The sequence below is a fragment of the Gossypium hirsutum genome, chromosome A08, assembly GCF_007990345.1.
Source record: "Gossypium hirsutum isolate 1008001.06 chromosome A08, Gossypium_hirsutum_v2.1, whole genome shotgun sequence".
Taxonomy (NCBI): domain Eukaryota; kingdom Viridiplantae; phylum Streptophyta; class Magnoliopsida; order Malvales; family Malvaceae; genus Gossypium; species Gossypium hirsutum.
In genome coordinates this window covers 89,109,792-89,181,880 of record NC_053431.1, presented here as the reverse complement: position 1 = coordinate 89,181,880, position 72,089 = coordinate 89,109,792, and the positions used below count along the sequence as shown (strand labels likewise).

The following is a 72,089-nucleotide window of genomic DNA, read 5'->3' as shown; positions in this document are numbered from 1 at the left end:
AGAATTGATAAATTATTTACGTACAAACTTGTCGAAATCTCATCAGGTACAACCGTGTAGCAATTCATACAACCCATGTAATAGTAATTTAACATTCAATTCATGTAACAATAATTTGCCATTCAATTTCACATGACACAACAAGCATCACATTTTCCATATCATATACACCATCCATCAACTTCTCCTAAACATATTAAATCATACAATTTATGTCATAACAATAGAAAATTACAATTCAAGTACGGTATTGCATTATTATTAACACAGGAACTTACCTTGTATACGAAAATGGCCATTTTTACCATTTTGTCCACAACTTAGTATTTTGCCGATTTTAGCCTGAATTTCAATTTTCCTTGCTCTATCATTAAAAATATAGCCTAATTAGGACTCACATTATTCAAATTGACCCAAAATCATATTTTGGAAAAATTACAATTTTGCCCCTAAACTTTGTCAAAATTACATTTTTACCCGTAGGCTCGTAAATTAAATTTCATTCTATTTTCTTATGTTTTATGACATGCTAATAATTTTTCCCTTCTATAGAAGCATCAAATTCACACTCTAACATGTACTTATGAACATTAGGTATTTTTAGCGATTATGTCGTTTTACTCGTTTTCACATAAAATCGCTTAGTAAAAGTTGTTTAACACAATTTCAGGCTTCATATTCTACCATGAAACATCCAAATAAACACATTTCACCTATGGGTATTTTTTCAAATATAAACCCTATGTTAAATTATTGCTAAATAAGCTTAACCAAGTTACCGGGATTTTAAAAATGTAAAGAACTTTAAAAATGGGGCTAAGGAGCACTTACAATCGAGATTGGGAGTTTGAAAAAACCTTAACCATGGTTGCTGCTGGTAGAAACGGTTGAATGAAGAAGATGATAGCTAATTTGGTTTATTTTCCTTTTTAATTCTTTTAATTATTAGTTTACCAAAATACACCTAACTTAAAAATATTTTATTACACCCATTTCATGTCTATTTTTGTCTAGCAATTAACCAATGGTCTAATTACCATTTAAGGACCCTCAATTTAAAATTTTATAACAATTGGACACCTCTAGTATGTAGAACTCAACTTTTTTACTTTTTACGATTTAGTCCTTTTGACTAAATTAAGTGCCCGAATGTCAAAATTTTCGAACGAAATTTTCACAAAATTATTCCGTGAAATCTTAGACCATAAAAATATAATAAAAATAAAATTTTCATTATCGAATTTGTGGTCTCGAAACCACTGTTTCGACTAGGCCCAAAATTAGGGTGTTACAACTTTCCCCCCTTTAGGGATTTTCGTTCCCGAAAATCTTACCGGAAAAGTGCTCTTCACTTAGATTCCTCAATCTCATACTTGATACCAAAGTACCTTCGCTCTGGCGGAGCCTCCAATACATCTCTTTAATTTCTCATATGATTTAAAAGCTTACGGACTCAACTCCCAATTGTTCTTAAATTTTCAAAGGCTTCTCAGTTTCCTATGATATTATGACATAAAACCCGGATCTCAATTTGGTTTATAGAGACTAGAATTCCAAGAAATCCAACAATCAAAGGGACCTGCACTCTTTCGAAATAATCATACAGATTTTAATCATCGATAAATCACAATCTAATAACATCTGAATCAAATTACAGTACATGTCATTTCTCTCTGAATAAATAGGCAAATTTTCACTGTGAGCTTCGTACAGTTCCTTCTGTATAAGCCTCGGAATAATAATACCATGAATCAGATCCAATTTGAAATTCAACATCAGAAGTCGATCCTCACTGTTCTCTTTTAGTTTACTTCTCACTATCACATTTTCCTTATTTTCTTGAAACACATCACCCTTCATACTACAGTGCATTACAGAAAATTAGGAAATCTTTACTCAATGCAGACTAGTCTAGTTCAAACGCTTTGGTTAGCAATATTCTCATCTGTCCAAATTTTACTAACATGTAATAAACTTTTCAGCTTTCGCAATATGAAAACTTTATCATTCTTAGTAGCTTTGACTCATATCAAACTTTTCTAAGAGATATACACTTCTCGTTCAGACTATTTGCCTTTTGCCCGTAAAGAAATGAAATTATATTATCAGATTTGGGAAAAATGATCCTGACATAATTTTCATATGAAATCTTTCAAATAAATAATTCACACAGATTAAACACTCGAGCCGATTTAAACACCGTTGAATGACATTTCAAGTAATCCTTTCTTCTAGCTACTAAACAATTCATCATGCAGTCCTTTACTATTCATTTCTTACGCTAATCAAAACCATCTCAATTGCATTAGCTCAAGTAACCAAAATATCTCAATTGAAGACATTAACTATAATTGACTTACTTGAGAGAAGTAATCCACCATACCGATTGAAACTCGTGCATTTATCACTTATGCCTTTACTGTTGTCAAATCCTTACACGAAAATTTGAGAAATTCCAATACTAAAATCACCACATTACCAAGATCAAATCGGAAGTATAGTCATGCTTGTCATGATTATCACAAGCTGAAGACCGCACTTCAAACATAAGTCATAATTGACAAATTATGGAATAAAGATAACAAGAAAACCGAATAAAGAAATCCAAGATACGATACCATGCCGGAAAATCGAAAACCAAACTCATAGGAAAATATGGAAGATGTCGAAAATTCCTCAGAGAAAAGAAGTCTAGAAGAAAACATCATTTACTCCCACTAGAATCAAATATAACAAGAACAATGTATCTTCCTATACATATATATCAAATGGAGCATCAAGTAGAAGAAACAGTATCATAATATCATACATATCCTCTCATCAATTCTTATTAGATAAAATGTAATAAAATGCCCGGGGAAATACAGCAATACAGAATTATAAACCAGTCAGACTACCAATGCTTCTATCTAACATCAAGATTAGAAAACATTCCCATATAACAAGAATTTCTTTAAAAGATCAACAGCCATAGGAATTTTTCTGAGAACGGATAAATGCATAGAACATTTAAGAAGAAACTGTTAAATCTGTTCAGCCGTAATTGTCACACTCAGATATTACACATTTCAAATATCATTTCCCACAACTAGTTCTGCCATCACAAATTTCATGTCAGACCTTTCACTAAAGAAGATCGGTTCTGAATAAATTTTGATTTACACTTTTCTCGACATTTTACTAAAGTAATTCAATTTACCAAAGTAAATTCATTCTCTAACTGGGACAGTGCATAGCTCCAATAATCTTTATGTCAACCTGATACTTTTCTAGCTCTGACTTTACTTATCAACTCATTCTCAATCTCTAATCATACTCATAATTATTCTATCATTGAACTTTTTGGTTTTTCAACCGGGAACTTATTCAGTGCAAATCTCATGAAATTCCATTATAAGCACCACTTCGATAAGGGGGAGAGGTTGTAGGGCCTCTGACTTGACTTTCTTATACATATACATATGGCACAACTTTCATCATCATAGCAACATCTTCAAAATCATGTCATTCATCTCAGGCAACACAACATTCATGTTGGTTTACACCAATTTTCCAATTATCCCATTCAACTTGTCATGTAAGCCAAGTGCACTACATCATATGAACATTAAGCAAATATAGATATTTATCACAACATAAACTTTCATATCACGTGTTATCACATATATATCATAAACTTTTATTCATACTTTTCTGAATCGAGACTTATCATAATCATAATTTTACTCAAATACCTTCAATCACCTTGAACATGGTCGGTGCAGCTCGGTTGAAGAGTACCTTTATCTAAAAAAGACGGTGCTCTTACGCGTCGGGAGATATCACACTATCACAGATCCGTGACATGTATAAATAGACTTTTACACATGCTAGGTTAGTTCGAGAACCGACTAAACCATAGCTCTGATATGACCAAATGTAACACCCCTTACCCGTATCCAAGGCCAAAACAAGGTACGAGGCATTACCAGACTTAACCATACACATAGACGAAAACCGGGCCATAAAATTTTATTTAATCCAAAACTTTTCAAACACATGCATAGACTCATATTTAAAGACATATAACATGGCACAAATGAGCACTTACACATCCATAATCATGCAATAACATGTCATTTAATTTAAACATATTTGCTTACCATCCTGTATATAATATACATTCTTACATTAACTAGAACTAGACATGCTAAATCTTATTCTCATTTTATACCATCATAATGTAGTTACCAATTTTTCCATTAAACATCCATATTCAAGGCAACATTACTCATTTCCATTTAATTCATGATCCACTGGCCTGCATTTAACTTACGTGATGTATTACCAATCATGCATAACAAACAAAGTTAACTATATCATCACATCAAAACATAGGACATAGCATGATTAATTAAACTTATAAACTATAATGGATAAGGACCACATCTCATGATCATATACGATAACTCAATGCAGACTAATATGTATGGTCAAAGTCATAATAATAATACAGATCACAAACCAACTTCCTATACATGCCACTCACTTGATATTTCTAATATGTGAATTAATTCTCCCAAAAATGATAGTTTGATACTGTGATTTTACCTCCGACGATCTCCAACCCCGAGCCGACCTGTCAATACTAAAGAAATAGAGATGATGGGTAAGCTTTACGCTTAGTAAGTCCATATGAAATTAATAAGCAATTACTAACATGCTTTTCAAGATAAAACACTATAATTGTACAATTACATATGTTCAGGTTAAGTTGTTTTATCGAGTTACAGTTACTAAATCATTCATATATGGAGCTACAAAACTCAAAATTTAGTTTTGTTAATTTTCCTTGAAACTAGACTCATATACCTTTCTCTTATAAAATTTCTAGAATTTTTGGTTTAGCCAATTTGTACAGTTTATTCATTAAATTTTCCCCTGTTTTACTATCCAACAGTTCTGACCTCTCTTCACTAAAAATTATTTATCTCATATTTCGGGACTCGGATGATGTTCCCGTACATTCCTCCTAAAAGTATGCTCATTTAGGATTCTATTCATATAAATTATAACTCATAATTATTTTTTTAAAATTTTTAACAATTTTTCCAAGTCAGAACAGGGGATCTCTAATTCATTCTGACACTGTCTCACAAAAATTAGAATATCACATAATATAGAACTCTTTTGCTCCCCTGTTTATTTTATATGAAAATAGACTCGTTAAAATTTAATTCAACTTACATAATTTTTGGTGAATTTTCAAAGTCACACAACTGCTACTGTCCAACACTGTTTTACTACTAAAATTCACTCTTACATAATTTCACTTAATCCATTTTGTCTTATCGAAGTTCACTCAAATATCGAGCACATTGCTCATAATTTTCATAAACATATACCTGCACTTATTCATCATATAATCATGTTCACATGTATTTTTACTTAATAGATTTTCCCGTTGAACTTTTCGGAATAATAACTGATACTCAGTTGTCTGCACATATTTTCACACTTGTAGACAAGGTTATCTGGTATGCATAGTAGCCTGCATTTAGTACTACACATGCGACCAATTATCTGGTACACGTAGTAGCCTGCACTTAGTACTACACATGTGACCTAACCATCTGATACACGTAGTAGCCTGCACTTAGTACTACACACGTGATCGAAGTTATCGGGTACGCATAGTAGCCTGCACTTAGTACTACACATGCGACCAATTATCCGGTACAGGTCGTAGCCTGCACTTAGTACTACACACGTGACCTCACAATAGATCATTCGTATCATTTCTATTCCGAAGGCTCAACTGGGAAATTCCTCACTTTCCAACATGTTACAAATCTATTCATAGTCCTTTTTCAATTTGTAATTTACAACAAATAATCATTCTATAGGCAGCCACATTTCATATGATAAAAAATATAATAAAATAAAATGAATCGATAAATTAGTTACGTACAAACTTGTCGAAACCTCATCAGGTACAACCGTGTAGTAATTCATACAACCCATGTAATAGTAATTTAACATTCAATTCATGTAACAATAATTTGCCATTCAATTTCACATGACACAACAAGTATGACATTTTCCATATCATATACACCATCCATCAACTTCTCCTAAACATATTAAATCATACAATTTATGCCATAACAATAGCAAATTACAATTCAAGTATGGTATTGCATTATTATTAACACACGAACTTACCTCGTATACGAAAATGGCCATTTTTACCATTTTGTCCACAACTTAGTATTTTGCCGATTTTAGCTTAAATTTCAATTTTCCTTGCTCTATCATTAAAAATATAGCCTAATTAGGACTCACATTATTCAAATTGACCCAAAATCATATTTTGGAAAAATTACAATTTTGCCCCTAAACTTTGTCAAAATTACATTTTTACCCCTAGGCTCGTAAATTAAATTTCATTCTATTTTCTTATGTTTTATGACATGCTGATAATTTTTCCCTTCTATAGAAACATCAAATTCAAACTCTAACATGTACTTATGAACATTAGGTATTTTTAGCGATTATGTCGTTTTACTCGTTTTCACATAAAATCGCTTAGTAAAAGTTGTTTAACACAATTTCAAGCTTCATATTCTACCATGAAACATTCAAATAAACACATTTCACCTATGGGTATTTTTTCAAATATAAACCCTATGTTAAATTATTGCTAGAATAAGCTTAACCAAGTTACCGGGATTTCAAAAATGTAAAGAACTTTAAAAATGGGGCTAAGGAGCACTTACAATCGAGATTGGGGGTTTGAAAAAATCTTAACCATGGCTGCTGCTGGTAGAAACGGTTGAATGAAGAAGATGATAGCTAATTTGGTTTATTTTCCTTTTTAATTCTTTTAATTATTAGTTTACCAAAATACCCCTAACTTAAAAATATTTTATTACACCCATTTCATGTCTATTTTTGTCTAGCAATTAACCAATGGATTAATTACCATTTAAGGAACCTCAATTTAAAATTTCATAACAATTGGACACCTCTAGTATGTAGAACTCAACTTTTTCACTTTTTACAATTTAGTCCTTTTGACTAAATTAAGTGCCCGAATGTCAAAATTTTCGAACGAAATTATCACGAAATTATTCTGTGAAATCTTAGACCATAAAAATATAATAAAAATAAAATTTTCATTATCAAATTTGTGGTATCGAAACCACTGTTCCGACTAGGCCCAAAATTAGGGTGTTACAACTTTCCCCCCTTTAGGAATTCTTGAGTGCCACAAGAATTTTACCAATGGTACTCATTTATTCTGAAGTTCTTTGACTTCTTGAGCCAATGGTTCTTCAGAATACGTTAAATCTAGTTTTAATTCAATTTCACTATGAGGAATCACGTGTGAAGGATCAAATCTATACCGTCTTTACACTAAAATGTGGAACAAAATTGTGAATTTTCTCAAGTTCAGGAGGCACAGCTAATTTGTAAGCTACAGGACCGATTCTTTCATTAATCTCATGCAACTCGATAAACCTCGAACTCAACTTTCCTTTCCTACCAAATCGTAGTACTTTCTTCCACGGAGAAACTTTTAAGAATACTCTATCGCCGACAACAAATTCTATATCCTTTCTTTTCAAATCTGCGTACAATTTTTGACGATCAGAGCAGCTTTCAAACAATCTTGAATAATTTGAACCTTGTCTTTAGTTTCTTGAATCAAATCAATCTCTACCATTTTGGATTTGCTCAACTCAGACCAATACAGTGGTGTTTTTCACTTTCTTTCGTATAAAGCTTTAAACGGTGTCATTTTAATACTGGACTGATAACTGTTATTATAAGCGAATTCAACTAACGATAGATATTTTTCCCAACTACCCTCGAACTCGAGTATATAACATTGTAGCATATCTTTCCGAATCTGTATTACCCATTCTAATTTCTCGTCAGTCTAAGTATGAAATGTTATGCTAAAATTGATTTTAGTGCCTAGAGCCTTGTGAAGTCTACACTAAAGTCTTGATGTAAACCTCGGATCACGATCAGAAATAATAGATGTTAGGACTCCATGTAATCTTACAATCTCAGACACATATAATTCCACAAGCCTCTCAAGTGAGCAATCTGTTCTGACAAGAATAAAGTGTGTCGATTTAGTCAATCTGTCAACAATAACCTAGATCGAATCTTTCTTTTTCAGAGTTACAGGCAAACCAAATACAAAATCCATCGTGACTCGCTCCCACTTCCACTCAGGAATCATAATAGGCTATAATAATCCTGACGGTACCTGTTGCTCTGTTTTTACTTGCTGACAAATCAAAGATTTTTCTACGAACTCACAATTCTCACGTTTCATACCCGACCACCAATACATTTGTTTCAAATCACAATACATTTTGATACTACCAGGATGAATGGAATACGTACTACTATGCACTTTAGACAGAAGATCCTATTTCAAATCTAGATTATTTGAAACACAAATTCTATCACGGTAATACAATGTACCATCATCACCAATATTGTATTTAGTAGCCAAATTACCCTAAACCAAATTTTATTTCATTATCAACTTCAGATCTCATTTTGTAACTTCCGAATTCATTGAAGAAATAGAGGTTTAGTCTTCAACTCTGCCAATACAGAACCATTATTATTTAGAGCTAAATAACATTCAACGCTTGAAGTGCAAACAATCATGATTTTTGACTAAGTGCATCTACAACTATATTAGCCTTTCCAGGATGATAATCAATAACTAGATCATAATCTTTTAGTAGCTCTAACCAACGTCGCTGTCTTAGATTTATTTTCTTCTGCGTCATTAAATACTTTAAAATTTTGTGATCAGTATACACATGACATTTTCTCACCATATAAATAATGTATCCATGTCTTCAAAACGAAGAGTTACTGATATATTTCCTACAGAGTTATCGTGTTTGCCACCTGAGTGTGAAGTTGAGTTTATTATTGGACTGGTTCCTAGAACTGCATTGATATCGATATCACCGTATCGTATGCCACCACCTAAGTTAAAAGTGTTGAAAGCTCAGTTACAAGAATTGTTAGACAGAGGGTTTATTCGACCAAGCGTATCTCCCTAGGGTGCACCTGTGTTGTTTGTGAAAAAGAAAGACGGCTTCTTAATATTGTGTATTGACTATAGACAGTTGAATAAAATTACAACAAAGAATAAGTATTCCTTGCCACAGATCGATGATTTTTTTGATTAATTAAAAGGTGCCACAGTGTTTTTGAAGGTAAATCTCAGATCCGGGTATTATCAGTTGTGAGTTAAAGATTATGATGTGCCAAAGATTGCTTTCTGAACTGGTTACGACCACTATGAGTTTCTGGTAATGCCATTTGGATTAACAAATGCTCCTACTACTTTTATGGATTTAATGAACCGGGTTTTTCAGCCTCATTTGGATGATTTGTGGTTGTGTTTATTGATGATATATTGATCTATTTCAAAACAGAATCTAAACATGTTCAATACATGAGAATCATGTTACAGACTTTGTGATAAAAATAGTTGTGTACAAAGCTCAATAAATGTGAATTCTGGCTTCGAGAGGATGGAATTTTGGTCATATTATATTGGTTGACGGGATTCAAGTCAATCTGAGTAAAGTTTCTGCTATAATGAGTTGGAAAACTCTGAAAAATGTTTTAGAAGTGCGAAGTTTTCTAAGTTTAGCAGGTTTCTACAGTCGATTTGTTAAAAACTTCTTGATCATTGCTTCATTTATGACCATGTTATTACAGAAAATCATCGAATTTTTTTGTCTTGATAAGTGTCAACAGAGTGTTAATCAGGTGAAAAACATGTTAAAAGAAGCTCTAGTATTGCCTCATTCTGAATATAGGACAGAATATGTTGTTGACAGTGATGCGTCTCTCAATGGTTTGGGAAAATAGATGAAATAGCTAAAATAGATGAAATCATTCTAGTAATATGTTCGGTCTGTCAACTAAAACCATTTATCCTATTTAGCATTTCAAATCAATCCGTTTCTATCTACAATTTACCACGGCATCATATAGTGATAACCAATCCATACCCAGAATAATATCAAAGTCCCAAAAAAGTAATAACATCAAATCAGTAGGGAATTCACAACCTTTAATTTTCAGTGGATATTTACTACAAACTAAGTTAACTATCACACTCTGAACTAATGGATTAGTAACTTGAATATCATATTCAATTGATTCAACAGGTAGTTTCTTTTCTATTACTAATGCAATGTAAATATAAGAATGAGTTGACCCAGGGTTAACCAGTGCATATACAGTAACATCAAAGGGATAAAATGTATCAGCAATCACATCAGGTGCAATAGCTTCCTCTCTGGCTCAGATGGCATATGTTCGAGCAGGTGCTCTAGTCTCTGATTAGGCAACTGTATCTTTTACTCCCATACGAGGGGTCTCGGTAGTGTTGTTCTGGCCCGAACGTCTACCTTTTTGATATGTAGACATTTGTTTTTCATTCTATTCTTCTCTTTCCCTCACCTATCTCAGAAAAATTGGTAAAAGTGATCAGTAGATCCGCATCTATAACATGCCCTAATTTATTTCTGCAATCACCAGTATGAAATTTTCCTTAATGCTTACAATTTGGCTTCGGAGCATTCCGTACACTTCCTCATTATCAACTAGCTTTGTAGGAGATTTAAAATCATGCTAAATTGATTTATTTTTGTTCGGATGCTCAAATGTTGAAGTAGCTCGACTAAAGTCTTCTCTACTCTTTTTTGTTGGTGGTAAAAAAAATGACTTAGAGGAGCCTCTCTTGTTAAATTCCCGAACCCGCCTATCTCTTTGCATTTTGTTGTTTTACACTTCTTCCATTTTTAGTGCACGATTAGATAGAACAAAAAAATCTCGAATTTCATTACCTCCAATCATCATTCTAATTTAATCATTCAGACCATTTTCAAATCAGATCCAAATTTCTTCTTCATTAGGCACAATTTCTCGAGTCTATTTACTGAGATACACAAACTCTCTCTCATATTCAGTTGCTGATTTATTTCCTTGCTTTAATTCAAGAAATTCTCTCTTCTTTTTATCCTGGCATCGTTTATCTACGTATTTCCTTTTGAACTTAGTCTGAAAGAAATCCCAAGAAATTTTAACTCTCGGTGCCACAGCTGTCAACATATTCCACCAACTTTATGCTTTTTATTTTAATAGTGAAACGGCATATTTAAGAAAATCATCAGGAGGGTAAGTCATTTCTTCAAAAACTCGTAGGATATTCTGAATCCAATACTCAGCTTTAACTGTATTGTCTTTCAACCTACCTCGAAATTCTTCAACATCATACTTCCTAAGCTTTTCAATCAGTCAACGTCAACTAGATTCAGTCACAGAAGGATATAGAGGTGCAACAGAAGGTATAACAGGGGTCCCGTAGTATTCATTTGCTTATATTCTTTAAACCACTAGTTCATGAACCCGAAGAACATGTTTCTAAGTTCATTTTAAGATACTAGTGGAATTGGAATATTACTACTCTTTCCTTGTTCTATAGTCGATACATTACTATTAACCTCATCATTGTTAGCACGATCAAATCCGGCCACCATCTTTACAATCTATAAGAAAAACAAAGGTTAAATAGGATCAAACATGTCATACTATCATAGGTTTATATGGCATGTAATTCTAGACATTACACACGTTACGTTCAATCTGAGAACCGATTAAATCGTAGCTCTAATACCACTAAATGTAACACCCCTAACCCGTATCTGTCACCAGAATAGGGTTACGGGAATACTACAGCAAGTTAACAAAAATAAATAGTTAAAATCATGATCATTACAATATAACTTCTCAAATACCATAAAGTAATTGAATTACAATAATAACTTACATTTACGAGGCTTAAATCAAGCTTAAGGGACTAAAGAAATAATCTTAAAACCCTTAGGGACTGATTTGAAACAAGTTAAAAAATTTCAAGAAAATATGAAAATTTTAAAAAACAAGAGACACATAGTCGTGTGGCCAAGCCGTGTGAGTATTCGAAGTTGGGACACACTACCATGTCCCAGCCTGTGACTTAAACAGTCTAACTCACGGAATTGGACCAAACGGCTGTGTCGCAGACCATGCACCAAACTGATGCATGGCCGGTGGTAGCCCATGTCTTACGCCATGTGCACCTAAATGAACCTTAAACATCAAGTTTATCATTTCAAGCTTTCTTGGACACCAAGCAATTAATAACCAGCCCTTAGACCTATTTAAATTATCATTAAACCTAATCAAATCATGTCAAATCCACCATTTTAAGTACCTAACCAATGTACCATAATTGGTACTGCAATTATACATACATGTACAATTATATAAATCATCAACCATTCAACCATTCAAACATACATACTTATCCTATTTGAGCCAATTATCCAACCTCTTAATTTACCAAGTTAAAATTAAACTTATACCAATTGTTATTCTTAGCTAAGCTTACTAAAACCAAACTAGAAACTACATTTAACAAACTTATGATCATTACCACCCTTAGCAACCATATAATATCTTCACATTATGAAACAAACATAATTCCAAAGATCAACTATGCACATGCTTATATATACACATATCAAACGAGTTCCTTGACGTAACAACCTATTACATGCCATATAATCTAAAATAAATGTTCAAAAACTACCGAAATCAGATGAATAGTGTGACTTGAGTACTGATCTAATCACTCGTCTCACGAAAAGATATCTATAAGAAAATGCGAGTAACACAAGTAAGCTTATTGAAGCTTAGTAAGTTCGACGGACAGAAATAATGAATCTTACCAAAGTAAATATAACAATTTAATCAAACATAATTCAACAACTAATGTTTCCTGTCATCCACAATTGCAAACCGGTGTGTAACATCCGGATTTTGGGCCTAGTCAAAATAGTGGTTTCAGGACCACAAATCTGATTAGAAAAATTTTATTTTTATTATATTTTTATGATATAAAATTTCAAGGAATGATTTTGTGAAAATTTCATTCGAAAATTTTGATATTTGGGCACTCAATTTAGTCAAAAGGACTAAATCGTAAAAGTGCAAAAGTTGAGTTCTACATGCTAGAGGTGTCCAATTATTATGAAATTTTAAATTGGAGGTCCTTATATGGTAATTATACCATTGCTTAAGTTGGTGGACAAAAATGGACATGGTTAGGCATGTTTCAAAGTTTTTCGATAAGGGTATTTTGGCCATTTAGTTATTAAAATGAATTAAAAACAAAATTAAAAGCCAATTTTCGTCCATCTTCAACCTCTTGGCCAAAACCTGCATGGAGAAACCATGTCTAGGGTTTTTAAAGTTTCCAAGCTTGATTGTAAGTACGTTCTAGTCCCGTTTTTAATGATTTTTACATTTTTGCAATCCCCGTAACAAGATCTATCTATTTCTACCATTAATTTGAGCTAGGGTTTATGTTTAAAAATTGACCCATGTGTGACATACAAGCATTTTTATGTCTAATGGTAGCAAATAAGTGTTGGGTGTTAAATAAACAACTTTTACTAAGCAATTTTCGATGAAAAGGTCCAAAATGACCATTTTGTAAAAGCTGTAAAAATGATATAAAAGTGTGTTTTGATGAGAATTGTGGTTTGCTATAGTTATGAAAATGGTTCAGATAGGCTTAAAGAGTAAGGAAATTCAATAAAAATTATTTTACGAGCTTAGGGGTAAAAATGTAATTTTGACAAAGTTTAGTGGTAAAAATGTAATTTTTCCAAAATATGATTTTTGGATCAAATTAAATAATGTGACTAATAATTAGACAAAATGTGCTATTATAGATCAAGGAAAACAAGGATTGGACCTAGATCGGGTGAAAAATGAAAAATCGACGGTTAGGTTCCTTTTTACTATTTTGGTGCCGAGGTAAGTTCGTGTGTCAATAATATTGCAATGATACATTTGAATTGAAAATTCTATATTATTATTTCACGAATGGCATGATTTAATATATTGACAAGTGATGAATGAATGGTATATAAATTTGTGAGAACAATGATATATGACTAGTAGTGCATGAAATGTTTGATGGTTCAATCATTGATGGCTTGCTATATAATAGTTGAATATATTGAGAATTTGATATGGCATGATGTTTTATTAAGTTGGATAACTTTTGAAAGAGTGAAAAGGAAGGTACGTCTATTTGCAAGTAAATACAATGTGTGAGGTATGCTAATTGCTTAAATGACGATTATATGATAAATGTATGCTCTTGATAAGAATATGATTTGAATGCTCAATGTATGAAAATTTATGAAACATTGACATGATTGATAATAAGAGGAAGAAAAACCTCGGTTGAATGAAATAGGATATTCGATAGATTCTTGAAAATAAATTGATGGTAAAAAGGATCTAGCCCGGACGGGTGATCCAATCTCTATATAGCCCTCCCGAAGAATATGTGTGAACGGATTTAGCCTGGACTGGTAATTCAAATCCAATCTCATTTGAGTATATGCCGTTGTAGGGGATTTAGCCTGGACTAGTAATTCCAACAATACTCTATGAGTTTATATTATAGGGGATTTAGCCTGGACTGGTAATCCCGCTGTAAGAAGGAGGTTCGCGGGAGTGTGCTCTTTAAAAAGGGAAAATACGAATTGACAGACATGAACTTGTAAAGAGATCTACCCTTCTGAAGAATATATGTGCTGAAATGGATTTAGCCCAGACGGGTAATCCAACTCATTAGAGTATATGTCATTACAGGGGATTTAGCCTGGACTGGTAATCCCGACGATACTCTATGAGTTTATATTACAGGGGATTTAGTCTGGACTGGTAATACCGCAGTAAGACCGAGGTTCACGGTAGTGTGTACTTGAAATGATCACTTGTATAAATTGACGGTGAATGGGATACCCATCGAGATTCCAAGAAATTCAACGAGATTAATATGAGAAATGAAATAAAAAAGTTCTTGCCATGATAAACTCATTTATATTATATGTTACTATTATGATGCATATGAATTGTCATGTTTGGACGAGTGTTCTGCTAAGTGATAACACAGGTAAGTACTTGAAACCCATGGACTTGTGATAAGAATGAAAATGAATGAGTGATACTTATGAGAGTAATTTCATGAAAATCTTGTGATGGTATCATTATATTGTACTAAAACAGTTTGGATAGCGCAGTATTCCTACTTTGAAAATTCACCAAAAATTGTGAAAATTTAATTAGAGACTAAATAACATATGAAATTAAAGCTAATCGATTCTAGTTTTACATAACGAAACGGTGTAAGTAAAAGAATTTCATATTATTAGATATTTGAATTTTTGTGAGATAGGGTCAAAGTGATTTTGGACTCCCCTGTCTTAACTTTGGAAAATCATTAAAAATTGTATGATAATAATCATGGGTTATAAATTACATTATTTAAATCTTTAATGAGTCTATTTTCAATGGAAATAGACGGGAGCATCATCTGAGTCCCTTACTGTGAGATAAATAAATTTTAGTGAAGAAAGGTTGAAGCTATCAAACAGCAAAATAGGGGAGAATTTGAATAATAAACTGTACTTATTGGCTAGACCAAAAATTTTGAAAATTTTATGGTAAGAATATATGTGAGTCTAGTCTCTCAAAAAATTATTAGTTCTCAATTTGGAGTCCCGTAGCTCTAGATATAAATAATTTAGTGACTGTGACTTGAGAAAATAGCTTAACTGGACTTTGAATAAATAGAAAGGAATTGAAAAATAGCATGTTAATACATTGCTTCTTATTTTTCATGCGAGCTTACTAAGCATAAAGCTTACTCCCTCCTTTCCATTTCTTTTAGTGTTGTCAAGTCAGCTCGGGGTTGGAAATCACCGGAGCCAGAATCACACTATCAAGCCAATACCTTTGGAATATTGTTACATATGTTAGAATTATCAAGTGAGTGGCATGTATAAGGACCTAGTTCTATGACATTTGTTATTATGATTTGGCCAAATGTATTGATCCATTTTGAGCTATTGTATATGGCCATGAGATGTGGCTCATTTTGATTATGGCTTGTAAGTCTAGCTAGTCATGTTATGATTTATTGCTTATGATGTGAAGATATGATTATGTTTGTTTGTCATGCATGGTTGGCAATATGTCATGTGTGTTGAATGCATGTTTTATGATCATGAATTAAATGTGTAATATGGAGATAAAATAATAATGCTTTGAACATGAAAGTTTGATGATAAGTTGAAATAAATTGGCACAAAGATAACTATGGTATGACTAGTCTTGGTTTAATATGGGAATGTGTAACACATGCATTTTGATAGGTAAATGATATGTTTGTGTCATAATTGAGGATGTTGAATGCCATTGGATCCATGTATATGTGTATGTATGTAAGGGTAACAAAAAGGCTTGGAAAATAGCCTAAGAGTTAACTACACAGGATGAGACACGACCGTGTGTCTCCACCGTGTGAGAGACACGGCCTGGGGACACGGGCGTGTGGCCTGATCGTGTGGTTCAATTTATTTCCTGACGTCATAAATAGAGAGTTACACAGCCTGACAACACGGGCGTGCCCCTGTGTCTACACGGGCGTGTGACCCTATTTCATGAGAAAAATTTCCAAGTTCTTCCCAAAGCTTTCCAAAGTTCTCGGTTTAGTCCCGAACCCTTTCTAAAGTATGTTTTGGGTTTCGTAAACCCAAATAAGGGACTATGTGCAAATGATAGAATGATTTAAAATTTGAATGAAATTTTATGGCCCAGTTTGCATGATTGTTTGTGTTTAAGTTGGTAATGCCTCTTACCCTGTCCCGGCGTAGGACACAGGTAAGGGGTGTTACACGGTGAATCACATAGTTCAATTCAAAGCTCAAATAATATTTTCCTGAAAACATACATGTCCACTACAAAGTTAATTCAAAATGTCAAGTAGTAGTCATGTCATTCAAAGTCATTAAACAAGTTATAATACAATAATTTACGACCTAATGAATGACTTATAGATACAAGTACACAAGTAGTACAATCGAAACACGTCAAACGCTTATAAGATCTAATCCAACCGATAGCACACATAGGCACTAAGTGCCTAGCCCCTAGGCTATACATCTGGCCCCACAACCCGCCAAAACAAGATAGTATAACACAAGAGTTCACAACAAATGTTGAACCTCGGTATACTTGAGAAGAATATATAAAGCATGCCACACCAATCTCCACTCCAACCCCGCATAACACGCCATCATTCAGTTGTACTCTATCTCGCGTTCATCCGGCCCAAGTATCGAAACGAATAACATTTTCCAAACAACTTTACATCATCAATAGAACAATTAATATCCTCTATTTCATATCATATCATCATACAATTCATATAGATATTAAATTACAAATCGAACGAACTTACCTGGATTGAAATGTAATAGTTGTAGAAGTTTAGGGACTATTCCACAATTTTCCCTTTTCCATATAAATCAACAAGGTCTTGATCTAAAACATAAAATTTCCCAGTTATTAGCTTACATTTCATATTCCAATTTATTCTACAATTTTTACCCTTTTATTTCCAAAATTTAAACAATTACCCCTAACTTTCATAATTTATGCAATTTAGTCCTTTAACCCAAAAATCATCAAATTAACTATTTTCTCAAGTTCAAAGTTTACATTCGAATAATCTAGGCCCTTAAACAGTCCCAATTATACCTCTAATTCACAATCAAACCTTAAAATTTTGACATTTTACTAATTTAATCCTTAAATAAAAAACTAATAAAAATTACTTCACTAATCAACCAAATATCACAATCAAAGCTTCAAACAACTAAGATTCATCAATGGAAACTTCTAAAATTTTTAACATATTCAAAAACAAAGGTACAGGTTAGCTGGACCTAGTTGTAACAATCACAAAAACATAAAATTCATTAAAAAAAAGTCTAAAAAACTTACTCATGGAAAGGAGTGAGCTGGTTGAACGTCCAAACTTATCCTTTCATGGTGTTTTCGGCAAAACCATGGAAAAATGAAGAAGAAGATGATATTTTCTTTTAATTATGCTTTTTTTTTAATTTTGATTTAATTACAAATTGTCATTTTAACACATTTCACTCAATTTTAAATTCAGTTACATCCATTATCTATTAACAAGGGTTTAATTGCTTCATTGGCCCTCTCATATTTATTAGTGAAGCTATTAAATCATATAAATGCAATCATTACTAACTTTTGTACCTTTTACAATTTAGAAATTTTTCTTTAATTTGCTATCTAAATGTTAAAATTTCTTAACCAAATTTTAATACGACTCAAATGACTCTATAAATATTCTATAAATAATATTTACGGGCTGACACAACGTAAACTTGTGGTCTCGAAACCACTGTTCTATCACCACTAAAAAACTGGCTATTACAATCATGTTGCAGATGAATGTAATAACTTTTTAAGATTCCTTTGCATTTGGGGTTGGATACATAACTTAATTTCGCCTTTTCTTCGTAGACCAGAACTGGATTCTTTTCTATGCAGATCAAGACCTTCAAGACCGTCACTAGACCCAAACACCCGTAGAGTTCTTGGCTGCATACAAAGACCTCTCAAAAGGTTATAGTTGTTACAAAGATGATAGGAGATGAATAGGAGAGGTATGTTCACCGTGGGACATCAAAGATGATGAACACGATATCAAAATGCAATTCAACTTGCTTAGACTTGAGAAAGAGGACATGAAGGTTTCAATAGAGTATTATATCATCGTTATTAAATGAGAGTACAAGGTTATTGATGTTCAAATTCAATAAAAAAGAATGTTAAAGTTTTCCTTTAATCTTTCATATCCATTATGTACTGTTAATTTCTATGTATTTTGCATAAAAATGTGTATATAGAATTGTTGGAATGTTTTAGAAAACTTGTTTAAAAAAAACAAAGGAAAGAATAAAGTAGAAATATTTTTATGATGGAAAGTGTTTATTACATTGAATTGAAAAACTAATCCTTACATAAGTAAAAAAAATTAACAACCAATGACTAAAAATAAGCAAATAAATCTCTAAAAATCAACAATAAATTAAAAATGGCTAAAAATAGCTAAATTATCCTGACTGGAGTAGCTGAGGCAAATCTTCAACACTCCTCCTTACTTCAATTGTTGCATATTCCAATCATTTCTCTGAAAGATTCAAATTTGCTCCTAGGCAAAGCTTTGGTAAATATATCTGCTAATTTAAGATCAATCTTGAACTACATTAATTCAATTGAACCTTCCTTTTACACATCTAATTTTTATTGGTCTATTTGCTCACTAAGGACCTCTAATTTAGTGTTCCATAGCTATTTAACAACATTAGCTTGTAGAAAAAATCTTTCGCACTTTATGTGAGTTAGTCCTTTTTCGTAATTAAACACGAAATTGCTAAAATTAATTCACCAAATTTTTTATACACTCGTATAATCATGCTATAACACATAAAATAATAAATAATAATAATTTCTCCAACCTCAGATTAATGGTTCCGACTAGGCCCAAAATCAAGGTGTTACAATTCTGCCCATTAGGAAATTTCGTCCCCGAAAATCTTTCTAGAAAAGTGGTTTGGTTTTAGCAATAACTTCTCTTCTCATAATCATTGTCACGGAACTCTCACTCGGCTGTACCTTCAATACTTATCTCTTTATTTTCTCATACTTGAAACATGAGTGATTCTTTCACTATACGACACATCGACTGAATCTCACTTCTATTGAAGAGTTCATACACATGAAAGGTCAGATCCATGTCATCATAACACGTATACACACGTACTTGAATCTTTTCGAATTCAAATAGTGAAACTAGCCAGTTCATCTCGGCCTTATACTCTCTATAATTTAATACAACCTGACAGCTTGCAGACTCAACTCTCAGTTGCTCTTAAATTTCAGAGACTCTTTTTGCTTCCCCAAGAAATCAAGATATAAAACCCAGATTTCAATTTGATTAATGACGACTTAGCACTCCAAGAATTCCAAAAATCATAGAGACATGAAATCCCATTAATCTAATGAGCAACATTTTTCCGTGCATACCGGCAAAATTTTATAGATCTCATCAAACAATTAATCAACAAGCCACATAACATTTTTTTTCCTCTTTAGAAGATAGGGGAAATTCCTGGTATCGCCTCGAGAATGATCATTTTCTTATTTCCATTCTAATATCAATACTAACGAGGTGGTTCTGGTAAAACCTATTGTTTAGCTTTAACTCCATTAACATTTCAATTACTCATACACAAAGGTCAGAAATATCGAGTTCCAAACTCGATCACTAACACACTATTTCCATGAGTTTTCTTGCAGAATCTCTGTATAAGTTTTGAATTTTTCTATCCAAACACTTGTAATCATAATTTGCTTCCTCAAATATCATTCGATACTATCTCATCATCTTTTAATACCCAAGTCATCTTTACTATATCAAATTCAGATCTTTCTATAACATTAGGTACTCTAAGCTATCACGTTGCCTTATGGTCTTAAAACACTTCACAATTCATTGAGCAACACATTATTGAAATCAAGAAGTCTTTGTCGATGTCAAATCCTTACACAGAAATTTGAGAAATCCAAATACTAAGGTTACCACATTACCAATAATTAAACCAAAAGCATAATCATAGTCAACATAGTCAACATAGTCATCATAAGCTAAAGAACACACTTTAGACATGAGTCAAGATTGATAATTTATGAAATAAAGATGACATGAAAACCAAGAGGAAGAAATCGAAGTTTTAAAATTCCAAAATAAAAAAATCCAAGATGCAATACCGTATCAAAATATCAAGAACATAGCTCACAAGAAAGTATGAAAGATTTCGATAATCCCCCAAAGAAAAGAAGTCTAGAAAAACATCATTCAGACCCACTGGAATTAGATGTAACAATAACAATGTACCTTCCCATATATAAATTAGATAAAGTAATATTTAGAAGAAATAGAATCATAGCTTCATACACATTTTCCCATCCATTCGCAACAGACGAAATGTATTAGAATGCTAGAGGGAAATAGAGAAACATATATTATAAACTAGTCATGTTGACAACGCTTTCATCTAATATCACGATTATAAAACATCCCCACATAACAAGAATTTCATCAGAGGATCAGTATCCATAGGAATATTTCTAAGAACAAATAAACACATAGAACACCTTAGAGGAAACTGTCATAATCTGTTCAGCCATCACAAATTTCATATTATTCTTTTTACTAAAGGAGGTCAGTTTTGAAGAAATTTTGATTAATACATTTCTCGACATCGTATCAGAATAGATCGATTTACCGAAGTTAACTTCTTCACCAACTATGATATTGCGTGAATCACAAAATTTTCCGAGTTGATCTGATACCTTACTAATTCTGGCTTCACTTATCAACCTGTTCTCAATCTCTGATCATATTCATAGCTATTCTATCACTAAACTCTTTAGTTTCACACTTGTGAGTTTATTCAATACATTTCTCACAAAATTTCATTACAAAACACCACTCTGGTAAGGGGGAAGGGTGAGGTCGTAAGGTCCCTAACTCGTCTCTCATACACATATACATATCACACAACTTTCATCATCAAACTAACATCGTCACAATTATATCATTCATTTCAGGCAAACTATCATTCACATTTGTATTTCACAGATTTTTTCGATTATCTTATTTAATCAAGTTCACTAATGCATACATTCTATGAATTTCGAATGTCTTTTCTCTTCACATTCACTTAATCAAACATATCAAACATATAACATCATATAAGGGCCAACAAATATGAATAAATGTATCACAATCGAAACTTTCATCTCGCACATCATCATATACATATCATTACAATCATATAAATCAATCCAATCGATTTAACACATTTACTTAAACAATACGAGTTTGCCAATCTAAAATTTTCAAATAAGTATACATGGACATTCATTCCACCAATATTTTTGGTAAGTTACCTGAACACGTGCATTCACTCGAGCAAATCAGTCTTATACATCATGGAATTATCGATCAATCGTGATAAACTCATTATGTTGCTTACACATTCTATTTCATGTTTCTCATGTCTCATATATGTACATATATATAATGAATTCTTATTCGTATCTTTCTGAGTTTTAACTCATCATAATTGCACTTTACTCAATTACCTTATTACCACTATCAACATGGTCGGGTGTAGCTTGGTTGGAGATTACCTTTGTCTAAACAAGATGGTTCTCATTCGCGTCGAGAGACATCACACTATCACAAATTTGTGGCATGTATAGCTAAACCTTCACACATGCTAGGTTAGTCCGAGAATCGGCTAAACCATAGCTCTAATACCACTAAATGTAACAACACTTACCCGAATCTAAGGCCGGGATAGGGTATGAGGCATTACCGGACTTAAACGTACACAACTATTAAAACCGAGCCATAAAAATTTTGTTCAAATTAAAAACATTCATTCATATTCATAATGTCCCTTATATGGGCTTATGAGGCCCAATACATACATCAAGGGTAGTTTGGGACTAAACTGAGAACTTACGAACTTTTTACAACACTTAGAAAATTTTCTAGTTTTGGAAAGTCACAGCTCGTGTGGGTTAGGCCGTGTGGTCACACACGCCCGTGTGGCTTGGGACACACCCGTGTCCTCAGCCCATGTAACTCTCTATTTATGACGTCAGCAACGATATAGGGTCACACAACTAAGTCACACGTTCGTGTACTAGACTGTGTCCTCCACACGGATGAGACACATGGTCGTGTCTCTGCTCCTGTGGCCCAAAAAATGGCTATTTACCAAGCCATTTGGCACCCTCGTTAGTACTTACTTAAACATAACTTTAATAGCACTTTTCGAGGCAATGTCATATCGATTTATTCATGCATAAGACACCATACTTTTCCTAGTTTAAACTTATCAACTTCATGCCATAATTATCGTTAACACATTCTTACACTTCATACTTATGCTAAGGTCTATACATAGGCCAATTTAGTCACTTCAAAACCATCAAGTAATCTAGGGCACATTCACAGTTCATCCATACCAAAGACACATGACCACACCATATGAAACCTTTAGCACATGCATGCATATATGGATAGGTTTACAACCCAATAACCAATATGAGCCACATCACATGGCCATATACAAAATGAATCATATTCCTATTATGAGCCAATACATTTGGCCAAATCAAATGACACATATCCAATTGACTAAGTCCATATACATGACATAGACTTAAAGTACTTGAAATCATTTATTCCCTTCAATAGCTGGATAGTGTGATGGAATCTCCTACGATCTCCAACCCGAGCTAGCTTAGTGACCCTATAAAATGAGGAAAAAGGAAGGGGTAAGCTATATAGCTTAGTAAGTCCATATGAAAATAATAAGAGATTTATTGACATGTTTTTTTTTCCATATTCTCACAACATGTTCTCAAGTTAATACAATCATAATTGCACAAAATTCTACTATTTACTCTTGTTCATCTCAAGCTGTCTACCCGAGTCACAATCACTAAATTGTTTATATCTTTAGCTACGGAAATCCAAATTAAGATTCTATAATTTTCCCTAAAACTAGACTCGCATATCTTCTTACCATAAAATTTTCAAAATCTTTGGTCTAGCTAATAAGTACAGTTTATTCTTTAAAGTCTCCCCTATTCTGCTGTCTAATAGTTTCAACCCTTCTTCACTAAAAATTGATTATCTCATAGTATGGAACTCGGATAATGTACCCGTCTATTTCTCTTGAAAATAGACTAATTAATAATTTAGTCTTATAAATTCTAACCCATCATTATTTTCATAAAATTTTTAATGATTTTCTAAAGTTAAGACAAAGGAACCTAAAATCACTCTAGCCCTGTCTCACAAAAATCTAAATATCTCATAACGTGAAATTGTTTTGTTTACATCGTTTCTTTTATGTGAAACTAGACTCGGTAAGATTTAATTTCATATTTTATTCAACCTTTAACTTGATTTCCAGAATTTTTAATGGATTTTCAAAGTCAGACTACTGTTGCTGTCCAAAACTGTTTTAGTGTAAAATAATGATAACTAAGTTTATAACACCTTTACAAATAATTTCAACCATCATGATAAAAATACGTATTTATACATCATAAGCATAGACCCATAATCAGAAGGTCATCACAAAATCATTGTCATGGGCATGACTTACTTATTTGCATCCTTACCCAAGGTGCATCATAAACCTAAATCATTTCTCATGAGTTTTGCACACATACCTGTACCACTTGCAACAAAATCATAACTTTTCTCAATCATGACACAATCTTTAAATCACCCATTGAACCAATTGGAATAATAAAGGATACCCGATAAGCTTCATACAAAAGGGTAAAATGCCGATGCTATGTCCCGGACATGATCTTACGCTGGCTCTCATACATCAGTGCCAATGCCATGTCCCAGACATGGTCTTACACTAGTTTACATAACAATGGTGATGCCATATTCCAAACATGGTCTTACATTGGCTCGCATATTGAGGCCGATGCCATGTCCCAAACATGGTTTTACACTAGCTCTCATATCAATGCCGATGCCATGTTCCAGACATGGTCTTACACTGGCTCACATATTGAGGCCGATGCCATGTCTCAGAAATGGTCTTACACTAGCTCTCATATCAATGCCGATGTCATGTTCCAAACATGGTCTTACACTGGCTCACATATTGAGGCCGATACCATGTCCCAGACATGGTCTTACACTAGCTCTCATATTAATGTCAATGCCATGTTCCAAACATGGTCTTACACTGGCTCACCTATTGGGGCCGATGCCATGTCCCAGACATGGTCTTACACTAGCTCTCATAACCCTAGTATCACGGCATGGATATCTGATCTATTCCTACAGTTCAACCGGGAGTTTCACCTCATCAATCTCGTCATGCATATTCGTGTAATATCAGTCTTTAACACCAAGTTACCATTCATTACAATGTTATCAAACATCATAGACATATGTTTTAGGTCATTGCATATGCATAGCATACAATATAATTTCGTGAAGCATAACATCATCACGTTTCGAATTATCATATCAATTTAGATTTCAATCACAAATCACCATAACATTATAGTCTTACCAATTTTATCATACGACTCGTTTGTCGATTCCTCGTCGAGTACATCTGTAACAAATCATACAAATAATAAAATAATAATTAGGCATTTCAATTCAAATAAGACATTGCATTACTAGCATCACACGAACTTACCTCGAATGTAAAAACGGCTAATTATTTCCTTTTTGTCCTTAACCACGTACTTTCTTGATTTAAGTTCGATTCTTAATTTTCTTGATCTAACATTTCAAATATAGCTTATTTATTACTCACAATATTCAAATTGACCCAAAAACCATACTTTGGAAAATTTACAATTTTTCCCCTAAACTTTCACTTATTTGCAAATTAGTCCCTAGGCTCGAAAAATAAAATCCATTCAATTTTATCCCAACCCAAGCCTAGCCGAATATTTATATTACTTACAGCAGCCTAGACATTTCATTATTTCACACCTTTACCACATATTTTACAACTTTTACAAAATGGTCCATTTTAGGTGTTTTCATGAAAATCACTTAACAAAAGTTGTTTATTTAACAACCAAGATTCATTTTCTTCCATAAATATGCAGCAAAAAATATGAATATTCTCATAGAAAAACCCTATACTTTCAACCGTTTTACAAAATAGTCCCCTCATTAGTTAAATTACACTACAAGGGTTTCTAAAAATACAAAAATCATCAAAAATGACCATCAAAATCACTTACTTGCAAGAGAACTAAGTGGCTGAAAGTTTGGGCTCTCAAAACCCCCCATGTTTGCTGCCATTTTTGGTGGATGAAGAAGAAAGATGAAAAGATGACAACCTTTTTCCTTTTTGTTTTATTTTATTACCAAATAAGTCACCTAATGCCCACCAAACTTTGACTTTTCAATTTCTTTATCTCCATGTTCAGCCACTAATTTTTATTGGTTTATTTTCTCACTAAGGACCTCTAATTTAGTGTTTCATAGCTATTTAATAACATTAGCTTGTAGAACAAATCTTTTGCACTCTATGCGATTTAGTCCTTTTTCGCAATTAAGCATGAAATGGCTAAAATTAATTCACCAAATTTTTCATATACTCATATAATCAGGCTATAACACATAAAATAATAAAACTAATAATTTCTTCGACCTCAGATTAATGGTACCGACTAGGTCCAAAATCAGGGTGTTACACTCTTTACAATTTTCCATTATGAATTTCAAAATCTCACTTTCATATTTCTTTTTACAGATGAACGCTTCATTTTTCTTTGGCTTGACTTCTATTCCTAGAAAGTATGTTGCATATCTCTTTTAAATTTCTTAACAAATTCATCATTGCTTCCAATAACTAACAGGTCAACTACATATAGTGAAACAATAATAAAATTGATTTCATCACCTTTAATATAGAGAGTTGTTTTACTGAAGCTCTTTCTAAAACCCAGTTGCAACAAATGCTCATCAATCCTGATGTACTAGGTGCCTTCTTTAGCTCATACAAAGCTTTCTTGAGTTGATACCCTTTCATCTTCATTCCATTTGATTGAAAATCCTTCAAGTTACTCAACATAAATCTCCTCCTCAAGAAAGCCATTCAACAATGCAGATTTAACATCTAGCAGAAAAAATTTTCAACCTTTTTGTTTAGCTATAGCCAATAATAATTTGATGGTTTCTAATCTAGCAACAAGAGCAAAAGTATATAAAAAATTCAACATCTAAGATTTGAATATACAACAATTCTAGCTTTTTTCTTGTTGATAAAGCCATTTGTATTCAACTTGGTTCTAAAAATCCTCTTTACTCCAATGACTTCTCTATCTTCTTGTATTTTCACAGGTTTCTAAGTCTAATTTTTCTCAATCATGATGATTTCTTCCTTCATTGTAGCTATCTATTTGGGATCCTTTTTTTCTTTTCAAAATCTGTTGGCTCGAAAATGGCTAGTTGCATCTTTGATAAATATTAAAAAAATGATTTTGTGCCTCTTACTAGGACATTACCCACAAGTTCATCTTCTTTCAGTTGGAGCTTTTTTACTTTGTTTTGGAATTGATGTTAATTGTACTTTTTTTTTCTAGTTCCATTATTCATCCTCTATGAAATGCACATCTCTACTTATCAAAATTTTCCTTGTATAAGGTTGGGAAATTCTATAAGCTTTAGAAACTGTGTTATACCTTACAAAGATTTCGGCTTTTTCCTTTTTGTCTAGGTTATCTCTTTTGATCTATGGCACGTAAAATAAACACAAGCATCCAAACACCTTAAGATTTTTTTAAAAAAGGTTTATAAACATACCAAAATTCATATTGTAACATCAAGAAATAGCACCTAAATGGAATAGTGGTTGCGAAACCATGAATTTGAGGTTAAAAAAATTTATTTCGATTAAGTTTTAAGGTTTATTCATTGATTGAATAATTGTATGAAAATTTCGTGTAGAAATTTTATGTATGAGTGCCTAATTTGATAATTAGGACTAAATTGTAAAATTAGCAAAATGTGTGTTCTAGATAATAAAGGGGATTTAATTGAAATGGGTTCTTAAATTGGAGGTCCTTATTTATTAATTAGACCATTATATTTAAGTTTGGACAAAAATGGGCAAGAATAGGACAAATTTGAAAGAAAAGCCTTTAAAGGCATTTTGGTTATTTAGTAATTAAAAGAATTAAAAAGGGAAAATAAAGCCAAAATTGGTCCATCTTCTTCATGGAGGCTGAATATAGCATGGGGGAAGCCATGTTTAGGGTTTCCAAGCTTTCCAAGCTCAATAGTAAGTCCGTTCTAGCTTCGTTTTTAATGTTCTTTACGTTTTTGGAGTCCCGGTAACTTGATTTAGCTTATTCTAGCAATAATTCATGCTAGGGTTCATATTTGGAAAACTAATCATAGGTTAAATGTGTTTATTTTGATGCTTTATGGTAGAATATGAAGCTTGAAATTATGTTAAACAACTTTTGCTAAGCGGTTTTAAGTGAAAACGAGTAAAACGACATAATCGGTAAAAATACCTAATGTTCATAAGTACATGATAGAGTGGGAATTTGATGTTGCCATAGAAGGGAAAAATGTTTAGAGTGCCATAAAACATAAGAAAAATGGATAAATTTTAATTTTCGAGCCTATGGGAAAAATCATAATTCTACAAAGATTTAAGGGCAAAATTGTAATTTCGCCAAAGTTTGAGTTAGGGAATTTTTTGAATGGCACATTAATTAAAAAAGTTAAATATGATGTTTTAGACCCCGGAAAGTGAGATTTGGACCTAGAACGGGAGAAAAATAAAAAATCAGGAAAGTTGGTAAAATGGTCGTTTTGGTATCGAGGTAAGTTTATATGTTTAATAAGCATTTAATTATGCATATTTGAATGGTAAATTGATATTTTCGCCATAAATAATTTAGTATTGAGTTTTAGATATAATGATTAATGTCCAATAATAATTCGATATTGGAAAGAGAACTTGTATAATTTATATGTAAGACCATATTTTGTATTATGGCTTTGTATGATAATAAGAAAGTATTGACTAGCATAGTTTGATGAGAATAAGTTAAGTTGATGATATGATGAGATTGAGAATGTAAGTATGTAAGTTGAGTAGCATTTTATTATTATGATATTATTGTTATTAGTATTGTTATTATTGAGTTATGCGACTAACCTTGAGAATTTGAGCAAATATGTTTCAGCTATGACTTGAAAAGGCATTGATATCTCAAAGTCCATGGTTGTACCATGGCAATTAAGGAAGAATTGATGGAAAATTTCATGTTCATAACATGGCATTTAAGGAGGAATTGACGGTTAAGGATACCATGTAAGGCCATGTCAAGACATGGCATTGATAAGGCAAGGATCCCGTGTAAGACCATGTCAAGACAAGGCATCGGCATTGATTAAGGATACCATGTAAGACCATGTCAAGACATGGCATTGGTAAGGCAAGGATCCTGTGTAAGACCATATCAAGACATGGCATCGGCATTGATTAAGGACTCCATGTAAGACCACATCAAGATTTGGCATTAGTACTAAGACAAGGATACCATGGAAGACCATGTTTGGAACATGGCATTTGGTAAGACAAGGATACCATGTAAGACCATGTTTGGAACATGGCATTTGGTAAGATAAGGATATCATGTAAGACCATGCCAAGGCATGGCATTGATAAGTTCTATAAGGCAAGGAAATCATGTAAGACCATGTCATGACATGGTATTGATGAGTTACTATAAGGAAAAAGTCTCATGTAAGACCATGTCAAGGCATGGCATTGGTGAGTTCATAAGGCAAGCATACCACGTAAGACCATGTCAAGACATGTCAATGGTAAGTTAAAAAAGGAAAAGGTTCCCGAGTAATCCAAAAAGTAAGTCAAAGAAGCAACAAGGTGAGAACATGAAGAAAGAGTACAGGTATACATTTAAGGCTTATTTAATATTGAGATTATAAGTAATTGAGATTATCAAGTATTAAGTAAGTGATGAGTTTTCAGTTATGCTTGTGACACTTTATAACATGATTGGCAATATGCCTATATTATGAAAGAGTACTCATGTGTTAAGTGAGATGTTACAGGTATGTAAGCAAGCTATTAAGTAAGGTGCCTTTTGTATTCTGAGCCTTTGGTAAGGTTACTGATAAGTAAGATGGGAAAGTAAGAACTGAACATTATTTAAGCAAATTATGACAGCGTAGTAGTAAGCTAAATTGATTATTAATGCTTAATATTTTACATGTGAACTTACTAAGCTTTATAAGCTTACTTCTTTCACTTTCCCATGTTTCAGAGTACTTAAAAGCAAGCTCGAGTTGGAGGTTGTCGGAGATCACTTCACACTATCGACTATCAAGTTACCAAATGGGTATCTTCGTTTACAAACGTTCTAGTTTATGGCATGTATAGCGACTTAGCCATTTTGTGTGTATGTCCTTATGATATGGCTAAAGAATGGTATGTAAATATTTGATAATGATCAGCTATTGAAATGGCTAATGAAGAACATGTTTCGGTGTTATGTATGCCTAAATGGTAGTTAATACAAAGAAATCACGAAAAAGTGAAATTAGCATTAAAACAGTATTGAACAGCAGCAGTGATGTGATCTTGAAAAATCACCAAGAATAGTAAAAATGGAATTAGGATATGAATGAGATATAGAATTAAATTTTATTGAGTCTATTTTCATATGAAAGAAACAGAGTAAGCAAAAGAAGTGTATATTAAGAGATATTTGAATTTTAGTGAGACAGGGTCAGATCAATTTCTGAATCCCCTATTCTGACTTTATAAATTCACTAAAAATTGTTCAAAACGAATTAGGAGTTATAGTTTATGTTTCTAGATTCATTAGTGAATCTACTTTCAAGAGAAACAAACTTCATGGTTATTTGAATTCTGTATAGGGAGGGAATTGATTCGTAGTGAGGAGAGGTCAAAGTAGTTGAACAGTGCAACAGGGGAAACCTTAACTAATTAACTGTACTAATTGGTTAGACCAAAAATTCTGGAAAAAAATAGTAAGAAGATATATGAGTCTAGTTTCCGGAAAAATTCACGAATTTAAATTTTGAGTTTTTTGACTCGAGTTATGATTTATTTAGTGACTATGACGCAGGTGGACAGTTTTATAAGGAATAATGAAATAAATTGTTTTAATTTGTCTAAGTATTCGAAAAAATTTTAATGTTCCCGGTTTGGTCACAAACCATTTCAATTGCATGTTTTAAGGTCTCGAGGGCCCTTTTTAGGGACATATTGAATGAATGTAAATAAATTGATTTTAAAGGCAAATTTTATGCCCCGAATTAGTAAGTTAAGTCAGGTAAAGCCTCGTGCTCGACTCCGGTGACGGACTTGGGTAAGGGGTGTTACACATATGGCGTCTTTCCTTCCACTGCTTTTGGTTGGAAGCTTATTGAGTAGAAAGACTACAGTGTGTGCAGCTTCTGCCTAGTACTCTTTTGGCAAGCACTTCTCAAACAACAAACATCTAGTCATCTCCTTTATGGTTCGATTCTTCGTCTCACTAACTCCATTCTATTGTGGAGAATATGGAGTAATAAGTTGATGTTCAATCTCTACCTTTTCACTTGAAACACCTCATATCCAACTCGATCGTCAAGTTTAAGCTACGAGATGCCACATTTGTTGCCAGAGCTTCTACACTCAATTTCAATTCAATTTAACAGCATATACCTACTATCAAGTTCACAACATCATTAACACTTGTTATATAATCACTTCCGGGGTTAAAATGAGCTTACGAAAGCTCTTTTGATAACCCAAGGTGGATTTAGGACTAACTTGTAATGTTTAAAAACTATGGGTTGATATCACAACTCCAGGGTTCTAGGTCGTGACTCTGGGGTTCCAAGTCGCAATTCCACTCACTAACTATTCCTCATCATAATGTTAAGGGTCCAACGTCGTGAGTGACTATTGGAAAATATCTAGTTCAAAAATGATTTTCTTGTATAGCAAAAAATTAAAATTTTGAAAACCGAGGCGATTTGTGATATTTATAGCAATAAACCCTTTACCGAAATCGCACCTATGTTTTTGGTTAGATGGATCCTTGTCATTCTTAGCTTTCAACTAAACAACCTTCTTTTTTATTCTCATACCATGAACTGCTTCATGTGTGGGCTTGAACAAATTTGAATCAAACACAGAACTAGAAATTTTATACTTTACTTTCAATGGGAAAGCAATTCTCTCTTTAATATAAACAGGTAGAATTATTTTTCCGAAAAATAGGATTTGTACTTAGAAAATAAATTCTCACTATTTTCGGGTAGAATAACAATATCTCAAAGTTGTGTATTTAGCCCTACTAGTGACATCTATTTATAGGGAGAAAAAGTGAAGCATTTATTGAACTAGTAGAAGTTTATTTCAATAGAAAAACTAAATCCTAGTCTAACTAGGATTAGGGGGTGATCTATCGTAATTTGATATGTCAAATTAAGCTTTGTAATACGCTTGAAGAGCTTGTTTCTGAGCAATTTATATGTTTTTTTCGTGTTTTTACTTAGTTTTCATTTTTTGCCTTAATAAGTGAAGTAGTGTGTTTTATGCTACTTTTGAAACCCAAAATGGCCAAATGTGCCATAGGGACCCAAACAGTGTTGAAACGAGAAGAATTGGGACCATCTACAATGGTATACAACACTAGACATGGGTATCGCAATACCTAACATCCAAGGCAACCCCACATTTCAAGACTGACGAGAGTATCACGATATTAGACCATGGGTAGTGCGATACCACTGTCGTAAGGGGACAAAAAAAAGACTGTAAGGGTAGTCCTTGTCCAACTTTAACATCAATAAGAAAACACACGATGAAGGGTATTTTGGTCAACAAAAATATGGTTTGATGCCTGCTAAAAAAGGCCAAAGTTGGATGGAGAGAGGGGGGGACACACAAGACACATTTTACACACAAGTTTTAGCTTAGTTTTCTTAGTTTCTTTTTCATCTTTTTAGGGTTTAGTCTTCTTCATAGCTGTAGAGTTTAGTTTTTCTGCATTTCTTCGTTTTCTTTCTATTTTCTTAATTAGATATTACTATCGCTAAAATTCATTTACATGTTCAACACCTTAAACTCTTATAATCACAGTTTAATCCTAGTGATAATACTCTAGAATGACATATTTTTATGTATTAATTATATGTTTATTTTGAGTATGATTCTAATAATTTGAGCTATTTATGACTTTTTATCTTATAGGAATTAAATTGAAGGTAAAAGGAAATTTGGGGGCTAAAAGTGTGAATTTAAAGATAAAATGGGCCAGCATGCAAGAGGTGGTGCCGAAAATACAAATTGTAGCACGAGACTCTATTTAAATTCCAATTATATTAGGATAGTTATTAAGGATTATTATTTAGATTTAATTTTAACTTTTATCTTTATTTATCCTTATTTTTCTTTAATTATCTTTATTTATTTGTATTTATCTTTTAGAATTTAATTAGAAATAGACTAGATTTCCTAGTACTATAAATAGGGGATGGAATGACACCAATTTCACACACCTTTTCTGTAAACACTCCCTCTCCCAAAAAGCTTAGCCTTATTTCCCTTCATATTATTCCATAAAAATTCTATTTCCATTACATTTATTTATTTTTCCCCAAAAATCATGAGCCACTAAACTTATCTAGCCAAAGGTTGTCGAAATTTCCCAAAAGGGTTCACGAGGCTTAGAATTCACGCTTAGCTTTCTCAACGAGAATTCATCATTTCTCTACATTACGGGGCTGACGCTTCCGCCCATATCCCTTAAAAGGTGATCTTTTCAACTTGTACAAGGAACGACCGCTTTGTATGTTTTGAAAAGGTTGCATAGTCGGTTTGTTAGCTTACTGCGTCAGAGGTTGGCGAGCCCAATAGACAAAATGGCACAGCATTCGCCATTGAGAAGTGATAATCTAGCATAAGATGGTCCCACAAAAGCGATTTTTGGCTAGATTCAGGTTCCTCTAAACCATAAGTCTAAAATATTGGAGTTGGTGGTCGTAGGCGTCCTTTTCCACTATAACTAGCTTATTCTGTTTGATAAGGATCTCCTAAAAGTCGAGGATTGAACCCAAGATAGATCGAGATAATTGGAGGCTAGAATCTCTCCATAAGAACTCTTTTTCCTCAACTCTATTTATCTCTACTATTTTAATTTTAATTTTCATAATTTCAATTCAATCAAAACTTTTAATTCTATTTTTTTTTAATTTTTTCCAGGTATACAGGTTCTTGGGCACGATTCTGTCTAGGATTTTGAAGAACAAGCACTTGTCCAAATCTAGTCCCTGAGGATTTGACCCTACTTCCCTTATACTATTCTTTTTCATTATTTTATAGGGATAGGATATTTTTTGTGCTCTCAACGACCGCATCAAATTTTGGCACCGTTGCCGGGGACTGGTAACATACTAATCTTATTTCTTTGTTTCTTATGACCAGATCTGCTCCAAGTATTCTTGCATTTGATTCAAAGATAGAAAAGACTGCAAGAGCTAATCACAAGGAGACAAAGTTACGGAAAAAGCAGTCAGGAGTGCTTGGGACTCAGAGCAACCCACCACCAGAAATTGAAGTGGATGACAAAGTTGAGTCTAGGGTTAATGAAAACCCTACTCAAACACTTGGAAGCGAAAAAGTATAAGTGGATTCACTAGAAGAAGTGCTTAACGCTAGGGTTAACGAAAACTCAAATTTAGCACATCAACTAATAGGGCTCAAACAATTCGGCAACTGGCCGAAGCTTCTGCAAAACAACCGCCATTGTGCATCGCTTATCCTACTATGGATACTAATTTTGAACTGAAGTCAGGTTTAATCTAGTTAATGTCAACTTTTTGTAGGTTGCAAAATGAAAAGCCCTACAAAAATCTAAAAGAGTTTCATATGTTTTGTCTTAGCATGAAACCTCATGGAGTAACTGAGGATCAAATCAAATTTCGTGTTTTCCTTTTTTCCTTAACAGATTCTGCTAGGGAATGGTTGTTTTATCTTTCCCTGGATCTATTACAACTTAGGCTGATCTTTCCCATTTGTTTCTCAACAGGTTTTTTCCAACATCGTGTGCAGCTGAGTTAAGAAGGGAGATAGTAGGGATAAGGCAAAAAGAATCAAAGTCCCTTTACGATTATTGGGAGCGATTTAAGAAGTTGTGTGCAAGTTACCCATAACATGGTATAACGGAACAGTCTCTGCTCCAATACTTTTATGAAGGCTTAAAGCCTATAGAGATGAATATGGTGGACGCCGCTAGTGAAAGAGCATTGGTCAACATGACTCCCTAACAAGCAAGGGACTTAATATCTAAAATGGCTGCAAATACTCAGTTTTGAGCTAATCCTGAGCCCCCTAGAAGGGTTCACCAGCTAAGTAATTCAACCTTAGAAGATAAATTTGATAGACTTACTAATATTGTGAATTCTCTTTTTATAGAAAAAGCAAGACTAGACCGACTATGCGGAATATGTGCTACTTGAGCATACAACTGATGCATGTCCTAGTTTATATGATAATACTATGACCCATTTAGATGTTGTGGGGAATTTTCCTAGGCCACCACAAAAGCGATATGACCCCTATGCCAATACCTACAACCCAAGATGGAGAGACTATCCCAACTTGAGTTATGGGGCAAACTTGCAATATAACCAGCCATACCAAAATTGGTTTCCACAACAAACACAATATTTAGGTACCTCTCTAGGAACCATGGTCAATAAATTAACAGCTAATATGCTTGATTTCCAACAGCAGATACAATAGTAAACTGTTGATTTCCAACAACAAATAGTATGACAAACTCTTGATTTCCAAAAGGAAACAATTGATTTTTAACAGAAAACCGAGGCATATATAAGAGAGTTGACAACATCAATTGAGAAAACGAACTCACAAGGGAAGTTGCCATCACAAATGGAACCTAATCCAAGACAACACGCAAATGCAGTTATGTTGCGAAGTGGAAAAGTATTGGAACCAATTCCTGGTAGAAATCTTAGCCAAGATTCTACCCAAGAAAAGCCCGAAAATGATAAACAGGTCCGAGCGAAACCTCCATTGCCTAAAATTCAACCTCCATTTCCAAGACGATTGAACCAATGTTAGAAAGGTAAAGAGGACAAGGAGATCCTTAAAACATTCAGAAATGTCGAGATCAACATACCACTATTAGATGCCATCAAACAAATTTCGCGTTATGCCAAGTTCTTCAAAGAGCTCTGCACCAATAAGTGAAAATTAACTAGTAATGAAAGGGTAAGCGTTGGTGAGAATGTATCTGCAGTATTATAGCGGAAGATGCCAGCGAAATGCAAAGATAGAGGTATATGTGCGACACCATACAAAATAGGCCACTTAGGAATTGAAAAAGCTATGTATGATTTAGGGGCCTCCATAAATGTCATGCCTTTTTCTGTTTATGAATCACTTAACGTTGGTTTTTTGACGAAAATAGGTGTTATCATTCAGATAGCAAATAAGTCTGTTGTGCATCCCGAAGGAGTCCTCGAGGACATATTGGTGAAATTCAACAAACTTATATTTCCTACAAACTTTTATGTGATAAAAATGGAAGAGGATAACACTCCTAGATCTTCAAACATCTTGTTGGGGTGACCTTTCCTGAGTACTGCAAATACTAAGATTGATGTGCATAGCGAAACCCTCACGATAGAGTTTGATAAGGAGATCGTGAAGTTTAATGTTTACGATGCTATTAGTCACCCAAGTGAAATCTTGAACATAAACCATGTCGACATAATTAACTCATTAGTAGAAGAAAATTTTAAGTCATCTTATGGAGATAAATCTAAAATAATGTTTGATGATTTTAAATCTGTTAATGAATTATTGGCTCCTATGGATACTAAACTTCTACCTTCTATTGTGCAAGCACCATATCTGAAATTAAAACTACTTCCCGAGCATTTCAAGTGCGCATTTTTGGAGAATGATGAGACCATTGCCAACTTAAAAGGGATTAACCCCTGACAGGCACACATAAGATATTCTTGGAGGAAAATACGAAACCAAAGAAAGAGGTGTAGGGACAATTCAAAAAGGTGTAGGGACAATTCAACCCAAATATGGTGGATGTGATAAAAGGGAGAATTTTCAAGTCTATACAAATGAAAGAATTCAGCTGGAACAGCCCGAATACTAGTTGGGGCATCAAGCTAACGACGTTAAACAAGTGCTTGTTGGGAGGCAACCCAATTTTTATTTTTCTTTATTTTTATTTTATTATTTATTATTTTGTTATTTATTTATTACTTTATTTTATTTTATTTTATTATTTATTACTTTATTTTGTTTGAATATTAGTAAATTTCTCTTCTTCTGTCTAGGTAAACTGGCGAGGAAAAAACTCAGGAATTGCATACTTTCACAAACATCCCTTATTCTATCCCTATTCCGAGCAGGAATAGTACGTCCCTGCTTTATACAAACCAAAACCTGCACCCAAACACCCCACCCTTCAGCCAAACACTCTACTTATACACCCTCAAACCCTAAACATTTATCCTATTTTTCACCCAAACCCCCACCAGCCGCCGCACCTTCTTCCTCACCCCCACCACCAATTATTCAAACACCATGGTAAGGACTTGCGCATGTCGTCTCCATCTCCATCTCCACCGCACAACTTGCCCACCTCATCACCTTCCTCTCCTTCACACGACGCCAAACCTTTCCCTCATTGCAGCTATATGTAAACGACAATGACTACATGGGGAGTTTTTCTAAATGCTTTTACTTTCACCTATTTTTCTTTTTCCTTTTTCTTTCACATCGAAGACAATGTGTTTTAAGTAGGGGGAGGATTCCTCATTATTTCTGTCGTTTTATCTGTTGCTTTTACTATTGTGTTACTGTTGCTGCTGCCTTGTGCTCATTTCTGCTCGCATTTATTTTTTTAAGAATATTCTGCCTCTTTTCATGCCAAAGAATTTGATCATGACTTGCCCACTGTTTGACCTACATACATGATTCTTATCTACTGAGTTAGTTATGATTTTGCTTATTTGATTTCATCTCCACTATTTTATTTCTTTTAGGCTAAATAATTATGATTAATAAAGTTAACCCTATCTTGCTTATAGTAAAATTGATTAATGCAAAGAGAACACTTAACACAATTGCATGCTAAAATTATGTTCATGACTGTTAGGTAGTTGCCGAAACTTATTTTTGAAACTTGATTATTTTCCTTCGTCCTCCAAATTAAAATTCTGTTTCATTATAATAAATTATGATGCTTCCGTATTTATGAGTACAGCTTAAAATGTGACTGATTAAGTAACCGGCGTAGGGTGCTTGGGTTGTCATCCTATTTCGTGTCAAAAGGTTGTGTGACGTGTTAGGTAACATCGCTAACCGGAATTAAATAAATTTTTTAGGAATATGTTAGACCGAGTAACAAGGGTGGGGTGCTTGGCTGTCATCTCTCTTCGCGTCAAAAGGTTCGATATGTTCTTAAGAAAAATATAATAAATTAAGAGTATGTTGGGCTGAGTAACCAGGGTGGGGTGTTTGGTTGTCATCTCTCTTCGCATCAAAAGATTTAATGTATTCTTAAGAAATAATAATAATGATGTAAAAAGAAAAAAAATAGAAAAAAATAGAAAAAGAAAAAAAAAGTGAGGTATTAATAATAAAATTGCATTTGGGGACTAAAGGTGGAAACAAATAAGGCATCTTTGTAAGTTTAGTAAATTACCTAATTTTCATGAAATAATCCAAGTCGATTTTAATTTTTGTGTGTATTAATTGGAATACTTTTTTAGTTTTACTTAAAGCAAGCTAAAGGTTCTCTTTATTTTTCATATGCATTATGCCTACTTTTTATAAAACTTTGGAGTGGTATTTCAATCATGACAAAAGTTCTAATTTTCACAGTGGTTAGGAACCTACTTAAGGGTAAACATGGGCTAAGTAGGGGGAATTTGATAATACTCTAGAATGACTATTTTTATATATTAATTATATGTTTATTTTAAGTATGATCCTACTAATTTGAGCTATTTATGGCTTTTATCTTATAGGGACTAAATTGAAGACAAAAAGAAATTTAGGGGATAAAAATGTGAATTTAAAGATAAAATGGGCCAGCATGCAAGAGGTGATACCGAAAATACAAATTGTGGAAGATTTGAGGCAAAAGTGCAAAGAAGAGATTTATAGCACAAGACTCTATTTAAATTCCAATTATATTAGGATAATTATTAAGGATTATTATTTAGATTTAATTTTAGCTTTTATATTTATTTATCCTTATTTATCTTTAATTATCTTTATTTATTTGTATTTATCTTTTAGAATTTAATTAGGAATAGACTAAGTTTCCTAGTACTATAAATAGGGGATAGAGTGACACCAATTTCACACACCTTTTCTGTAAACACTCCTTCTCCAAAAAAGTTTAGCCTTATTCCTCTTCATATTATTCAATAAAAATTCTATTTCCATTACATTTATTTTTTCCCCAAAAATCATGAGCCACTAAACTTATCTAGCCAAAGGTTGTCGAAATTCCCCAAAAGGGTTCATGAGGCTTAGAATCCGCGCTTAGCCTTCTCAACGAGAATTCACCGTTTCTCCGCATTACGGAGCTGACGCTTCTGTCCATGTCCCTTAAAAGGTGATCTTTTCAACTTGTACAAGGAACGACCGCTTTGTATGTTTTGGAAAGGTTGCATAGTCGGTTTGTTAGCTTGCTGCTTTAGAGGTTGGCAAGCCCAAGAGACAAAATGACGTGGCATTCGCCATTAAGAATTGATGATCTAGCATAAGATGGTTCCACAAAAGCAATTGTTGGCTAGAGTCAGGTTTCTCTAAATCATAAGTCTAAAATCTTGGAGTTGGTGATCGTAGGCGTCTTCTTCCACTATAACTGGCTTATTCTATTTGAGAAGGATCAACTAAAAATCGAGGATTGAACCCAAGGCGAATAGATACAACCGGAGGCTGGAATTTCTCCATAAGAACTCTTTTTCCTCAACTCTATTTATCTCTACTATTTTAATTTTATTTTTTGTAATTTCAATTCAATCAAAACTTTTAATTCTGTTTTTTTATTTTTTCCAGGTAAGCAGGTTTTCTTGGGCACGATTCTGTCCGGGATTTCGAGGAACAAGCACTTGTCCAAATCCAGTCCTTGAGGATTTGACCTTACTTCCCTTATACTATTCTTTTTCATTATTTTATAGGGATAGGATATTTTTGGTGCTCTCAACAGCCGCATCACCTAGTTTACTATTAGTTAGCCTTGTCTTCTTTTACCTGTTAAAAATAATTGTTTTATTTTTATTTTATTCATCTATCTTACTGCCATTGTTTGTCTTCTCCAAGCTTTTTCAAGAAAACTTGGGTTTTTATTCATTTTGCTTCAAGTTTAAGTTAATGCTATTTTTAACTGTTCATTTATTGTTTTGGTGCTTAAATATTAGCATGAGTAGCTAAATACTAAGTGGTTGGTTGATGGAAATGATGGGTAATTGATTTTTCGATTCAGGGACTAAATCATAAAAACTGGACTAAATCGAACAGATTTCAAAACTTATTATTAACGACCCTAAGGGAATATTAAGACAAGTGAGACCAAGGGAAGATCTTATTGGGCATCAATTTGATAGTCTAGGTTAGTTTGGTGAGGTTAAGAGATAAACCAGACTAATTTGTCGAAATTGGTAATGTTAAGGTCGAAAGGTAAAATTGAACCAATTTAGAAGTATTACAACATGTTTGGTTTGGTGTATTGGCTAAGCCAATACACCCCTAATCGGTGGACCCCACCTAATCCCTCTCTATCCCGTGTTTGGTTTAAAGTATTGGTAATACGGGTGTAATCGGTTACTTTCCTAATCGGTGAAAATCACCGATTTCTATTCCCCCCATTTTGCCCAGATTAGGAACGACTTCAGCAAACCCTCCCTGTTTTACCCTCCCCGATCCCCTGTGTTTCTCTTCCGTTCCTTCAAGCTTGCTCCCCCATTTCATTTCTTTTCTTTTTTGGCCGATTTGCTTTCTATCGATTTGCTCTCTGTTTTTCCCTCCCGATTGCCTTCCCTATTGTCTTCCTTCCTTCTACCTTCTGCCCATTTGCTCAAGTTTCGACTGATTTCCTTCTACCTTCTACCTTCTCCCTTCTTTTCTTTTTCTTTACAACTTATCTGTCACTCTTTCGATTGGCCTTCTCAACCAGTCGACACTCTTTCGATTGCCCTCAAGTAGCGGGTTTCGACACTCTTTCGACCGATTGCTCTCTCGAAAGGTAAAGGTTACTGCCTTGTTAGTACAAAGACGAGTGGTTGTGACCGGGATGGGAGTAGTAACTCAGCTTGGACATGAGCCTGATGTTTTCTATAACAACCTGCTCGAGGGTGTTAGTGGTATAAGTGAAATCGAGACTTTTGACTGCGCTCAGTTTCCGAAAGTAAGTTGTCTTTGGTTGGGATCTCTTGTTTTGCTCTTGTTTGTACTGCTGCTCGTTCTTACTGCTCCTGTTTTCTCTCCAGAGGATTGCTGGAGAGATCAAATCTTTCTCAACTGATGGATTGGTCGCACCAAAATTTTCCAAGAGGATGGACAAATTCATGCTTTATTCTCTTACTGCCGAAAAGAAAGCTTTGCAAGATGGGGGAGTAAATGAAGATGTAATGGAGGAGTTAGATAAAACGAAATGCGGAGTTTTGATTGGTTCAGCAATGGGTGGCATGAAGGTAAAATCTTTTTCTAGAAGAAGGAAAGTGTCATGGTATATAGTTTTCTTTCTATATCCATCGATTCATATACATTGCTTGTTGTGGAATGAACAGGTTTTCAACGATGCGATTGAAGCTTTGAGGATCTCATACAGGAAGATGAATCCTTTTTGCGTACCGTTTGCTACAACAAATATGGGTTCTACAATGCTTGCAATGGATTTGGTTAGCTTAAATTTAGATTCTGCAATGTTAAGATAGACCTTGATGGATGTTAAAATTTCGAGTTTGAGCTTTAAACTGATGATTTCTTCAGGGATGGATGGGTCCTAATTATTCAATCTAGGCTTTTATATGTATATTATTTTTGCATGACCTCTATATGCACCTGAACGATGTATATGTACCTAAACGATAATATTTTATATGATATTGATAATATTAAGAAGTTCTAATTGCAATGACCTCTATATGTCTTAAGAGTATGATTTTTCATTTGAGAAAATGGTTATGCTGTGTTTATTTTACTTCATTTCTATCTTTTAATGAGAAAGAAGGGGCCCTTGTTTTCAATGTTGAGTGTTGAAATATAAGTCCAATTAGCATGGTTTTAAGTCCTAAGGTAGTCAGCATTGAGTTATTCTTAATGTTTAGCATGATCTTCATGTTTTGGCATCTGTTGGGGTATGCTTGATTGATTTCCCTTGATATATGATATTGATTGACTTTACATTGGGTTTTATTATGAATTAGGGATACACTAGTTTACATGTAGAGAATGCTGTCTTTGCTTTGTGTGACTGTTTTATCTGTCACGTTTTTACTGTTAGTGCATCTAGTTTCCAAGCATATAATAACTTAAATCATTATTTAGTATTTAGTTATTTGTAAGATGTCTTTAATTATCTGTTAGTGAAGTAAGTACTCACTTTTTGCTTCATTGACCAAGCTTTAACTGACCTATATCAAGTTGCGTTATGTTTCTTGAGGATTACTTCTTAGTTGTCTTTCCCGGTAGAACTTGCTAAATGATTGGCAATAGAGATTTCCTTTAACCGTCCAACCATTTTTTGATCGGCCAGTTGTTGTAATTACAACTTTCTTTTGGATTTTACAAGTTCCCTACTATCTTGATGAAGCTACAGGATGGGGTTTGGAAGTATCTGAGCTTAAGAAACAACTGCAGGAAGCCAAGTCTAATGGCATCACTGTTAGGGCCTTGGTTGTAATAAATCCAGGCAACCCAACAGGACAGGTATCAATGAAATGCTTTCAGAAAAGTATATTATAAATGAAAAAGGTTCATGCAATTTCATTTTTCTATTATTTCATTTACGGAATGTGAATGAGCTTATACAAAGTTTGGAATTTTGACACAGAATATAAACTCTTTTACTATCTCCAGGGTATTATGGAGAGTGTGGAAAAAGGGGAGGTTACATGGAGGTTACTGGGTTTGGTGCTGATGTGAGGGAGCATATATACAAATTAGCATCTGTGAATGTGTGTTCTAACATCACTGGTCAAATTCTTGCTAGTCTTGTAATGAGTCCACCTAAGGTTATATCTTTTGCCATTTAAAGCCAGTTATCTGTTTGTATTCAAATGACATTGGATGTATGACATAGGACTAAATAGATTGAGCTTTGACAAGCTGCTTATAAGCATTGTTTCTTATAGAAGAAACACATTATTGGAGAAAGCTTTTGAATCTCCCAACTATTGGATTTGGGTTTCTTTTTGACAATTTGTTTATTGTGCTTTTGTTTAGATGATGAGAAAGGAAAGTCAAGAATTATATTTACTCGTTAAGTTAAATGAAGATATTTGTAATTTAAAAAAATAAAAATTCAATATAAATTTAAAATAAGAGATTAACTAAAAAATAAGAGTTAGTGGCAAAATTAATAAAATTTAAATTTTAGTGGTAAAATTCAATAACATAAAAATTAAGTTACAAATTTACTCATATTTTTTTAAAAAATAACGGCAAATATAAATAAAAATAAAGTACAGTGACAAATTTCAGTATTTATCTATAGGATGATGATAATTTCGCACTTTAATATTTTTTAAGAAAACAATATTTGAATTTTTTAGAATGGTACGGTAAAAAAATTTAAAACATAATTATTGTGCCAGCTATTTTAAAATTTTTACCAAACACAATTTTTAAAATTTTTAGATAATTTGGTAAGAAATTAACTGTATTCCAATTATTAAATAATATGGTAATTTAAAATAATTTTAGTACAAGATCATATATATCTAATATAATTAATCGTCATTAATTTGAATTTATATTAAATAAGTAATTGAAAATATATATTTTATTAAATTATATTTATTAATAATTATGTTAAATTATATTTCATAGTATTATATATTATGATTTTAGAAAATTCATATAAGAATATTTAATATTAAGAATTTTATTAAATTATATATTTTAATTAAAATATATTTAATAGTAATTATGTTAATTTATATTTTACAGTATCATATATTATGATTTCAGTAAATTAATATAAGAATATTAATTATTAAGAATTTTATTAAATTATATATTTTAATTAAAATATATTTAATAAAAATTATGTTTAAATATGATTAAATTATTTATTATTGATAATAATAATCTTATTATAATTTAAATAACAATAACAATAATTATTTACCAAAACAAATTTATGCTAAGGGTATTCTAGTCATTTTAGTTTTTTCCATTATGCTATTACACCTCTATTACATTCAACCAAACACAAGATTACTATTACGCCTCTATTCCATTACGTTCAACCAAACAGTTGATTTGTTATTACACCTCTAATCCAATACACCTTTAATCCAATACACCTCTAATCCAATACACCTCTAATCCAATACAGCGAACCAAACGCACCCTTAGTGATTTAGATCCCTAATTCGAAGGTTAACCAACCTCATGGAAATCAATCAATCATTGGCTATTATCATATTTGTTCAATTTTGCTAGATTCATATTTTGTTTCATTTACAATTTAGTCATTTGTTGTTTTTAGGTAATTAATTGGCATAATTAAACTTGTAAATCACCTGTCGTAATATAGCACCTAGTGAATAGTTAGCTAGACACCTTTAATTGCGTTTTTATCGTTTAAGAATTATTAATCATCAACTCCTTTAGGTTTGACCCCTTGGAATACTTCGGTGTTCCATCATACACTATAAATATTACAACTGGCACTATTCGTTTACAATTGAAATCGCACCTTTAAAATTGCTTCATAAAATTGTTTGCTTTACATGCAAGCGCGATGCGCGGTCAAGTTGTTGGCGCTGTTGCTGGGGAGACAGTTTTAGCTTAAGTAATTTTTAGTTTTATTGCATGTTGTCTAGGGAGATAATTGACAAAAATTAGGTTTATAGATATGACACTTCTTTTCTTTTGTCGTTGTTTGTTATTTTGTTTTGGAAAATTTGTGTTGATATGTTTTAATTCGTTGTGCTTGTAAAAGGTAGTGTATGACTCGGACCAGTAACGGGGTTGTACCATTCGAACCAGAGCTAAAAAGAATCTTAACACACGTTCGAAGGGGCCAAATTCCGAAAGGAGCCCATCCTTCACCGATAGACCAATCGATCGACAATCCAAGAGTAAAAGAGCGACCACTTCCACCCCTATGCCAAGTACCAATGGAGCAATACACGTTGCGCGACTATGCCATGCCTAATTTAGAGGCCATTCGAAGGAGTATTAATCGTTTCATGATTAATGCTAACAATTTTGAAATCAAATTGGCAATAATCCAAATAATACACGAGAATCCCCAATTTTGGGGATCGATGAACGAGGATCCTAACCAACATCTCAAGCACTTCTTAACCCTTTTTGACACTTCTAAATATAACGAGGTAATCAATGACGCTATACGTCTTTGGCTATTCCCTTTCTCATCAACTGGTGATGCTTTTTATGTGGTTAGATTCGTAGCTGGTTGACTCGACCAATACGTAGAACAAGTTGGCAAGTCAATTCCTAGCCAAGTCAAGATCTAAAACACCTAAATGGAACTTGACTTGCTCACTCCATTCAGAGAAATTTAACCCATTAAATAAAGTAATAGGTGAAGGTTGCGAATGAAGAGAAATACCTACAAAATAATACATAAAAGCAAAGCAATATATAAATGCTCAAATTTTGAATTCAAATATGCAAACAATCTAAGGACACCTTAGTTCTCATTTGGATAAATACTACAATATACTATCATAAATAAATCTCAATAAATTTAATTGACAAATAAATAATTTTCATCAAATATACATTACGTCTTTGAACATTCAAATATATATGTAGCAAAAATATTAATTTGCCACTATAATTTTTATTATTCAGAGAATAAATAAATCACCTTTGCGCAAATCTTGAAATTCTAATGATAGTAAAAGTCAAACATCTACTTTTTCATTATAAGTATTTAATTAATTATATAAATATTGATAATTTTACACATAATTTAATTTACATCTATAAAACTTTCTAATTTGGACGCTTTGGTAACTAACGAATTACGACATCAAACTTAAAATAAATATCATATAAATGTCATAATTAATAATTATCATTGAATTAATTCTTAAAAATAATAAAGAAAAAAATGATCATCATCAATCACCCAGCCGCCCACTTACATATATATATATATATAAACTCATAATATAACAACCATGAAACAAAATTAACCAAATTTAGTGATTCGCATAAAGTAAGTAGAGATGGCCAACTATGAAACTTTAATTCCGTCCTTAAAAAACGTAAAATAAAATATTAATATTTCATAAATTATGAATATTAAAGAACGCAAAACACAAAACTTTAGTTTCAGTCGTAAATCATGAATTGCTATGTATCTATCATATGCTCTTTATAATATTCGTAAAAATTCTACTTCATTCCAACAATCGATAAAATTAAAATAGTTAATTGTAATGGAATATCATATATTCTTCTAAATCATATTTGAAATCTTTTAGATATAAATATTATGTAAAATTGTATGAACAAATATTTTAATATTTTTAGAATAATACAAATATAAAAGTACTTAATGTAAATTTAAAATTCACCATTAACATTGATAAAGAAAAACACAAATTCTATCCATTATGTAATTTAATGAATGGATAGAATTTAATTTTTATTTAAAATAAAACTCTTAATCCTTTTAAATTGAGTTAATTCGATCCACATAATTGAACTAAATACTACAATAATTATAATATTTAATTTTACCGCTATAATAATTATTATTTTTAAACTTACTGTATCCAATCTCATTATCCATCAAAAAAGAACCTTTAATAAATATTTATTATTACTATTAACTTTTACTTCAAAGGTAACCTAATTAAATTTTATAAAAGTTTTTGCAATATTCTTTGAAATTATTATTCCTAATAATTAAAAAATTTTAATCACTAAAAATCATAAATTTTGTGACAGGGAAAGGGCAGATGAAAACAATCCAGGTACAGAAGTGTGCATTTATTGGTTTGATTGTCTATTTGATTACCATGTTCTCCAGAATATCCAGATCCGTACTTTTTTTTTGTTTTTTTCTATCTATTGGAGATAACGAGGAGTGTCAATCGATACTTGTTTCTTTAACCATCACAATGAAATTTTAAAATAGCGCTTTGTCTCATTCACCAAAACCAAATCCCCAGCACGTTCCTTCTTTCACCGTGAAAATCAATTTCACTTTTTTCTTTTTTTACTCCTATTTATGACCCTCGACGGAAAAAAATAAAAATAAAACTATAATCATAAATTTAACGTTTAACATTTATATTCTTTTTATTAATTTAGACTTTTTTAAACTAAATTAACCATAAATATTTTAAAAATGATTAATTCATTTTTTAATAGAATTAAAATATCAAAATTTTAACGATGTTGGTGTGACAACTTGATATGTCATTATTTATTTTATATGACATATTAAAAAATAATTTAGAAATTATAAAAATTATAAAAATATATATAAAATGTTTATAAAAGCTCAAAAAAATATATTATGAAGCACACGTAAATTATCACATGAACTATAATATTTAAAAATTATTATTTTAATCAATATTTTCTTTAAAAGAATAGCAATTTGATTAATTTTTAAAAAATTAATTAAATTTAAATTTTTTAAAAATTTTAAAATTAAATAAATAAATATCAATTTGACAAAAATATGAAATAATAAAAATTAAATTTATTATTATACCTGAAAAAACCAGCGGCTTTTGAACTGGTAGAAAGAACGTGACGGTCAAAGAAATATTCTTCTAATATTGGCCTCTAAAACACAAATCTATATATAACATAAAACCAAGAGTTTTTACTCTTTACAATTTAATAGGGTACTTTAAGCAATTTCGAAAAATTTAATAAAACAATTTAAATATTCTAAAAAGTAATTAAATTTGTATTATTTTATTATTTTATTAAATCTTTCATTTTTTATTTATATAATTAAAATTTTGTATTAATTTTTATAATTAAACTTATAAAAGTTAAAAAAGATTAAAAAAGACTATTAAAAGTATGTAAAATAATTATTAAAATCTATAATTTGAAAAAAAAAGGTGATTTGATACAACATTATTCATGAGCATTATATTTTATATCTTTATATATATATTTTTTTATATTTTTACGTCTTTATTATTAATAATTATTTCTTTTTTGAATTATGGGGTTAGATGAGATAGCAATAATCTCTACCACCTTAATCAGTGGTCAATGGTTCGACCTTCACCCTAAGTATGTAGCAACTTTAAAACTCGTGACTAATAAGCCTACAAAACACAAGGGATTAGTCATCGAACTTGCTCCAATATATACCTTGGGAAACTAAAAATTTGTAGAAGGTTATTAAAATCTAGAATTTATATAATTAAAGGTGAAAAAATAGAAAAATTTTGATAAATAATAATAATTTTCAACCATATGTTTTATATATAATTTCTTAGATGATGAAATAATAAATTTTATTAGGTTATTTGAAAATTATTTATATTTTATATGTATTTATTTAAATTATGAAATCATAAATTTCATAAGGTCAGTGATTATCAATAATAGTATTAAAAAGCCTAAATTGTGATCTATTTATTGTATGTTCATTTTCTCCGTATCATTGTACTAAGAAAAATAAAAATAAAAAAATTTTAAATTTCTCTTATTTTATTTTTATTTTTAAAAAAATCATAACAATAAATTTTATATTAAACATCATCTAGAATAACTTAGTCATAATATTTCGTAAGCTCCAAGACTTTACTCCTTAATAAATTTTAGACAATTAACTTCAAATTTAATATATTGATGTTATTGTATTTACAGTTGCAATCTCATTTAAGTTAATTTTCAAAAATTAAAAATTTTTATTTAATCTCTTTAAATCTTTAATGTTGTCAGTTTTAATTAGGATCTCTTTATGTTTGTAAATACTCACATTTTGGTGATTTCATGTAAGAGAATGCTATGAAGTTTTGGAATGATTAGCCATTGGTGTTGGGTTGTTTTGTATATGGATTTCCAACTATTGCTAAAACTAGGTTTAATATATATATTAGTACTTAAATTTAATAATTTTTCTTAAATTGGTCTTTAAATCTTTTTTTTATCACATTGGTACTTAAATATTGACATCCGTTACATAAACCAGCCTCTATAGTTAACATCATTAGTTTTTTTAATGCTTTATATATATATATATTCCCTTGAATTTGACAATTTTTCACAATTTTTTTTTGGAATATGTTAGTCCCTAAGGTTAACATCCATTACATAGATTAGTCCCTACACTAACAAGTTGTTTTTGAAGAATTTGCTAATGTGGACAAGTATGGGGATGACATGTAGGTTCATCTTTAATCATTCTTAAAAAATAAAAATAAAAACCTTAAAACTTTGAAAAAAAATCAGAATTTTTTTTAAAATTTTAAAAGATACTATAAATTATAAAAAATAAAAAATTGAATATATAAAAAATAAAAAAAATAAATTTAACATTTAACATTTAAAAGATTACTCTTTAAATATTAAACTTTTAAAAAATAAAAATAATTTTTTAAAATATAAAAATTATAAAATTAAAATTAAAAAATATAGAAAAAAGTCAACTTTTTTAGAAATTTACAAAATGAAAAAAAATATATAATGAAAAACTGATTGGGCATCAGTTGGGATTTTTTAAACATATTTAATTTTTGAAGTTTTTTGAAATTTAACTAAATTTTTTATTTTTTTATTTTCAATTTATATATTATTTTTTATTTTTATTTCTCATATATATATTCCTTTTTTGAAGTTTTATAATTTATATATTTCTTATTCTTTTAACAAATTTTATTTTTTTATTTTTTTAAGAATGGTTAAAGATAAATTCATGTGCCGTCCTCTTATTTCTCAACGTGTCAGCCTCATACTTATTCACATCAACAAATTCTTAAAAAAAGAAAAACAGTTTTAGTGTAGGAGCCAATATAATTCAGAAAATAATTTTAAGTGCCAATGTGAGAAATTTTATAAAGTTGAGGGGCCAATTCCACGTACATGCATTGTTGTAACTTTCCAACATATTGATTTTTTTTTTGTTTTTTTGAAAGGGTTCAACATATTGGTTGAATTTGTTATATTTTTTTCCTAAATAAATTTTAGTGTGAATGCTTAAAATATAGTAATTTTGATTCACCTAACATCTTATGTATTTTAGTAATTTTATCAAAATTTCTTATTTAATTATACTATTAACTAAAGTTTGATTTTATTGCATCTTTTTGACAGTTGAATAGATAATTTAATGATAAATTAAAATTCTATTAGTCATATTGTCAAAAAAAAAAAAACTTGCAGCTTAATTTTTTCTATGATAAATACTTAGCCTTCTAAGTTGAAAGTATATTCAAATCAATATGGCTTATTATACATTTTTATAAAGGTATTTATTGTTATATTTTCGTATACATCAATATTCGTTTTCTATGGGCATGATATTATAATCACATAATTTCTAAAAAATATATCATATTAGTTACTAGATTCGTTCCGATAAATACATTGAGAAATCAAATTTGTGTAAAAAAAAAATAACTACAATCCTTACTAAATATTTATGCTATTTTCATCACTTATTCCTCTATTTATTATTTATAATATTATACCTTCCAATTTAAACTAATTAAATAAGAGTAATTTAAGGTTTTTAGTTTAATTATTAATTAAAATAGTAATTTTTTCCCTTATACTAATAATTTAATTTATTAGTTGATTGTATTCTAAAGTTACTTAAAATAATATAATTCTATAATTATAAATTTTTAATAATTTTTTTCTTTTAGAAAAATCTTTATTTTAATCTATCAAAAGCAGAACCCCACATCGTGGGATTATATTCCTCAAATAGTATATGTATATGTATATGTATATGTATATGTATATGTATATGTATACATACATTAATATTTAGTGATTAGATTAATAATTAATAATATGGAAAAGGAATATATGCATAAACAAAATAAAGGCAGATTAGGAGAGAAGAAAGATGAGGAGTTGGATACAGCAAGGCACGTAACGTTGGACCCATTATAAAGTATATATCAAATTACTTTTTTAAAAAATGGAAATAATAGGTTAGTTCGTTGTATTTCATTGGAAATTTCCCTTTATCTCTCTTTTTTTTTCTTTTTTCTTTATTTACATTCTTTTGTTAATCATCAGTACATGCCAAATAAAATCTTCAATAATCTTACAAGGTCGTTTTCCTATTTTCATTCTCTTGGCAACCTTTGGGGTGTTGGGTAGGCTTTTCTCTTCTTTTTTTTCCTATTAACTCAATTTTTCGAACCTCGAAACAGTGATAACTTTCTCGTCTAGGGTATCTTTGTTAGGGAATCTTAAGGTGAGTTGGCAGCGGAAATCTAGTATAAGGTTTGGATAGAAAAGAAAAGAAAAGGAAAAAAACCATATTGATTGAAGTTGTTCTAAGAAGATTGATAATATTTTTGCAAGCCAACGTCTGTGTTTTCTCGCCTTGTCTCCTCTTTTGCCCTTTTTAGGTGCTGATTCTTGCTTCCCTGGGGTTGGGTGTGTTAGTTGGGATCGATTGTTAATCCATGTCTGAAGCAGGGCAACATAAGGTGGGTGGGGGTGGGGGTGATCAGGGCAATGGCACAGGGTTTGGTGACACCACTTACACCAAGATCTTTGTCGGAGGTTTGGCTTGGGAGACCAAAACTGATACCCTCAAACGTTATTTCGAGCAGTTCGGAGAAATACTAGAAGCTGTTGTCATTAATGACAAAACTACTGGAAGATCAAAAGGTTACGGCTTTGTAAGCTCCCCCTCCATCATATCTTCTTCTTCTTCTTCTTTTCCTGTTCAAAGTCAAGGGTTTGATTATTATGGTATATGTAGGTGACGTTTAAGGATGTTGATTCGGCTATGAGGGCTTGCTATAATCCATTTCCTGTGATTGATGGAAGAAGAGCAAACTGTAATCTTGCATCGCTTGGTGCTCAAAAGAATCGTCTATCTTCTGCTTCTCACTCTGGTCAGTATTCACCCATTTACATCAAATCAAAATATGGCTGTTAGATTATATTTTTTCTCTCCCATATTTTGCTGCTTAATTTCCGTCACCTTAATTTCAGCAATCGTATTTATTGCTTTATGATCAGTTTTCGTATGGTTGGCATAAGTTGCAGGGATTGAGAAATTTAGCCCATCCGCACCAGCACCACCACCTCGAGTCATGGAACCATCCGTTGCTGCTACTCCGGCATTTTACCGTCAATTCATTCCGCAATACGCATTTCCTTATTCGGCTTACGGGTGGGTAGATAGATCGGATTTCATAGTCTCTCTGCCTTGCTTAAATTGTGTATAATTTCTTGTTTCCGTAGGTGGTTCAATGTTCTAAAAATGATTGTCCTTTGAACATTCAGGTATCCTGGCTACACGCAAAATATGTCTCCAATGGTTAGTCTCTTGTTATTATCTTATATTATACCTTCATACATGTAGTAGGCCTAACAATTGAACATAAAATGTGTGATCAAAAGGTAATACAAACATGACACAAATACATGAATGCATTGTTTTTTATATGGTTATTGTTGCAAACTTGTAACATGAAATCCTTGATTGTTGTCTAAGATGAAACATTACAAAAATGTAAAAGCAATGTAGTGATTTGAAATTGGTGAATGTTGCAGAACTATTATAATGTATTTGGAGGGCAAGCGTTCTCATCCCATTACAGTAGCAGTGGGGCGTCAGGATCCGCTGGAGTCTACATGGGTTACTTCCCATTCTATCCCCAGCATGGGCATGGGCATGGGCATGGGCATGGGCAGAGCAACCAAAGTCAACACCCCAAAATAACTCACTATCCACATTTGGCTCAGCAATACCGACCATTTGGGACCTTAACCCTTGCTGCCTCAGCCTCTGCCGCACCTGCCACATCGCCAGGGACTACCACCTCTGCGCAAAATTCATCAGCCTAATTGGAAGTCAGAATATCATAACTAGGGTCAATAGTAACATGGATACAGACAAAGGAACTTAACCATTTTTAGCTTTGTTAGTTGGATGTACATCAATTTGACAGGCCACAATTTACACTTCACCACTTTCAGGAAACACCTTTTTTCTTAAATTTTATGTCTCAAAATGATCCCTACAATATGTCTTCTTATGGCAATATATATAAATTTGTATGAAATGAACATGAAATCATAGGATTCTAAGTTTTCTTATCTAAAAAGCAAAACTGGGTCTGAAGTACTGTTGAAGCCTGACAAGTAGGGGGTTTGCTTGGCTTGTCAGTTCATCATACCCTTCCTTGGCATTGCAGTTATATTGTGGAGTCACTGTCTTTCTCTGTCGCATGTCTAAAAAGCGTAAAAAAAGTAACATTCGTTGGGCATTATTTATCCTTTTTCCATTGTCAATCATTTTGCATATTCGGCTTCCGGAATTCATGAAGCATGTCGGGAATCCAAGAATATGCACACACACACACACAAAATTAAAATAATCATAGAGTATCACATTATTGTGCATATAGAATTAATTTTACTCAATTTCTCCGCGTATAAAAAAAACACCGTTGTCCAGCAAATCCCGCTAGTGGAAAGAGGATGATTGGCCCACATTTCACCGGAAAAAGGCAAATCCCAACTTTTCAAATAAGTAGGTGGCATTGCCTAATCCATTTTTGTGGTTGATATGAAGCACTATCATTTACCCCCTCACCTCCCCCCCCCCCAAAAAAAAAAAAAAGAAAAAGAAAATTATTGTTAAATTCCTTGCAAAGATTATCATTTAAAGGATCTGATTCAGGTGAAAAAGACAAGAAACCACATTCTTATTTATTAGTTCAAAATTTCCATGCCTTTTGGCATGCAGCCAATTCCAAAACTAAAATTAATTTGTGACGCTTTTGTTGCAATTCTTGTTCAATGTTGGTCACGGACATAAAAAAAAAAAAGTACTGATAACATAGCTTGCCTAAATATACCATTAAACATTGAATCAGCAGAATCAAATCATTAATAGCATTAGAAACAGTATTAAACTATAGTTGTACAATCTGTCTTTAGGGATCACCCCTAGCTAGGAGTGAATTACAATATGAAATTAACATTCATATCATGAAAATCCCCATCCAACTCTCTGCAAGCTAAAGAAATCCGACCCCCTATAAGTAACAAAGATACCGACTAAGATGTGGGACTCTGTACGATAACATTAACGTCAAAAGTACCTTGAATGTACTTGCTGTAGCTAAGTATGTATATGTTGGCATTTGATCATTCCAAAAAGGAAGAAACAAGAAAGGGTGATTAGTTCATCGCAGGGAGTAGAGCACGGAGTCGAATAGGCGTCTTTGATGGGCTTACTCTGCATTTGCAATGCACATCAAATTAGGGAAGAATTTGAATTTAACTACCCAAAGTATGATGTCTATAAACCAACCTTATGGGCAATGATCCCAGAACTGCACCACTGCAGTTAAGAGCTGTGATTGCACTTTCTGCCTGCAAGAATGGAAAACTTATAATGAGGAACTCCAGAAAGCATGCTGCAGCATAAAATCTACAAACAATGCATGTAGACACATTTTGGTAGTTCTACTCTGTAAGTAATTGCAGAAATGACTTATGCTAAATAGCTACAGCAGATTGGTGATCTTAAATTGTTTAGCAATAAAGTGGATAGGAGAGGGGCAATAAGGGAATGATAACGTAACAGCTTAGATCCTAGTTTAACTATGCTTCTTTGAACATGCAGAGCAGCAGAAACAACACTCAGGAATAATCTAGTAGATTATATCACTTATAACACAATTTTATCAAGCACTTATCTTCACACTTTTGCTCGACTACCGAATCACAAGTTCTCAACCAAAATTATACGAAATGGTCAAGAGGAAAATGAAGGGAAGAGCATTTACTCATCTTCAAAATTGGCAACAACATAGAAAATTGTTCATCTTGTAGAAACACAACAATCAATAAGTTCCTTAGTTAAAGAAAATGCAAACCAACCAAGTGTATGATGCAATAAATGGCTGTTACTGACTATAAACTAGACAAGTACAAAGCTGACATGCTCTCAACCAAATAGACAATCAGCCAGTCTAGCTGCCAGCATAAGATATTGAGAGTGCATCACAAGACAAAAGAAGCACAACATCCTGATTGCATCCATCAGTCCAAGAGATTCAGTAAAGAGAGAAGGGAGCAACGAGAGGAATGGGACTACTGTTACAGAACCAGTCATTTCCACAATTTGGTTCTCCTAAATCAAGTTCCATGGTTCAATTTGACAATGTTTATCCAATATAGTTCACATCCCAAAAAAGGATACATGAATGACAAAACTAAAAGAGGAGAAGCCAAGAGAGCTCTCCCACTCTTGCCACTTAGTTCATCCAATGAGAACTTGAGGTCAATAATCCATCAATGAAAAGGTTAAATAAACAGGTAAGGCTTGGTAAATTATTCATCTAAGAAGTAGCTAGATAATGTAGAAAAGGAATAAGCCATGCTATTTTTCATCAGAAAATAAGCTTTGGGGTTATGCTACATCGTACAGAAATTTTCTCAATTGGAGAAACAAGTAACCTCATCTGACACCATAGAAATAGATCTTGCAACAGTCTCATTAAATAAACAAGCAAGTGAGTAAATACCATTGTAAACTCAACAAAAGCAATACGAGATGAATGATGGTAGTCTCCCAATATCCTCATGCATTGAACCTACCAAAAAGCAAAAAAATGTTTGGCAAAGGATCATAAAAATGTTATGAGAAAAGCAGCATTTGTAAGAGAGGTCACATGAAAAACTACAAACCTCCCCACAAACTGATTCGAAGAAGAGTTTGACATCAGCTTGAGTAACCTGTATCAATTGACCAAACAAGCCATAAATTATTGCTCTGGCAATTGATCACACAGGCATAAAGCCATTCAAGAAATAGTGGACATTAGAAACTACCTTCTTGTCTATGTTTGTACAATAAATAGTCCTTGTGCACATCTCCCGCTCATCCTCAGACTTAAGAGCATAAAACATTTGAAGTCAATTAATTAGAGATGAAAACAAATAAAACATGACTCTGATTCAGTTTCATATACAACTGTTAATAAAGATCATTCATCATATCCATGCTTTACCCTCGGTAAAAAGGTTGGATTCACAGGTGCAATTGCAGTCTTGGAAGGCAGCACTCTTATAGGGTAATAACCAAGAATAGTCCCAGACAAATTCAAAGCAGCCCTAGCATCCTCTACAAGAACATTGAACTGTCAATACCATAAAATGAAGTACATGTCAATGCTTACTTCCTGGGACAGGCAAAAGACTTCCATGATACCTTCATTATAGAACTCAACAAAGGCAAAGCGGAGAACAGAGTTAGGATCACCACAAATGCGGCAATCAACAACCTTTTGGCCAAAATAACAGAACGTTATTTTAGGTTAATAATCCATCACTACAAAATTTGAAATAAAAATTGAAAATTTTGTACTAAATAGAAGAAGGAAGCAAAGAGAAGCACCGGTCCACAGCTCAGAAAGAGACCAGCAAGAAGCTCCTCGGTAACCTATACAACAATAAACATAATAAATCAGTGAGATATCACTGCAAAAAAGGTAAAACCGAGGCAAAAAACTGTAAAATGTCACCTGTAGGTCAATATCAGATACATAAACGGTCTTCCTAATTACATCCTCTTGCTGTGCCATATTGGTCCTACCATTCAACCTTCTCTTCCCTTGGCTAAAGTTATTCCTCTTCTGAATTATAAAAGAACGGAGAAATAAAAAAAACACACACATATATATATATATATATAAAATTGTTATAAGGATTATGAAGAACTCCAAAGAAGCAGAAAGTAGCAACATACTCTTCTATTAGTATGTCCATTGGTGTTGCCAGAATTAGTGTATACTACAAAACTGTCAGTACTATATCCAAAGCCATTTTGCAAAAACCCTTTATTTTGATTTTGGTTATCATTAAGATTATGATGATGATTAGCAAGGGAAGGAGGCACAAATTCCTCAGCCAGAGGGTTAAGCTTGGACAAAATCTCGACCAAATTATTCATATGATTGTTGAAAATTTTACCATCACCCCCATTTTCCATATTGCTAAACTCATTACACCCAGCCGTCTTTGTCAGCATCTGCTGCTGGTTCTTATTAAAACCATTTTGCATCTTAATATTGCTATCGCCATCGTTGATGGTAGCTGCTACTGGCTTTAACTGTTGAAAGTTGGCTTCTTTAGCATCAGTCACGGAATCAGTTCTGGGTTTTGATTTGTCTGGAGCGTTTGCCGACGCTACAGTGCTTTCCAAATTCTGTCCCGCCGACCCAATTTTCGCCCCAGCGTTCTCAGCAACCGCCATGATCAAATGGAAACTCCTCTATAAAAAAACGGTATTCTTTTTTTCAGATTCCTCTGTAAATAAACAAAGAAACCTATCTTTAAGGTTCTGCCTTATTGATGATCCGAAAAACTAAGCCCAGAATTGAAAAAAAGAAAAGAAAAGAAGCAGCAGCTATAGTTGGTGTTAGAAGGGCAACGTACCTTCCCTTGTCTGAAATGGCTTACATCGAAGTAAAAACCAAATCCATCCCAAATATCGTCACTTTATGTAGAAAGGAAACAAGTAAAAAGGACAACTTTTTCTTTCACTTTTATTTTTTTATATGTTAACTTTATGTAATTTATAAAAAAATAATATACAAATTAAATATAATTCTGGTTGAAATAGGTAAAAGTTAAGGGTAGAAATATTTTGAGGGTTTATGTTGCAATTTGCAAATCTAACTCTTTGCAATTTTTTTAAATACAAATTAAATATAATTCTGGTTGAAATAGGTAAAAGTTAAGGGTAGAAATATTTTGAGGGTTTATGTTGCAATTTGCAAATCTAACTCTTTGCAATTTTTTTAAAAAAATTGTATATGAAAAAATAAAATGCTTTCAAATATATATTTTTAATAAAAATATTATACTTTTAATAATTTTATACCTCAACTGAAATTTGGTTAAATAATAATATAAATCATATCATATGTAATACATTTATAAAAAATAATATAACAATTAAATGCGATTTTAGTTGAGATAGTAAAATTAAAATAGTATAAGATTTTAGTGCTTTAGGTTCAAATTTCTTTATTGTCTTTTTACATGCATGCATGCATTTTTTTAATTTAACAAAATATAAAATATACAAATACTCTTAAAATCATATTTGTTATTTTATAAAATGAAAAAATATTTGATAATTTTTTAATTGAATTGGAATAGGAAGCAACCCAATCAACCTCTTAATATATAATATATAATATAGAAGTAGAGATAAATTATATCATACAACGCAAAGCTAGAAATTTTGCTTTAGGAACCTACATAAAATTATAAAATTTGGAGATGAAAGCTAAAAAAAAAATGTTAAAAAAAGCTTAAATTAAATAATTGACTTTTTAAAACAGCTGAATTTTCATTATTTATTTTCATTTAACCAAATGTTAAAAGAACTAAATTAAAAATTTTAATTTTTAGAAAGGGCCAAAGAATAATTTGTCCATTTGGTCAGGACCAGTACCCCTTGGCTACCCCTGATATATATGATAGTTGTGGTTAAATACTGGTTACTAAAAAAAAATTTAATTTAAATTACAAAATTATATAAATATAAATTTTTCAACAGGTCCACTTTGTCCCGCCATGAACATATTTATGCTTTCTCCCTCTATTTTTTTATTCCTTGAACTTTTCCAACATTTTAAGGATCGATAGATGTAGGTTTGGTCGATCAAGACTAATGACTTCCTTCTTTTTGTCTCCTTTTTTTCAGTTTTTATTAAGGTAATGTAAAATATATATGCTAGTGAAAAAGGTAATTTTTAAATAGTTTTTTAGTAGATAATTAGATATTTATGGATGTCGAGGCCTATTATATAATTTGAGAAATAAGTTTTCCAAGCCCATTAAGACCAAAGTAATAATCTCAACATCATTGATGTAAAGGTCTCAGTAAACAAACTTTGACACTTCGTAAGTGTCTAGGTCTTGTTAAAAAACTTAATAAAACCAAATTTTGAAACAACCTTTTAAAATAAAAGAAAATTTCATAAATTTAAAGTAACACCAATACTTAAGGGTGTTAAAGTCCATTCAGAAGCAACCATGTGGGGAGCATAACCTCTCGTTTCATGGCTATTTCTTCCCCTTTTCTTTTTCAAATAAAACTCCACCCAAAAACTCAAGTTTCTTTCATTAAATCTTGCTAGAAAATAATTTTTTTCTTGTTTTCCATTATCAACATCTTCATTCAAGATCCAGGGTTTTGTGGTTTAGTGAGAGAAGTTGAAGCTAGAGAGAGAGCTCCAAATCAAGGTAAGAAAGTATGCTTTCTTCATATCCACTTTAGTTATTTGAGGTATTTGGTATGTGAAAGTTTATTAAAGGTGTATATTAATATTTTTTGTGTTGAGAAATGTTGAATGGGTGGAGAAAACGATTTTAGATAAATGATTAAGTGGATTCAAGTGTTGAGACAGCAAAAAGAAGCTTTGTTTTTATTTTTGTCATCCAAAGAAGTGAGTACTCTTGGATCTATTGACTTTTCCATTAATAACACAATTACAAGTTTGCATGTTTAGAGAAATAAATAGTTGAATTTTTTATGTGTTTTAATGTATGAAAGACCATGGCTAGAAATGTGATCTTCATTGATAAGAAAGTGATTTTGACTTCAAATTTGCATAAAATGAATTGATAAATGTCATGGAATTTTTATTGTCATGGTACAGTGGGAAAGTGTTTTTTAACAATAAAGTGTGATTATGTAACACTCCTCACTCGTCCCCGTCGTCGGAATCGAGTTACGAGATGCTACATTACAAAACGGAACAATTATAAACAATTAACAGTAAAAAAATTTTATAAAAAAAAAGTAAAAATTATTCAATAATTTAAATCAATTTAATAATGAAACACCATTTAAAACTTTTTTCGAGTCTTATATGAACTTATGTGAGCTTTAAAGTTGACTCGAGAACAAACAAAGATTAAATTACAACATTTTCAAATGATAAAGACAATCATGCAAAACAGGGGTCAAATGGCCATGCATCCAGGTCGTGTAACTCTTTGAAGTCATGTGAATCAAAATGTAAAATTTCATCAAAAGTCACACGACCGTGTAGCTGGGTCGTGTAACCAACTGAGACCATGTGAAATCTATATGACCAAATCTATAGTACTTAAACAGGAGTGTGGCCAGCCCGTGTGACAAACGGGAACTGTATGGTACAAATGCTTCCTAAATTCTAGTGAATACACGGCTGTGCCACTATCTCATGTGTGACACCTGTTTATCAACCTATATGGTGTAAAAATATGTCATTTGGTACATGTCCCGAATTCAATCCTTAAAATGTAATCTCAAAATACATTTTGGTAACTTAAAAATCTATTCAAAACATACCAAAACAAATCATATAACAATCCTTAATCATCTAACCAATATGTCTCAACGACACCATTTCATAACAAGATTATATATGTAACACCCCTAACCCGTATCCGTCGTCGAAATAGGGTTTTAGAGTATTTCTAGAACATTCAGAAACATTTACAAATAACTTATGTAAATTAATATTCATTTACCGAGATCATTCATAACGTCCCTTGATTGGGCCCTGAGGCCCAACACAAGCATTAGAATCGAGCCGGAACTTAATCGAGAACTTTAAGAATTTTTCGCAACTTTTTAAAATTTTTCCAAAGTGCAAGGCTCACACACCTGTGTGGTCCAAGGGACATGCCCATGTGACCCTGGGACACGTTTGTGCTAGAGGCTGCGTTCGACCCCGTGTAACTCCCTAACTTGCACATATGGTCATGCCACATGCCCGTGTGCTAAGCCGTATGATCAAATAATTCAATTCGAAATTAGGTAAAGGTTTCACACAGCCAAGACACACGCCCGTATTCTAGGCCGTGTGGCACACACGGTTGAGACACACGCCTATGTGCTCAATTCTGAGCATTCTATTTCTCAAAACTAAGGTGCAGGGGACATATAGCCTAACCACATGCATCCAATCAAACATGTTAGTCACAAAGTTTACATATACATCAAGTAAGAATAAATGAGCTCATCATGCAATACACTTTCAAGACATTATCATTTCATGTCATAATTCTTATGCCATGCCTAGAGTTATATGTCCGTTGAATTATTGAATCCTTATGGATGCTTAAGTAGTACACTCGAAGTGTACGATTCAATAATCCGTTAATTTCTTATTCAAGGGTACCTATTAGGGCACCTAACCAAGAAATTGTAATAGCCCGATTTAGGACCTAGTTGGAATACTGGTCTCGGGGCCACAAATCAGGAGTTGAATAAATTATTTTATTATTACTATTTTGGAGTCATTTCATGTTTATATAAGTGTATGAAAAATTTGGTGAGTTAATTTTGACATTTGCGAGTCCAATTGCGAGAAAGGACTAAATCCCATAAAATGCAAAAGTCTTAAATTGATAGCTAAAAGTGTCAAATAGCTAGAGAATAAAAATCAGAGTTCTTTAAAGGGAAATTAAACCCTATTGTGATAGCTTGGCTGGCCATGGGAGGTAAAAATGTTGAAAAATCAACATTAGGTAAGTTGATGACATAATGTATGATATAATAATGCCCTAAGCCTAGCTATCATCTTTTTCTTTCATTCTTTCTTCTTTACCACTGATTTTTCAGCCATTTCTAGGGGTTTGAATTTCAAAAAAAAATTCAGCAACTCATTCCTCTTGCAAGTAAGTGATTTTTATGGCTTTTCTTGAATATTTTTGTACTTTTAAGACCCTTGGAGCATAAGCTTTCAAATGAGGGTACTATTTTGCAAAATGAATAAGAGTTTAGGATTTTTCCATGAAAGGATTTGTAATTTTTTCTGAGTTTTTGTGGAAGAAAATGAGTCTTGGGTGTCTTATAACCAACTTTTATGAAATGTGTTAGCATGGAAACACCTAAAAGGATCATTTTGCAAAAGTTGTAAAATAGATGTTAAATATGTGAAATAGTGAGAATTTGAAGTTGCTATAAGAGTTAAAAGTGTTCAGCTAGGTTTAAAATGTGAAGAAATTTGATAAAAATCAATTTTTGAACTTAGGGGTAAAATGGTCATTTTGCAAAAGTCTAAGGGCAAGTTGGTCATCTTGCCCAAGTATGAATTGTAGAGTGCCTAGATTGATAAAGTGACTAAATAAGTGCATTTTTCTATTATAGATCAAGAAATACTGAACCCGAACTTAGACCGGGGGAAAGCCAAACAAATCGACTAAATCGACTAATCGCCATATTTTGAAATCCGAGGTAAGTTGTATGTAAATAATACAACTACATTGCTTATGTATGTGTTGAATTGTATTTGAATTATTATAGGATGAATTTCTTGATTTTGGAAATGAAATAATATGATGAGAATAGAGATAATAGAATTCCCGAATGAACCTCAGAAAATAAATCGAATATTCATGCCGTGACATTTGGGTCACTTGTGTGAGCTAGTGTAAGACATGTTTGGGACATGCATCGGCCACATTACGAGAGCCAATGTAAGACCATGCCTGGGACATGGCATCAACATTGAGATGAGTGCTAGTATAAGACATGTCTGGGACATGCATCGGCCTCGAGACGTAAGCTAGTGTAAGACATGTCTGGGACATGCATCGGCTATGAGATGTGTCAGTGTAAGACCATGTCTGGGACATGGCATCAGCACAAATATACTAAAACTTGTGTAAGATCATGTCTGGGACATGACGTCGATGTCTGACCCTATATTTGAGGCTAAATGAGTATCCGATAATGTTCCATATGGTTCAACGGTAAAAGTATGATTTAAAGTTAACTAGGAAAGTATAACCGTGTTGTGAGTGGTATAGGTACCTATATGGTATGTATGAAATGTGAGCTCAATATATGCTATATAAGGTGTAATGAATATTGATGAGTAAGTTTTGCTTATGCCACTGGTGTATTATGATACTTGTTGATGAATGGTAAAGATATGTTGTACATTTATTTATGTACAACTTACTAAGCTTTATGCTTACTCCCTCTCCTTTTCCATTTTCTTATAGTGCCGCCTATCTAGCTCAAGGATCAACGGAAGTCAGAGATATCGATCACACTATCAATCAAAGCTCTCGATATAGTTTCATTTATATTTTTGAATATGGCATGTATAGGGCTTAGACTTTGCTATTTTTGTGTCATTGAAAACTGGCCAAATGTGTTGGCTTGGGTTGGGACCCCTTCATTTTGTATTAAGCCTTGAATGATGGCTAATATTCATTTTGATTTATATGCAAAGATGTTACTTTCATAGATGAGTAAAATGCACAAATGGAATGTTGTTTATTGTGGCTGATTTGGTTGCAAGGGATAGTCTTATCTTGATTGTGATTGCTATTATGCAGGTTGTGTAAGTAAGGGTGGCAAATAGGCTTGGTAAATAGCCTTATATTGTCCACACGGGCGTGTGTCTAGACCATGTGTGACGCACGGTCTGCCTCATGATCGTATGGTCCGGCCATGTGTCCCCTTCACGTAAAAATTTCAAGTCAGTATGCATGATAGTAAACACACGGGCAGAGAGACGATTGTGTGTCTCAGCCGTGTGATGGACAAGGCCTAGCACACGAGCACATGCATTGGCCGTGTGATATTTTGGGGATGCTGACATCAGAATCAGAATGTCCATGTCTTTGCACACGGGCGTGTTATGGCCGTGTGAAGGACACGGGCCAGGCACATGGGCGTGTGCCAGGCCATGTGAAAACCCCTATAGGTGTGCATTTAGAATTAATTCCACACAGGTGGAGGACACGCGCGTGCCCCTATATTACCTAGGCCATGTGAGCCACACGGGCCATCAGCACGACCATGGTGAAATGGCGACATGGGCGTGTTGCCCCTCTACACGAGCGTGTGCCCTATTTCAAAGTTAAATTTTCTATAGATGGTTTAAGGACTCGAGTTGATCCTGAATAGTTTTCAATGGTCGAATTGGGGCTCGTATGCCCATAATAAGAAGTTTTAAGTAGAAATTGAAAAAGTCCTAATTTGGATCGAGTCTCGGTGACTTGGGGAACATTTGTGTGCATGAGATCGTGTTAAGTAATGCCTCGTATTCTGCTCCGATGTGGGTTATGGGTATGGGGTGTTACAGAAACACTCTCTCGAGCCACATATTGTATAACAGGATTATCAATCCAGGCTAAATCCTTAATATAATGTAAGCTCAGAGGAGCTTGATTAGGATTACCAGTCCAGGCTAAACACTAATCATAATGTATGCTCGAGAGGTATTATATTGGAATTACCCATCTGAGCTAAATCATTTCTATAAAAAGGTCAATGGGATTACTCGTCCGAGCTAAATCCCGTCCGCAACAAATGCAAGACCTTATTGGTTTCAGGAAAGCGCATATAATCATCGGAATTTAGTATTCAATCGGGACTTACCCCTTTATCATCATTCCAAGCATTATTCAAACATTCATTATAACAATCAAATAATTCATATCAATATAAATCACATTACTTACAAACAAAACATTCAATTTAATATATTTGCATGCTCAATTAGGTTACATGAACTTACCTCGACACTTGTTCGCATAAAAAGTCTACTAATCTGAAACCTTTTCTTTTCCTCGATCTAACCTCAAATTAGTGTTGTCCAAATCTATATAAATGAATTTAACCAACAATTTCACACATTTCATATTTAAATGGACTCAATTTATGTCCTAGGCAAAATTACTATTTTGCCCCTAGCTTTTCCATAAATTCTGATTTTGTCCCTAAGCTCAATTGTGCAAATTACTCCATATTCCAAGCCTAACCATAGCCCCATTACAGAATTTACAGAACATGTATTCATAAAATTTTATAATTTTTCATCAAATTTTACAACTTTTTAGTTTAGTCCTTAAATCATGTTTTCATCAAAAATCACTTTGTAAAAGTTGTTTATCTATCAATAATCTTTCATTTTCTACCATAAATTTCTAGTTTCCAGCATATACATCCATGACCCATTTTTCATAAGTTGATAACTTTTCAAATTAATCCCTCAAATAGATAGATTAGACTATCCTGGTTTCAAAAATATCAAAATTACTAAAAACGGGACAAGGAAACTTTCCCAATTAGTCCTTGAAAGCTTCTTTTCTCTCACCTAGGGTTTCCATGTGTCTTAGGTTGAAGATGATGAAAATAAGATGATATATTTTCTTTTAATCTTTTAATTAATTAAGTATTTTGCTATTTCCAATTTAGTCATTGCCCTTTTTCTATATTTCCATGGATGAGTCACCAAGAAAAATCTACATGCTTTTCTTAATAGTCTAATTACCATATAAGGACCTCTAGTTTTGAATTGCATGGCTATTTGATCCTTATAGCTACTTGAATATAACTTTCACATTTTATGCGATTTAGTCCTTCTCGTAATTAAACACTTAATTAATAAAATTTTTGTATCAGCATTTTCACACGACATGCCTATTATAATACAAACCATATAATGAAATAAAAATAAACCTTATTTTTGGGTCGAATTTGTGGTCCTGAAAACACTATTCCGATTTCACTGAAACATAGGCTATTACAATATAAGCATTACAAACTAGTCAAGTTAATTGGTACACATCTACTCCATTCTTATCACATTAACCCAACTGTTTACACATTCAAATTTAAACATTTAAGAGTTTCAACTGTTGTATACCATAATGTCATTTTACTCATTTAAAGCATTCAAATAGGGCATACAAAACCAACCACATACTTGGCACAAGTCATAAACACATCCAAATAAATATTTATACCTTTCAAGTCTTATATGCATATCATATAAACATTCAAAATTAACATTACATATAGGCCATTTTATCATCAACCCAAACAAACACTTATTCACATTAAAACCTATTACATGCCACATAATCGGGTCTAGAATGATTAAAGCCTATCGAATCGAAGGCTTGATAGCGTGAGTTCTGGTGTGATCCGATCACCACGTTCAGCAAAAAACAACTACAAAACAGATCGTAACCGAGTAAGCATTTCGTATGCTTAGTTCATTAACAATTCAAGTAATTGAAACATAAAGGTACGACATGGCATATCCTTAGCATTCTTATTTATATGTATTCATAAATCATTCCACAAGACAACTTGTAGGCTAGTACATCATATAACAAGATCATAGGATTTATGTAACACCCACACCCGACTCGATTACTGGATATGAGTATGATGTGTCACAACTTAAAAGCCAAATGGATTTGACAAAAATATTTGAAACTTTTAAAAATGATACGGCCTTTGTGTATAACTTGAATTGGCATAAACCCTAGTATAAAAATTACAAAATAATCAAATCAATTATACGCCAAGTAAAACAGTTTCAGGCAAATATTTGGCAGAAGCCTTATAAAAGTTGACAGGGCTATATAAAACGCAAGATGGGTTTTTTTCCATTCAAAACTTTCAAGTGGATCACTGGTAGTTAAATATAGTTTAAATCAGTTTGGTGTATACGATTAAAAGATGATATCATAAACCATAATTTACAAAAGTTCAACCTATACTTTAAGAGTACGCAAACATTCTATTTAAAATAGTGATTTGGAAAAAAATGTAACTTATTACAAATGTTGATCACAAAACAGAGCTACACTCCCACCCCAAATGGCAATATATGCATGTTACAAAACAAACATAGGCAAGGCTCACAACAGAGGTCACGTTATCTAGCTAAGTCCCGTTTATAAGCCTTACACGTCGAGGTACTACCTAGAAAAAGGAAAGAAAGGAGTAAGTTCGAAAGAACTTAGTGAGCTCCAGGATTAAAAATGCTCAACCCTTTCCAATGAAGTTACATGAACAGGGATAGCACAACATGTATATATACACATACCTATAAATTATTAAGTTAACATTCTACACGCAGAGACATTTAGGGGTATACCCTCATACATATATCAATAGTGAATACCTATATTTGGAGGATAGTATCCTCAGGCGGACTCTATTACCAGGCGAATACCTTCCGCCCTTAATTTCCCAGAGAATAGTTGCCTCAACATCAATAGAATGGATATTTCCTCTAAGGAACACGATTTTTACCAATTCCTACCCTTATCATCTCATACATTTTGCTTGATTGGTACTTACACGTGTACCAAATTCACTTTCACTAGGGCAGATATTGTATGCCAAGCATAACAACTTAATGGATATGCTACGTATACAACAAAATAATAGGATTAAGATTTACAATTGCAATATTATCATACACTGTAATTACATTATCAAACGTTCCTACTCAGCATCTCAATCCTCTCTTTAGATGTACATAACATGCAACAAATCCATATTTACATTTTTTTACTATTATTCTGGTCCTTTTTTGTGCTAACCTCGAATCCCATATTAACACATCAGAACATATATCATGTTCCACGTTATTTCGAACACATGTGTGTTCCTATAAGTTCAGGGCTTTTTGTCATGGTTAACAACTAACATGACTTACCGATGGTAACACTCATATCACTAGATTGGTTAGCAACTAACATGCCCTACCAATGGCCTATCTTATCCAAATACCGAGTTAGCACACAAAAGAAGTCGTGTCTATTTCCTGTCACTTACATGCACATGCAGATGATTATATGCAACAACTTACCATATTCCATAAGGACAATTTCACCTGAATTCATAAACTGTAATTATGAAAACTAGAACTTGACAGTATATAAAGACTCAGAGGACACTTACAGACGACTATTACAAACTGGATACTCACAGAAGATCCTCAAGTAGTTGGTTACACCAAAAGGCTTTTGCTACACTCCACAACTCTTACTTGATACTCGTTGGTTATTCTCTAACAAAGTTATTCCTTCTTTTCTCGGGGTAATAGAATAAAAACAAGGCAGAAGAATGAAAAGAAGAATAACCCCTATTACAATAACCATACCGCTATTTATAGCTCACATAGCTCTCACAATAACCCTACACGTGGCCAACCATGCAAAGCTGACTCAACACCCTTTTTGTGGCTAATAAAATAATTTCTAGACAAATCCTACTTTAAACATCCATTGCACTCTAGTTAATTTCCAACTAAGTCTTAACAAAAAACTAACTGAGCAATATGCCCACGTGCTTATAAAAGAAACTATATAGTCTATGACCTAATAATCTACCATTGGCAAATACTAATAGAAAGATCCGCCAATACAAGGCTTGCAAAGAAAATTTGCTGATTGTCGGGTTTTTTTATAGCGACCACGCCAAGACATATAGATCAATAACCTATACTTTGCCACAAGATGAAGTTTCAACCAAGTCTTTACAAACTTACCAAATTAGTCAAACAATCTGTCAATCATGGCGTGAGAACCAACATTATCTTAACCTAACAGATAGGGCATAAATTAGCCTTCTTTGGCTTATACTTTAGCCAACAATCCGCCCACACATACCACCAAAAAGGATTACCCCGGGCAGGGTGTTACAATTTAAATTCATATACATGTACAACCAAATTACTTTACGTCTTACTATTTAACCTTGTTCAGTCCTAGAACACATCAATAAAATTCACATTTAATCATTTTATTACCATTTAATTTTTGTTTTCTATTCGGAGAATTATAGAAATTTAAAATTGATTATACGGGATTAATTTACTTCTATAAACTGTAAAGTTGATTTACTCATACATGCTTTATTCGATGCTACTCACTAAAGCTGTTAAAAATCTGCAACATGTGTTGGATCTCAACCATCGACAAAGAATAATTTGATTTGCTCACACAAGTTGTGATATTTGTGTTGTAGGTCATGATTACTTTTGTAACTTTATTCGATGTTGCTCACTCGAGCTATTGAGAATCCGCAACACATGCTGGATGATAAAGGAATCCCTGACCAACACTTGATTTCTTTTTTAACCTTAATGGTATACTATTCATATTCTAATCGTTTACTAAATTCATTCAAGCATCATTACAGTTTTTGTATCATTTCATTCTTATTACTATATACACACTTTTCATATATCGAATAACAATCCATATACATTTTAAACCTTATAACATCATCACCTACATACGATTCAATTACATAGTTGATCACATCCATCAATAGCATATACCTATTCTAATTTATCATTTAATTCATATTTTATGATTGATTCCATTTGATGCCAAAACATTATAGTCATGATAATACAACTAGAAATTTACGCAATATAACAAAAACATATTATGAATTAATAAAACATGTAATGCCTTGAATTATTTAATTTTGTTTCTGTAAATTCTGTCATAATTAAGTAGCTATTTTAGTGGCTAAGTGTTCTGGATGTGTGTGTGAGGTCTTGGGTTCAAGTTCCATTTTTGGGAAAATAAGCTATTTTTTACCCTAGCCTGTTCCTTGGCGATTGGGCTTAAATTTTATCTTCAGTAAACTCATGTTAGAATGAGCTTGCTGGTTCGAGTGGTAAGGTGTGAGCTTGCCCTAGGGTCTCATTTTCAGATCCCTATACGAGCGTGAATGTTATCCCTATACGAGCGTGAATGTTAACTTTTGCTTCGGTTGTGTGATAGAGATTCAATGGAAGTGAAACTCAAAGGTTGTTAAATGAGGATCAATGTGTGGGTTAATGAGGATTTGGTTGTTAGTGGGGAGTTAGGATATTGAAAAATTTTTATTTTTATTTTTAATTTTTCTTTCTTATCAAATTCCTTTTGACATCAATTTCTGCTTTTCCCCTCTTCCTAACATTTTCTCTTATTCCTCTCTATCAAAATTTCTTTTTCTTTTCCTCTTAATTTCTGTTGTAATTTATTTCATTCCAATCGCAGTGTTTCAAATTTCTGGTCTTTTCGTGCGGCTTGGTAAATAGGGGTAAAGAGGTTTTGCTCGGGTTAGGGGTATTTTGCTAAAGTTGTCCTTAATTGATGTTGTCTTTTTTGTTAATTTTGATTTAGGGTTATTTGCAACGATGAATCGTGAGAAACGAAACTCCCCTCTTGTGGAATCGTAGTAGTGGAATCTTTCTGGAAGTTGGGAAAATGACGAATGCTTGAATTTCATTTTAGTCAATTTCTTTAGTTCAGTTTAATTAGGGATTAAAGACGGGTTTTGAGGCATGTATTATTGATTTTTAGGTTCTGATGGTCTCGGGATTGCTTTCCCATAAAAAATGAACCAGGTGTGTAACAAAAACACGAGAAAACGAGGTTTGACGAAAGTCGAAAAAGTGGCTTGTCGACGTCCCACAGGCGTGTGCCTGGCCATGTGGTTTGGCATGTGCCTGGTCGTGTGCGACACACAGCTATGAGAGAGGAGTATGTGTGGCTGTGTGGGTCACACGGCCTAGGCTGATTTGGGTGTGTAGGCCATACGGGTAGGGCCAAATTAGGCGTGTGGGCCACACAGGCATGTGGGCCCAAAATTCTAAAATTTTCCCTAGGGTCGCACATGTCGTTCCGATCTACTGTGGACCTTCCGTAGGGTCAGTAAGGGCAAACCAAACCCTAATGCATGAAATATGCTATTCTGATAGACTATTTTGAGTATTGAGAAAACTGATATGTATGATTTGACTGTTTTGTATAAATGTGTATGATATCTATATATGTGTATGCGAGACATGTTAATTCTGTTATATCTATTTATCTATTATCCGTATCTGTATATAGGGTGGGATTTGTATATGTGGAGGAAGCATTCTGTGATGCGACATTTTACCGATATACTGCAGCTTGGCTGCAAACTATTCTAATAAGTGTCATATAGGCACTATATGGTGTGTAGGGATGAGTAGGTGTTTTATACCCCACATGGTGTGTTGGGGTGGTTGGATTTTGTAATGACCCTATAGTTTGGGGTTTCGAAAAGTGTATTTTTGGGATTTTGTTTCGGTAAATCGAGCTTGTAAATATTTATTAAAAATATTTATGAAGTTAGTTGTGTAGTTAATTAAGTTTCGATTAAGTGAATTTGCATGAATTAAAAGTTATTCAGTATAAGGACTAAATCTCGTATAGGGTGAAAGTTGAATTATAGATTAAAAATCAACTGAGGGATTAAAGTGGTAATTATACATTTCTATTGGGTAACGGACGACATTAATGATGCTTTATATTTTTATATGCTAACTATATATATAGGTTATTATATGTAATAAGAAATAATATAATAATATTATATTAATAATTAATAAAAGAAAATAATATTTTTATGTATGGGTTATATATAATAATAGTTATAATAATAATTAAAATTAAAACAAAATGAAATGAATAAGAAAAAAGTGGCATGAAAGAGAATGAACATTTTCTTTTGCATGCAATTTCGAAAATAAAAAGAAAGAAGAAAAAGCTTCGACGGCACATAAGGGTTTTAGACTTTCAAAGTTCAATTGGTGAGTCAATTTAGTCCATTTTCTTGTAATCTTTATATTTCTGGAATCCCGGTACCTAGGACTACCCGACCATGTTGTAATTTTGGCATTGATTAAGATTTTAAGTGTTATTATTATTAAATAGTTTTAGTATTAGGGATTAAATTGATAGATTTTTAAGCTAGAAACGGAAAAGGATTAAATCGTAGAACAAATTGTAAATTTTGAGCAATATGGACTAAATTGTGAAAAATTCAAAATTATGGGGTCAAATTGGAAAAAAGGAAGCTAAATGTGGTCTAGAGTGAAATTAGTATAAAAATATGAAGTTAATTGTGAATGTTAAAATTAGTCTTGGTTTAGGGACTAAATTGAAGAATAAGCAAAATATAGTGTGAAAATTTAAATTTAATGTAAAGTTGAAATGTGCAATATTAATGTGATTTAATTGTTTTAATTCCGTAGCTAACGTCATACCGGAATCCTCGGCTAAAAAGGGGAAGGATAAAATTGACGTCGAATAGCTCGGAATCCACGGTTTGTATTTCTATAAATCCGAACCTAGTTGTCAATTATTGTAATTCGATTTAATGCATTTGGTAAGTGTGTGAGGTGAGTATTTGGC

General features: G+C 32.6%; 3 protein-coding genes and 1 long non-coding RNA gene across 10 annotated transcripts; 3 read left to right on the top strand and 1 right to left on the bottom strand.

Annotated features, from left to right (window-relative positions):
* The first annotated feature begins 40,972 nt into the window (after window positions 1-40,972).
* On the top strand, window positions 40,973-41,717 carry LOC107948191 (3-oxoacyl-[acyl-carrier-protein] synthase II, chloroplastic-like). Its single transcript, XM_016882668.2, has 4 exons — window positions 40,973-41,103; window positions 41,186-41,389; window positions 41,486-41,596; window positions 41,688-41,717. Exons 1-4 carry the CDS (start codon window positions 40,990-40,992, stop codon window positions 41,715-41,717), a joined length of 459 nt encoding a protein of 152 aa, XP_016738157.1. The 5' UTR covers window positions 40,973-40,989.
* Window positions 41,718-41,852: 135 nt separating this feature from the next.
* LOC121204535 (uncharacterized) lies at window positions 41,853-43,118 on the top strand. Its single transcript, XR_005899584.1, has 2 exons — window positions 41,853-42,626; window positions 42,777-43,118. It is a non-coding gene; the product is annotated as an uncharacterized lncRNA (long non-coding RNA).
* Window positions 43,119-51,072: 7,954 nt separating this feature from the next.
* LOC107948207 (RNA-binding protein 38) lies at window positions 51,073-53,177 on the top strand. Of its 2 annotated transcripts, none has more exons than XM_016882675.2 (5): window positions 51,073-51,748; window positions 51,832-51,967; window positions 52,116-52,248; window positions 52,362-52,395; window positions 52,632-53,177. In XM_016882675.2, the coding sequence occupies exons 1-5, from the start codon at window positions 51,530-51,532 to the stop codon at window positions 52,923-52,925; spliced, it is 816 nt and encodes a 271-aa protein (XP_016738164.1). In that variant the 5' UTR covers window positions 51,073-51,529; the 3' UTR covers window positions 52,926-53,177. The 2 variants fall into 2 exon arrangements, with proteins under 2 accessions (XP_016738164.1, XP_016738170.1); XM_016882681.2 differs by having other exon boundaries at window positions 51,084-51,748; window positions 52,122-52,248.
* Window positions 53,178-53,955: 778 nt separating this feature from the next.
* LOC107948221 (polyadenylate-binding protein-interacting protein 10) lies at window positions 53,956-57,644 on the bottom strand. Of its 6 annotated transcripts, none has more exons than XM_016882693.2 (11): window positions 57,531-57,644; window positions 56,842-57,401; window positions 56,618-56,728; window positions 56,491-56,535; window positions 56,305-56,377; window positions 56,105-56,217; window positions 55,926-55,985; window positions 55,782-55,829; window positions 55,619-55,687; window positions 54,400-54,461; window positions 53,956-54,324 (listed from the first exon to the last, which is right to left on the bottom strand). In XM_016882693.2, exons 2-11 carry the CDS (start codon window positions 57,346-57,348, stop codon window positions 54,267-54,269), a joined length of 1,146 nt encoding a protein of 381 aa, XP_016738182.1. In that variant the 5' UTR covers window positions 57,349-57,401; window positions 57,531-57,644; the 3' UTR covers window positions 53,956-54,266. The 6 variants fall into 6 exon arrangements, with proteins under 6 accessions (XP_016738182.1, XP_016738198.1, XP_040930470.1 ...); XM_016882709.2 differs by having other exon boundaries at window positions 56,842-57,366; window positions 57,531-57,626; XM_041074536.1 differs by having other exon boundaries at window positions 56,618-56,725; window positions 56,842-57,366; window positions 57,531-57,626.
* Window positions 57,645-72,089: the final 14,445 nt, after the last annotated feature.

Coding starts and splice junctions, on each gene's coding strand:
- LOC107948191 (XM_016882668.2), top strand. CDS start 40,990: ATGGGAGTAGTAACTCAGCTTGGACATGAGCCTGATGTTTTCTATAAC. Junction 41,104..41,185: donor ACTGCGCTCAGTTTCCGAAA/GTAAGTTGTCTT, acceptor TTTTCTCTCCAG/AGGATTGCTGGAGAGATCAA. Junction 41,390..41,485: donor CAGCAATGGGTGGCATGAAG/GTAAAATCTTTT, acceptor TGGAATGAACAG/GTTTTCAACGATGCGATTGA.
- LOC107948207 (XM_016882675.2), top strand. CDS start 51,530: ATGTCTGAAGCAGGGCAACATAAGGTGGGTGGGGGTGGGGGTGATCAG. Junction 51,749..51,831: donor GATCAAAAGGTTACGGCTTT/GTAAGCTCCCCC, acceptor TGGTATATGTAG/GTGACGTTTAAGGATGTTGA. Junction 52,396..52,631: donor CGCAAAATATGTCTCCAATG/GTTAGTCTCTTG, acceptor TGAATGTTGCAG/AACTATTATAATGTATTTGG.
- LOC107948221 (XM_016882693.2), bottom strand. CDS start 57,348: ATGGCGGTTGCTGAGAACGCTGGGGCGAAAATTGGGTCGGCGGGACAG. Junction 56,729..56,841: donor ATGGACATACTAATAGAAGA/GTATGTTGCTAC, acceptor TTTATAATTCAG/AAGAGGAATAACTTTAGCCA. Junction 56,536..56,617: donor TATCTGATATTGACCTACAG/GTGACATTTTAC, acceptor ATTGTTGTATAG/GTTACCGAGGAGCTTCTTGC.